General features: G+C 37.0%; 3 protein-coding genes across 12 annotated transcripts; 2 read left to right on the top strand and 1 right to left on the bottom strand.

Moving 5' to 3' along the window:
* Positions 1–12257: 12257 nt before the first annotated feature.
* On the bottom strand, positions 12258–36940 carry LOC126822391 (GTPase IMAP family member 4). 2 transcript variants are annotated; one of them, XM_050551288.2, is made up of 4 exons: positions 36733–36940; positions 25280–25341; positions 15053–15806; positions 12258–13128 (listed from the first exon to the last, which is right to left on the bottom strand). In XM_050551288.2, exons 2-4 carry the CDS (start codon positions 25284–25286, stop codon positions 12900–12902), a joined length of 990 nt encoding a protein of 329 aa, XP_050407245.1. In that variant the 5' UTR covers positions 25287–25341; positions 36733–36940; the 3' UTR covers positions 12258–12899. The 2 variants fall into 2 exon arrangements, with proteins under 2 accessions (XP_050407245.1, XP_050407244.1); XM_050551287.2 differs by lacking the exon at positions 36733–36940 and adding an exon at positions 35428–35702.
* Positions 36941–38097: 1157 nt separating this feature from the next.
* Positions 38098–43808, top strand: LOC126821338 (uncharacterized). The gene is made up of 2 exons (XM_050549747.2): positions 38098–38532; positions 41974–43808. Exon 2 carries the CDS (start codon positions 42747–42749, stop codon positions 43806–43808), a length of 1062 nt encoding a protein of 353 aa, XP_050405704.1. The 5' UTR covers positions 38098–38532; positions 41974–42746.
* LOC126822354 (uncharacterized) lies at positions 43806–57561 on the top strand. Of its 9 annotated transcripts, none has more exons than XM_056100825.1 (10): positions 43806–46786; positions 47381–47454; positions 51170–51331; positions 51457–51645; positions 51770–52045; positions 53746–53830; positions 54296–54352; positions 55647–55771; positions 56031–56118; positions 57276–57561. In XM_056100825.1, exon 1 carries the CDS (start codon positions 44331–44333, stop codon positions 46305–46307), a length of 1977 nt encoding a protein of 658 aa, XP_055956800.1. In that variant the 5' UTR covers positions 43806–44330; the 3' UTR covers positions 46308–46786; positions 47381–47454; positions 51170–51331; positions 51457–51645; positions 51770–52045; positions 53746–53830; positions 54296–54352; positions 55647–55771; positions 56031–56118; positions 57276–57561. The 9 variants fall into 9 exon arrangements, 6 of the variants coding, with proteins under 6 accessions (XP_055956800.1, XP_055956799.1, XP_055956801.1 ...); XM_056100824.1 differs by having other exon boundaries at positions 54262–54352; XR_008788092.1 differs by lacking the exon at positions 53746–53830 and having other exon boundaries at positions 45206–45524; positions 46683–46786; positions 54262–54352.
* Positions 57562–72089: the final 14528 nt, after the last annotated feature.

The raw sequence follows: 72089 nt of genomic DNA, 5'->3' as shown, positions 1-72089 counted from the left end.
AATACCAAATATTTCAACACAAAGTAATACTATTTACCAGAGCACTTGATTACCACACACCTGGCTGTACGGATACAGTTAGACGACACACCTAGCTTCTATCGAGTTCTTACGTGTTTATGTCAATATGACTATATATTAAAGTTATATATTAATATGTCGTGTGAAAATAAGGAAACGGGCTTTCCCAGTAAATGTGAAGGTTCTGACTAGAGTAGGGTGACCCGTGCACTCTACAGAAAGTTGGTCTCGACACGGCCTATGTGCACGCTTCAGTGGTTGTGTCTCGAACTGTGATAATAGTCATGCGGTGGAGTGCAATTCTCTACAAATCTATCAACTATTACAGCCGTAAAAAAATCTATTGTGAATAGCAGATTTTGAATAGCAGTAAAATTTAGCTTCTTGGTTATTACAGCAGCTTTAGAAATTACGTTCGTTTTATTTTTTAAATTGCTTTATCATTAACTGTACCGTTAAGAGCGGCATCTTTTGGTTTAGTACAAATAATATCTCTGAATCACTTTCGTTAGCAGGAACAGGATACTAACAGTAGTTAGTATATAAAAATATTGTGGCGGAATTGTCGAGATATTTGGAGATATTTATTTATGGTGGGTCACCCTCACTAGAGTATCATAAAGCTATACAATGTATACATTATTAGTGTAATAATAGAATACACCCTACACTATATATTATATATGCTTTGTGGTCTTTATTTCACCCACTCAGTATTTTCATCCTGCAAACAAACGATATAATAGCCTAACACATGACGCAATAATATGGAATACCAGTTACTTGACGGATTTATTTCTGCAGACGTTTATCAAGCAGAGAATGACAACCATGGTACAATGAAGGTATATATACAAAATATGGAACAAATACTTATAAACACTCACAGATAATCATTTAGAAATTATCAAGAGGACGGGAACCCATAAGGGTTGGGTGTATGTACAAAGACAACATGATAATAAAGACAGCTAAATTGGGCGGTAAATATGTTTACACAGGAGGAACCCACTACGGGACTATGATTAGTGTAGTGAAGCCTTATTTGTGAAAACTGTACCCCCCCCCCCCCTGAAAAAAACCCTTTCCTAAAAAAAAATTCAGATTTACCAACATATTGTATTTATGAAATTGTAAAAGTATTAAGAAATATAGTAAAAAATGAAAGCCATGAGAAGTATAAAAATATTTAGGATATAATAAGATATTTAGGATATATGAAAAAATGTAAAAAAGTGTAAGGAGGTAAAATTATTAAAATAATAAGTATGAAAAATTGGCTGTTGATAAACTATAGAAGTACATGTAAAACGTTTAAGTATATTTTACATTAAATAAAATATCCCAGTGTTAATGAAATTAAATAAAAATTATCCCAGTATTAATGAAATTAAATAAAAAAATCCCAGTCTAAATGAAATTAAATAAAAATATCCCAGTAGGTAGATTTTGGAAGATATGATTTTGGAAATTTTGTCAATTTGGAGATTCCAATCTAAATTTTGGTCAACAGTAAGTCCTAATAACATTTTCTAATGATTATCCATTAATTTTTAATCATTACACCAATTAAATACATTAGGAAATCCTCTTGAAGGGCAATCTCTATATAACCTAGATTGATGCTAGAGAAATTAAGGGTACTGTCATCAGCAAAAAGATCAGTATGGCATTTACTGACATGAAGTGGGAAATCGTTTATAAAAATCAAGAAAAGTAACGGAGCATTATTGGATTCCCCACATTTCACATCAGTGACAGTTGAAAGACATGCCACTAGGACTACTTTTGCTTTCGAAATTCCAGATAGGATTTCAAGTCAAATTTGTATAATTGTAATTTTTGGAGGATTAATCTATGGTCTATAAGATCAAAGGCCTTACTAAGATCGAGATAAACAACTCCGGTAATTGCGATTTCAAGTCAAATTTGTATAATTTTAATTTTTGGAGGATTAATCTATGGTCTATAAGATCAAAGGCCTTACTAAGATCGAGATAAACAACACCGGTAATATTACTTGAGTCTATTTCTTTCAGCCAGATATATGTAATTCTCAATAAGGCTGTTGAACATGAACGATTTTTCCTAAATCCACATTGAAATACATAAAATAGTTTGTATTTTTCAAAATATTCTGTAATTTGAGAACTAATGTGTTTGTCAAATATTTTTGATATTGTGGATAGGACAGAATGGGTCTATAATTATTTGGTAGATCCTTGTCTTCCTTCTTGTGGATTGGGATAAGTTAAGCAAATTTTAATTGTTAAGAAAAAATGAAGTAAGCATTACTATAGTGGGAAAATGAAGGGAATGGTATATCATTGGATGAGATCGTCGTATGCTTTTGGGATGTATAGGCCAGGATCACGGTTGAGTTGTGGATGGTGCCTTTTTATGTTGGTGGCTTCTAGGAGTTTTCTTGTCTGTTTATTGTGTTGGTTGACTGTCAGTGTTTTAGTATCTTCCCAATTTATTTTGTGACGACCATTGTTGCGGAGACGTTGGGCTATTGCAGAGGTATTGTTGGCTGCTTGGGATTGATGCTTTTTAATGCGGGCGTTTGGTTACTCCTATATATGTCTGGTCACACGAACACGAAACAAGGTTGTTTTTGGTTGGTTTGGTTTATTTCTCCGTTGGCTTGCACTTTGTCTTTCGGGGTACTGCTACTAGAAAGAATTGTGTCAATTCCTGCTTGTTTCGGGATTCTAATGCTGTGGTAGATAACTGCCGTTGAATGGTATGCTGATGCGTATGGGTGATGGGCCAGTTCTTGTTGACTTAATGGTAGAGTGTCGGGACGCTATTGTAGAATTGGTGATTTTATTGATTAGCTGCTTGGAGTACTGGTTAAGGATGGAGAAGACTTGTCTGAGGTGATCAATTTCATGGTGTTGTAGATCATGGTCGCAAATGTTGAGGGAGCGGTTATTAAGTGTTGTAATGATGGGGTTCTTGGTTTAGGAAGGGTGGTTGGATTTAAAAATGGAGATATTAATCGGTGTGGATCGGTTTCCTATAACCTAAGGTACGAAGAAAGTTTTTGATTCTTTGGGCATAGTTAACAAAGATTAAATGGGATTGCGTCTAGTGCCAAATATTACACGATTGTTATATAAAATGCTTTTGAGGAACACATGATATTTTGTTCAGAAGAGTCTGAACTACACTTCTCTGTTAGACAGATGTTTATCTGAAACGCAGTTAATTTTTTCAGAACAGTTTGACCTACAGTTCCTTTTTAGATAGGTGTTTAGTTAAAACGCAAATAAATTTTATTTTTCAAAAAGTTTCTAACATTGTTGGTAAAGTTGGTGATGTGTAGTAATATAGTCGTAGCGACATTGTTTTTAATTTTTAGGCAAGGTATGAAGAAATAAGATGACATTATATCAACTAATGATTTGGCAAGTTAGTAATTTCAAACATATTCACATATGTAGTGTGTACTAAATCAACTCAGGGTTTAAGTGACAGGTTGACACATGGAGAGAGTTATATAGCCAAAACATAACTGTTTCTGTGTGTCGATAAAATACCACGAGATTACACGTGAGTGGAATTATTCTAATTGCATCATTTGGCTTAATTAAACCAATCATATCAGAAATTGCACAGGTTCATGGCCATGAACAGTCTTTCTGTGCGTGATATGCACGAGTCTTATAAAAGAAATCATAGTAAACTTTTAAGCAGTCTTCCATTAGATTCCAGAGAGGTTCCATCTGAGTTCCTAGACAGCCGCGAGGCTGGCTAGGGTTGAGAAATGGTTTTAGCTGGGATTGATATCTATTATGCTTGTATCCATGTTACCAGTTATATATATAAAATGTAGAAGCGAACTGTTGCATTGTTATTCCTGGTAAGACAAACGTCTTAAGAAAACAGTAAGAAGTCAATACACAACGCGAAGCAGGAGTAAAGACAGCAAGAGACAAATTCTAGACGATCACAAGGCTACAGAAATATGTAGTAAGAAAAGAAGCATGGGTCCAATGTAGGATGTGGCGACCGGTTCCCATTGCCCACACTCCACGTCTGACAGAGAAGCCCATGGTGCTAAAGATGTTGTCACATAAGTGTACGAGCAATCTGACCTTCGGGCATACAGCTAAAGTGAAAACAATATAAAGTGCCCGAAATCTATAATAATAAAACAATAATTTTACTTTTCTTTTAATTGAATACCACGATTTTGTACTGGATTAACTATGGATTAAAGGATTTTGCCTGGAGCCTCGACAAATTTTGGACATCGACGATTATTTGTGAACTTTTCTCGGGGAGCGCGAAACTCCCATACCGCGCAACGATTGATTGTACTGGATTAACTATGGATTAAAGGATTTTGTCTGGAGCCTCGACAATTTTTGGACATCGACTATTATTTGTGAACTTTTCTCGGGGAGCGCGAAGCCCCTATACTGCGCAACGATTGATTGCTTGTTACTGAATTGAGATTCAGCGTAAGTCACCTGAGCGTAAGTCTCGAGCTAAAAACGTGTTTGCGACAGTTAAATTTTCTACCGACGGTCCGATCTCCGTGGACTGTAAACAATTGACTGGTTGATTGAAATTAGACCACGTTGAAGTTGCTGTATTCGCGGAATGGAATAGCAGGAAAGCGCAATAGCGGTAGTCAAATATTCCAAATTCTCTCTTGGGATGGGGGGGGGGGGGTGGCCTACATCGTAAACTCCGCTCCTTCGACTCTTGCAGACGATCGGCACCGCCGGCTGTAACCCGACATTTTCGGGCATTTCAGATTCTACCCCCCCCCCCGCCCTCTCAAAATACATCGAGCCTGTATGCATATGCATCACGGGACCATTTTATGTATAAATTTAACTGATCTATCAGGATTTATCTTGGTAAGAGAACACTGATGAAACGCGCTTCATAAAAAGCTTCTGGTTATTATAATTTTGAAAGTCACGTCATGATCCAAATGTATAAATAATGAATTACACCAACCATAATATATCTATCGTTGATGTTCTACATACATACTTATGCAACAAGGAAGTTACTCAAATATATTTTTTGTTTTTACACATGTGACGGCGTTAAGGAGCATTAAAGGTCTTCTTATTCATTTTATTCGTGCAAAGCAGTGACGTGCCACGATAAAAATAAAGATGCTGATACAATCGTCTTAATGCCAGGTTTTCACTATCACGATTCGCGGTCGTCAAAAATTGATGGGTCGTGGGGCGTGTGTGTGTGTGCGCGGCGGCGGGGGGGGGGGGGGGCTGGTCCTACATTGTAAGCGTTCCGCTCCTTTGCCTCATGCAGACGAGCGGCACCGGTGTCTGTAACCCGAATTTTGTTTTCCCTGCAATTCAGGTACTGCCCCCACACCCCCAACCCAACATTCATTGAGCCCGGACACCTGGTTGTTGATCTCACTGATGATCATTTTATACATGGCCGGATAAAGCAATCAAATTTATAGCACTGTACAGCTCTAGATAAGTGTATATGATGCCACTTGGCCAATTCCGTGTATTTTTGGGGACAAAACATCTTTTACAACCTTTCCTATTGATTGATAGGCGTTGTAAGGGGGCAATGCCACAAAATGCTAGGACATTTGACAATGTTCAAATACGACCATGTTATAGATACGTAAGCACCGTGGATCTCTTGAGAGGTTTGGAGTTGGGAGGGGGCTGTATGGGGGCTCAAAATGTATGGCGAAAGATGTGACAATGGAAGTGGTGGTCATTTTGTACATAGCATTGTTTTGCCGGGAAAGTTGGCGGGTGTTGATTTCCAAAATGTAATTTAGGAAACAAAAAAATTTGGTGTGGACGTATATTGCGTTGCCCCTGTCCGTCCGGACGTCTGTCCTCAATTTGTTTCTATCGGATTTGGACGAAACTGTAAATATAGGTTTATCTCCAAAAGATCTCGGTTCCTTTCGATATTGGCATGTATAGGACCGTAACTTTGTGGACTATGGTCTCTGATTGTACGCAAAATCACGTTTTTAGCTCGCGAAAATCGGACTTAAATGCCTCCTCCCGGTACGCAAATAGTGTTAAAGTATGTAGTAGGGTGAATTTCTACCCAATAGTAAATGTTTAATACGTTGTGCTAATCCGCTCAGTAATACTTAATTCAGTGAACTACATTTTAATGGATCTTAATACAACTTAATTACCCCCCCCCCCCGATCACTCGCTCGTATGTAGCATGTTAGATATTTTCAGTCGAATATTTTTCACCGGCGATTAAATTCGCTTGTGTGCCCATGTCCAGCGTATATTGTCGAGCGATCCATTTTTATAAGCCAATCGTTGATATCACATGATCTCAAAATGGCTGCCTCCACTTCTGATTTGCGGTGTCTGATGACAGAAGAAGTGGTGACTTTTTGTTCCGAAAGGCCTTGCATTTTTGACATCACCATGCCAGAATACCGGGATCGCCTAGCCAAAGATCTTGCAGAAACAGATTTGTCCACCGAGCTCTTCTACGTATTCTTCGAATTAGGAGCAAATGGATAGCAGCTACTGCAGCAATCTGACGTTTTCGACGATTTGTACAAGTCACGTGATCGACGTAATTTGCTAACACTCTCGAGACGATCGCTACGAATGCCCGTTCGTTCGTTACCGGCCGCGATCGGGCGAAAAAATACGCGTGTCTCAGTTGGGCACTGTTTCAACTGAGTAGGCCGATTATTCCAATGTGAAGCTGCCAGATATGAAAATGATTTTGCTCCAAAAGTTTTTAAATTGTACGTTGGTAACTGTAACTGAAAGTTATTTTTTTGATCTTAGGTTCCTAGAGGGTAAATGTTCCTGGACAAGTTCCTGGGGGTACACAGGTGCTATTTTGTGAACTGCTTGATAAGTTAAACAGAGTAATTTGAATTCAATGCGTTCATTTATGTGAAGCCAATGAAGAGCGTATAAAACAGGTGAAATGTGGTCAGAAACTTTTGTTCGTGAAACAATTCTTGCCGCTGAATTTTGTATCCTTTGAAGTCGAATTTGTTGCTCTTTCGTTATACCAGACAATAGACTATTGCAATAGTCTAGACGAAAAAGAATAAGACATCGGACCAGAATTGTTGCAGCATCTGCTGTTATGAAATGACGTATTGAACCAATGTTTCGAATGTGGTAATGACATGTTTTGCAGAGGAAATCGATCTGATTGTCCATTGATAGATTATTTTCCATGATAACACCCAGATTTGTAATGGAATTTGAAAGGTTGATGTTAGAATTTCCAAATAATCAACATACTCCTGCACCACCGCATCCTTATGAAGTCGACGGCATTTGATCCAACGCCCAGCTAAGCAACATTCATACGTTGTTTTGTTTTTATTAAATATGTTTTAAATAACCCCTCTATTGTGTCCCTGTCATATAGGGTCCAGTCGTTTGATTATAATAAGACCCGGAAATAACAAATTTGGCCGCTAATATCGTAACATTTAGACATATTCACACATTGATTGGTACAAATCATCCCCCCCCCACCATTAGGTACTTTTTCAGATGTGTTCAAATGACGTTGACTATTAAGTAAATTTAGAGATTTTCGACTTCTTTCGTTGAGCAACGATCACATGACGGTAACAATTGTGAAGACGATACAGTTCCAGTGAAATTTAATGGTGCCTATCTATATTTTGAACCATGTGGAGCTGACGTGAACATTCGTGAACATTATGGATGAACACCAGTTCATGTCTTTCAAAAAACAGGATAGTGAAGAGAAGTGCCACAACTTAAAGAAAGTAACTATCGATTCTCCAGAGAAATCTACCAATGAACGGGGAATTCGAGACAAATGAAATGAAATGGGGTTTAACGTCCTACTGTTCTGCTCCTAAACTTGCCTAATGAAGACGGGCATACGCCATACAGTGTGCCATGAGGGAAATTTTGCCCGGGCACCGGCGCTACGGCCTACTCTTATATCGAATTCCAACTGCCAAGGGATCGTTTACGTGTACGCCAATGTGTACACAGGACCTCGGTTGTTTGTCCCATCCGAACGAGTAGACAGCTGTCCTTGTCAGGCCCTCCGTCCTGCATCACTGACAAGGGAAAACCACGCCGGAAAATCTGGATGAACTCTCTGGGAATTCGAGACGGTCATTAGAAATGAAACATGTGGTATAAGGACAATTGTTGTAAGTTATGAAAGGACACATACATTCACCACAACTAATAGGAAGAACTCTTTGGTTGAATTGGGAATGATGAAGCTCTCCGACAGGTTTGTTTAACAAAGAAATAACTTGAGAATAACCAACGTGACTTTAAACAACGACCTAATACATCGACAATTCTTAGGGAATATAAACACGTATTTAAAGGAGTGGGAAGTTTTAGAGATCCTGTAACACAATAAGACCTTAACCTGTGAAACCGGATGCAACACCTATCGCACAAAAGCCACGAGATAGCTAACAGAAACAATTAAAACAACTTGTAGATAATGGTGTTAAAAATGACTTTTATGACCTCTTGTTGTACAACCAAAGCCAAAATTCAATAAAACACCGAAAGTAGAACTCACTTCCGAGATGGTTAGAGCTAGTACAGATCTTAAAACAGATGCAGAGAACCCGGGTAGTCCAATGACCTATCGTTAAAGACTTAATACATAATCTTCATGAATGTTTTAATATTTTCGAAACTTGCCTTCAAGAGCCATCGTTACATTCTCAACTCTATGGGGTAAGTACAGTCCCAAAACGTTACCATTTGGTGCCACAGCATCGCGAGGTGTGTTTGATGAAATCTTGTTCAGTGTGTTTGGGGACATACCATTTTGCCGTAATAACAGAGAGGACATTCTCATTGGAGGGAAAACTGCAGATCACAACGAGACCTTAGAAAAGATCTTGAAAAAGCATCTGACGGTGGAATAACCATAAACAGCAGTTCAGAATATACTTATTAGGCGCTCCTAGATTCAGAATAATCACAGCAAACAAGCCCGTCGTATCCATGTTTAATAACGCAACGATAAAACCTCCTCCGAGAATAGAAAACAGGCAGTTGCCGTGCAAGATACGCCAGCATTTTGCAAGAGATAATAATAATAATAATAACGATGTTTTAGCACTCTTGAGTTATAATGGCAAATTATTCCAAATTGTTGCAGAGGCGTAGGAAAATGACCGACCAAAAAATGTCTTTAAATTGTAACCAGAGTCTCCAGTAGAAATTGATCAGAAGAGCGCAACATCGTGAAGGAACATATGGGTGTACAAGTTCTTGTAGATAGGTTGGAGCCATTTTGAACACTGATTGGTAGGTTAGGCACAAGATTTTGAATTCGATTCTTTCTGAAATCCTAAGCCAGTGGAGGGAATCAAGAACAGGGGATATGTGACATATTTGTTTAGTTCTCGTTACGATTCTGGCGCATTTATTTTGGATTTGCCGAAGTCGTTGAATTTGTTGCTTGGAGGTTCCTATAAAAAGAGTGTTGCCGTAGTCCAGTCTAGAAATCACCATACACCGAACAAGTGTGGCAAGTGCATCCCTAGTGATAAGATGTCTAATGGATCCAATATTTCGAAGGTGATAATGAGATGTTTTACACAAGTAACTGACGTGTGTTTCCATTGTTAACGAAGAGTCAATGTGAATTCCGAGATTCGTAACAGACGAAGCGAAAGGAATATTTAGGGATTGTACTTTACATTTTTTAAGTCGAGATTGAGGACCAATAAGATTTGCTTCAGTTTTATCAGAATTTAGTTTTAACATGTTATCGTCCTTCCATTTCTGGACATCATTTTTACAATTTTCCAATTGATGAAAGGCAGCAAATTGACTTGTATGTGGTGGAAGGAGGCTGTTAAACAGGTGAGTATCGTGATCAAGTGCCGATTAAACAAGTCTACGAGGGGTTTGGTGTAGAGTTACGGGGGTTGACACAGATTGTCTAACAACAACAGCTTGTGATCTTTGGGACAAGTATGGTGAGCATCAGTTTAACACAGTGGAACTGATTCCATATTCAAACTCGAGACCCTGTAGAAGTTTCCTATGGACGATCGTATCAAAAGGCAGCTGACAGATCTAGTAGTAGCAAAATTGACACCTCACCTCTGTCGACGGATTCCTTAGCTGCATTTAAATAACAATTGAGGGCAGTTGCTGTACTGTGTGCAATCCGATATGCAGATTGAAATTTGTCCCTCAGATTACTTCTATCCAAATAGCTAACCAATTGCATGTTTATGACTTTTTCAAGAATTTTTGAAGTGAAAGGTAGGTTTGAAACTGGACGATAGTGTTTTAATAGCTCAGGGTCCACTGATGGCATTTTGAGAAGGGCTTTTATAATTGCATGTTTAAACGACTGCGGTACAATTCCAACCTTCATGCTGGTATTGGCTATTTTGGTTAATACAGGAAGGAGAACATCTAAGACTTGAATGAAAAGACTGGTTGGGATGGGATCTAATGCACATGATGTCGGTTTTGATAGCATAATAATATTTTTAAGTTTCTGACAGGATTAAAATATTGAAAGTGTTCACAAAGTTGAGCACGATCTACGGCACGAGTATTAGATACTACATTAACCACGTTAAAACTAGTTCGGATGGGTGTTAAAATTGGTGACATTATTAACCTCATCTTCTTCGGGATAGATCACATCTTGAGCCTTACAAGTAGGTAGTTTAACGTTCCAAACAGTGCTTTGTATATATCGGATAACAATTGGGACATCTAGACGGACCACAAGCTAAAAACGCGATTTTTTCGTAAAATCAGGGGCCATAATTCAGGAAAGCTACGAAAGGAACCAAGATCTTTGTGTAACAAATATGCATTTCAAGTTTCATCAAAATTGGATGAAAATTATGACCCTCTAGATTGTCCTCAAGCTTAAATTTGATTTTTCGTAAAATCAGGGGTCCTAATCTATGAATGTACGATACAATACATGCCAAGGTCGAAAGGAACCGAGGTCCTTCGGATATAAACCTACATTTCAAGTTTCGTCAAAATCGGATAAATATTGTGACCTGTAGAGTGTCCAAAAATAAAAGGTAATGGAGATTCAGTGGGGCGCTGATTTTGAGATGATTTACGAGCCAGGAAATGGCGCCCATGACCCTCTGGAGTTTCTGTTCAGACGCTTTCACCTGGTATTGGGAATGACAGCACAGAGAAAATAGTGTAGACTATCACAGTGACAGAACATGCCATTTCACAAGCGAGAACAGGGAGATGGCTGTACAAAACATGCTGATAGGGCACAGTTCTACCCCTCATCAGCCACAGGGGTAACTCCAAATAATACTCCTCTCATGAACAGAGAAATAAGAGAATCAAATTTGATTATGAGGATCTCAGTATCACAACAGACCACCGACATCAAAACCAGATAAACATTGTGACCTCTAGGGTGTGTAATATCGCTGGCGATATTTGTGCTACATGAATACTTATATCATCCTATAGATGTTGGTATGGCCGTATAAGTTTGAAGGAGGTATTATAAGACTATTGTACATTTATTTGCTCTTTATATATCTTTAAATAATTACTGGCTTACCAAACATGTATTGAAGGGAATGATAAAAAGAGTTCTAATTTGGTAAACATTCAATTCTAGGTTGATAACAAAATAACACGTGTGAAACTTCTGGTGTGAGTTTCCACTATTCATGTAAAGGTGGTTTTCGCCGCCATTAGGCTAGTTAACCAAGTCTGGGTGGATTGCGATTTAGATAATGACTTTATTTTAAAAACTTTTATGTATTGTACCATATGTAAGCAACTTAATATATAAAATGTAAAAACGAACTGTTGCTTTGTTATTCCAGAGACGACAAACGTCTTAACTACATGGCATAAGAAGAAGAGAATACACAACCAAGGGAGACAATTGAAAATACTAGACGATCACAAGAAAAGATGGGTCATACGTAGGAGGTGGCGACCGGTTTGTCGGAGGCCCGCTTTCCCCGTTTGACAAAAGACCCATGGTACTACAAGTGTCCACAAGCCAAAATGTGATCTGTCGTACAATCAGGGGCCAAAATCTATGAAGTTAAGGTCCGATAAATGGCAATATCGAAATGATCCAAAATTGGATAAAATTTGTAACCCGTAGAGTGGACGGAGGGACAGGGGCTTATAAATAAAAAGTTTTCAAACAAAATCAGTTGCTTGTCGCACGGACCCGTTCAGAGATATAGGCCACCAAAGTGGAAAGGACAATATCGGGTCAAATTTTCACAAAACTTTTATTTGCAAAAACTGCTAGAAAATCATCTGAACTTCGTTAAACGTGAGGATAATTATTATTAGATACTTGAAAAAGTTCTGTTATCTTGAATTTGTTTGAGATATCTCAGAACGAAAGTCTTATACTTTGTCTCAGAACGGAAAAAAACACACCGATTTCCATCGATGCTGCTTTGTTATTTCCACGTACCAAATAGTTAACAAATTGGTTATTAAATTGACTATGATTTTTAATTTTAAAATTTAATATATTTTCCAATGTGTAATGCTTTTGCTTACTTGAACATGAGATTAAGGGGCTCAGATTAACTCTTTTTACTGACATAATTAACTATAACACTAACTTTTTGTTCTGATCTCACCCAATGTTTACTTAATATTAATTTTAAAGTTTAAAAAAGCACAACTTTGCAGTGTAGATTAGTAATAGTGTGTTAGAATGATACATACTATTTGTTTTAGTTTAATTAATAGTAATTTAGTTAAATAAATAATTCTAAATGACTTGTACCAAGGGGAAAAAGCAGTAAAATATTTATTTTCGGTAATGTTGATCATAGTTGTCCAGAAGCGATATGTCTGCTTGACTCCGCTCACAGAGATTCTTCGTATTATTTTGAATATTCATATCCCACTGGAGTGCGTTACATTCTGTTGGGCTCTATTCATAGACGGTGCACCAAGTGTCGCCATAACATTTGTTCCAGGGTTTGCTATACATGTACCAGCTCTTGGTGTACTCAACTGCTGAGTCTGGTTTACATCAGGCACTGTACGATATGTTGGTTGTGAAGAAGTAAACATATTGCCTACTATGCCAGTCACGTAACTGATAGCTGCAGAAACTGTGTCCCTAAAATGATTAGAATTAAAATTGTATTATCGCCCAATTCACAAATGATCATCAATTCAGTAAAGAAGTTATTGTCAGCTACAAGATACGCCCACATTTTGTAATAGACGGGGAACAGGGGATATCGACAGGCAGGGTTCACCCTCTCATTGTCTCAATGCTTAACATGGAATTAAGAGAAATATGTCATAAACTGATGACAAATTTATCATTTTACAACTAGAATCCTTATTGGTCAAGGTTATTTTCAATGAACAATGATTAAAATATACATTGTTTAATAGGGGAAATTTATCAGCAAGTGGTAGGTATGGGCACCAACTGTGCACCTTTGCTTGCTGATTTGTTTCTTTATTCCTACGAAGCCGATTACATACAGGCACTCGTAAAATCAAATAAACGATTAGTCGGACATTTTAATTTCACTTATTGATATAGCGATGATGTTCTATCACTGAATAATCCAAATTTTAGTGATTATGTAGAATTCATATACCCTGATGAGCTCGAAATTAAAAACACTACTGACCGTGACAATTACGCTTCCTACTTGGATTTGCGTCTCGATTTTGACAATTGCCAGAAACTTAGTGTTAAATTGTACGATAAACGTGATGACTTTGACTTTCCGATTGTTAACTTTCCATTTATTAGTAGTAACATTCCAATATCACCAGCTTCTGGAGTGTTTGTGTCTCAACTAATTCGTTACGCGAGAGCTTGTTCATTTTATTCTGATTTTTTAAGTAATCGAGGCATTTGTCATCTAAGCTTCAACTACAGGGATACTTGCAAACTAAACTTATTAAAACCTTTAAAAAGTTTTATGGGCGTCATATTGACTTGATTGGTAAATTATATAACATGTCTCTCTCGGCTATTATTCTAGATATATTTAATTGACGCGTATACTATCTCCCTGATAATGTCTGTCTACTACAAAGTTAACACTGTTCATCGCGTGCATTTTGCATACCGATAGTCCATTGGCCAATCACGCTACTTTAACGAGATTTCGCCTAATAGTTTGGATGCAGCTGTGGCGCCAGGCAGGGTAAGCTTACTCTTCCGGACACCTGTTACCACTGTTTGTCGTGTATTTTATACACGGTGAACAGTCCATATGCTGATTACACTATTTTGCCTTATTACACTATTTTGCCTATGCCGTTTTTTAGGACTTCGAATTTTGTCTTATGGTTTGGATTGTTCGTACTTGGTTTATTTTATTAGTATTCTCCAATCTATTGTGTCACAGTGACTATACATGATCGGTCGTATTACTTCTCTTCCTTCATTCTTGCAAATATTTTTTGAGAGATTATTTTGAGTGAAGCCTGCATTATTACAGATCGGGGACTGTACAGCACAGTACACAGTTGTTTATTGTTTGCAATGTCTGTGTAGTTTGTCTTGTCCGCAGGTTTATCTTGTCAGTTTTGTTTTGTGTGTAGTGCGGTCTTCCTGCACTTTCTATGATATAACCCTCATGTTTTACGATTCGGTGTTTTAATAGTTTCCATAAAATCTGTGGCCTCTAGAAGGTCCACAACCTTGCTATACGTATTATAAGCTTTTCCACTATTTGCATTACAGCCATTTTGATGGTGATTTTAAGTCAGAATATTCGAACTCAACCTTGGGTTCACAAGCCAAAAACGCGATTTTGCATTCAATTAAGGCCATAATCCATGACGTTACGGTCTGACATGTGCCAATATAGAAAATAACCGAGAGGATGAACCGTCTGTTACAAAATGTGGGCGTTTCTTGCATGGCAACCGCTTGTCCTTTATGTCGTCTTTATTGAATTGATATGTTAATCAAAATCAGTTAAAAAAAAAAAAACCTGTAGAGTGTCTACAAACAAATAAAATTTGAACTGACGGACGGACATAGTGATATGATTCGTTATTCGTAATACCTCAGTATATATGAAACAATCCTTCTCCACATTCCACCGTGTCCTTCCCTCTCTTCTCGAAATCTCTCCAATTCCTCTTGTATTTTCCTCTTCAATTCCTCTTGTCTTTTCATCTCCACAGCTTTCTCGTACATCTCGTTGGTGTAGTGTTCTTCCCCATTTTTTGCTTTTAGCTGATCAATCACAGCAAATGCATCTGATCTGCTTTCGTTTCCTGTACCATAGCATTCAACAAAGGCATATCTGCCTTCGTCCAAAGCATCTATCAAATACTTAATATGTTTCGGTGGATTTTGTCCTTGTTTGGATTTTAAGTTCACAACATACTGCTCTGGGCTTTGGTTGGAATGGCGAAGGTTATTTTCACATGTGAAAATGACCACCATGTAGTTAAAAACCTCATATCCAAATTTTTCTGTTAGTTTCAGGAGAGTGTGCTTGTCATCATCCAAAAATCTGGAGGCGATGCTGATAACATAAGCAAAAACATGTGGACCCGGTCGAGATAGTTCTACACCTCTACCAAGAATCTGCTCGATTTCGTCATCACTCTGACAGGTATCAAAATATCCGGGAAAATCTATAAATTCATATTGTTTCTCATTAAACTGCACCGCTACTTTTTGTGGATTTATGGTCACCGATGAGGCACTTGTATCCGTCTTACATACTTTTGATTTAGCCATGAAATTGCAGAGCGAACTCTTTCCCACGCCGATTTTACCTATTACAACACACCGCAACGGTAGAAAATCTGAAAACAGAAAAAAAAAATCTTTTTCGAAGCAATAGAGCACCATATCTATTTAGATATTTTCTCTGAAATTCCAAACAGAAGACATTTACAAGTCTTGTATGTATATTGAACAGATAGTTTAGTAATTAATGTAGATAAAGTAGGAAATGAAATGGGGTTTAACGTCCTACTGTTCTGCTCCTACTGGGCTAATGAAGACGGGCATACGCCATACAGTGTGCTATGAGGGAAATTTTGCCCGGGCAGCGGCGCTACAGCCTACTCTTATATCGAATTCCAACTGCCAAGGGATCTTTTACGTGAACGCCAACGTTTACACGGGACCTCGGGTTTTCGTCCCATCGGAACGACTAGACAGCTGTCCTTGTCAGGCCCCTACATCCTGCATCACTGACAAAGGGAAACCACGCCGGAAAATCTGAATGAACTTTCTCGGCCAATGCAGGGATCGAACACCCAACCTCCAGGCTAGCGAGCCAGCGTCTTACCCACTTAGCCACGTGATCCCCCAGATAAAGTAGGCTTTTCCATTTAAACCTACCTAGTTCAAATATACATGTATTAGTCTTGAGGCTCAGTGCGGAGGGGTGTCCATCAAATGGGCACAAAACCAGACCCAACTTTTCTATACTAAAAATTCGCGTAGAATACGACGGTAATCAGTCCGCAGTTGGGGAGTTTTCGAGATATTCGGGGTCAAAGGTGTTCATTTGCACTGAAAGTGAATGCACAGCGATTCTTGTATCATGAAAATATATCACCGTTACACCCTAAGGGTAGTTGAGTTCAAAGTTCGTAAAAATCGGACCAAAACTGACAGCCAAAATGGCCGCCCCTCGTACTCAAATAGCGTAAAATATGGTATATCAATGTTGTGGACCCTGTAGAGGTCACAATTTTCTTCTGATTTTGATGAAGCTTGAAATGTAAGTTTATAACCCAAAGATCTTGGTTCCTGTCGATATTCGCGCATATCGGATAGAAACTTCCTGAATTACGAAAAATCGCTTTCTTAGCCCCTCTAGATGTCACAATTATTATTCGATTTAAAAAAAAAAGTTCAATTATATCACTGTTACACCGTAAATTTAGCTGAGTTCGAATGTCGTGAAAATCGGACCAAAACTGCCGGACAAAATGGCCGCCTCTCTTACACAATTAGTGTAAACATCTGGTATATCCCTAAGATCTCAGTCCCTTTTGATATTTGCGCATTTCTGATCATAACTTTCTCTGTTATTGCCCCTGATTGTACAAAAAATCGTTTTTGTTTTTAGCGTGTTCTCTATCCATCTCTTGTAAAATTTTATAAACTTTTGTCTAGTAAACGTTCGTTCCCTTACCGATAAATGTGCTGCATTGACCGAATACCTAACTGAACATAATTGTGATATTACATTCATCACTGAAACGTGGCTTAACTCTAATACACGTGGTCCAGTTGTCAGTGAACTAAAAACTTTAGGTTACAACCTTTACCACATCACACGCCGCTATTGGGGGGGGGGGGAATAGTATCCAAAATTGGGATTCCTGTTGAACTGAAAAAATGCCAATCATTTAAATCTTTTGAAAATGTTGAACTAACACTGAAAACTAACAATGGATCAATTAGGCTTGTTTGTATCTATAGGCCACCATTATCTAAACAAATCTATATGTTCAAACTCTGATTTCCTTTCTGATTTTAGTTCTTATTATGAATATTTGATACTCAACCCAGGAAAACTACTCATTGCTGGTGACTTCAACATTCATCTTGATGTTCCTACAAATTCTTTTGCAATCCAATTTCAAGATCTTATCCAGTCCTTTGGCTTAGTACAACATGTTATCAACCCAACGCATAATCTTTGTCATACTTTAGACTTGGTATTATCACGCTGCGGAGAACTGGATGTCCAAAACTTAAGGATAAATGACCCATTTCTCAGTGATCACTATGCTATTCATTTTATGGTTCCATGTGATCCAGCTGAGAAAACGGCTCATTCTATCATAAAATACAGAAAGATCATGTGCATTGATCACACCAAGATTGCAGGCGATATAAAAGAATCATGTTTGTTTACATCTTCACTTTCAACTTCTGATCTAAATGAACTGCTCCATATATATACTCAGCCAAATTAAAAACTTGACACTCGGGATTTTTGGGACTAGATTTTTAATATTTGGTTTTAGGCAACTATTTTAGTGTTATGTTGTGAACAGACAACCTTGACATCAACAAAAAGCAAGAATACGTCTCGCCGAAAGTCCTTGACATTGATAACGTTCGTGATGTCACAGTACCCCCCAAAATGAAATTCACAGACTTGGAGAACAATCGGAATAAAGTGTTTAGTAACGGTTGTGGCCTCCTCTAGCGTCTCGTACTGCCACACAACGTCTTCTCATGGATCTCAGAACATTTGTAAATACTACCCGGGGAAGACTTCGCCACTGCTCAACAAGAGCATGTTAAAGGTCCTGCAACTAAGTGGTGGATTCACTTGCTGACGAACACGTCGACCCAGTTCGTCCCAGATGTGTTCAATAGGATTAAGGTCGGGGCTAAGCGACGGCATTTCTTAAAAAATTCTGGGTAGCAATTGCTGTATGGGGTCGAGCATTGTCTTGTTGAAACGTTAGTCCAGGCCCATGTCTCTGCATAAACGGAAGAAGAACAGGTTGCAAAATCTGATCTCTGTACTGGACAGCATTTAAGTTCCCTTGGACAACAAGAAGAGGAGAACGTCCATGTGCACAAAAAGAACCCAAAACCATGATGCTGCCGCCACCAAATCGGTCAACTTCTCTGACGCATACCACTGTCTTTGAGTAAATCTTATGTGTCTTGTGGCCCACACAAGTCGGTTACGGCGATGAAGAGGTGTCAATATTGGTCCATTATAGGGCCTCCGAGCTCGAAGACCAGCAGCCTGCAAGCGATTTCGAACAGTTTGTGCAGTTACCCTTCCACCAAACATCTCTCTACTTGTGGACGTTGCAGTGACAAATCTGTTTCTAAGATGACGTAATCGTATTGCTTGATCTTCCTGGAGTGACGTCACACGTGGCGCTCCCGCCCTTGGGCGGTCGGCAATAGTTCCAGTTCAAAGCACTCTCATTCTAAGATTAATTATTGTCTGGCGTGAACAATTAAAGGCTCTTGCAATGAATAATAATCTATCCAAAATTTAGAAACAAGCCTTTTTGTTAACATTTACCAACACTTGAAAACGGCAGCCATGGTAGCTTAGATTTTGACAATTCTGTTTTCATCAATTTACAGAACAGTCCATATGAATAATGTTGATATTAAAGGATGTGACAGTTCTTGCAAATGAAGCGCAATAGTCTATAATATTACGATTTACCTACCACCTCATGTAAGGCAAATTGTGATAGTATAAGTCAAAATGTATTTACTGCATTTTTATTTACCTTTGTGTGTCGAATTACCGCTCAAAGGAAGTGTTGCTCGCATCAATGAGTTCATGCATGACTTATTTTTTGTCCCCCGCCTTTCGAAGAAAGCAGGGGACTATTAAAATAGGTTCGTCCGTCGGTCTGTCTGTCACACTTTTTGGGAAACAATAACTCTCTTCCTAATTGAGCTAGAATGTTCAAACTTGGTGTATGTGTTTATTAGGTCAATGCCTTGATGGAGTTCGAAGATGAGCATTTTCCGCTTAGGGTAAGCAGAGATAAGCAATTTGATTGGTTGATGCTTTGGGACACGATAACTCTCTTCCTAATTGGGCTAGAATGTTCAAACTTGGTGTATGTGTTGATTAGGTCAATGCCTTGATGGAGTTCGAAGATGAGCATTTTCCGCTTAGGGTAAGCAGAGATAAGCAATTTGATTGGTTGATGCTTTGGGACACGATAACTTTTAATTGAGCTAGAATGTTCAAACTTGGTGTATGTGTTTATTAGGTCAATGCCTTGATGGAGTTCGAAGATGAGCATTTTCCGCTTAGGGTAAGCAGCGATAAGCAATTTGATTGGTTGATACTTTGGGGCACGATAACTCTCTTCCTAATTGAGCTAGAATGTTCAAACTTGGTGTATGTGTTGATTAGGTCAATGCCTTGATGGAGTTCGAAGATGAGCATTTTCCGCTTAGGGTAAGCAGAGATAAGCAATTTGATTGGTTGATGCTTTGGGACACGATAACTTTAGTTCTAATTAAGTGAGATTGATGAAACTTGGTGTATAGTTTCATTACAGTAATACCTTGACTAAGGTTGATAATGAGCATTTTCTGCTCAGGGTAAGCAGAGCGATACGCAATTTGATTGGTCGAGACTTTGGAAAACAATAACTCTCCTACTTTGATTGTCCCCCGCCTTTCGAAGAAAGCAGGGAACTATTAAATTGGGTTCGTCCGTCTGTCTGTTTGTCTGTCTGTCCGTTCCGCTTATGGTAAGCAGAGATAAACAATTTGATTGGTTGATCTTCGAATTGAGTAAATGTTCATGCTTATTGTCCCCCGCCTTTCGAAGAAAGCAGGGAACTATTAAAATGGGTTCGTCCGTCTGTCTGTTTGTCTGTCCGTTCCGCTTAGGGTAAGCAGAGATAAACAATTTGATTGATTGATGCTTTGGGACACTATAACTTTAGTTTTAATTAAGTAGATAAACAATTTGATTGGTTGATGCTTTGGGACACTATAACTTTAGTTCTAATTAAGTGAGAGTGATGAAACTTGGTGTATAGTTTCATCACAGTAATACCTTGACTAAGATCGATAATGAGCATTTTCTGCTCAGATTAAGCAGAGCGATAAGCAATTTGATTTGCTGAGACTTTGGAACACAATAATTCTCCTTCGAATTGAGTTAAAATGTTCAAAATTGGTGTGTATGCTTATTGTCCCCCGCCTTTCGAAGAAAGCAGGGGACTATTAAAATGGGTTCGTCCGTCGTCTGTTTGTCTGTCTGTCCGTCACACTCCTTCGAATTGAGTTAAAATGTTCAAAATTATTATAACCAGGTATTGATAAAAGCATCAATTGAGCAATTCCAATACAATCCAATACAATGAATATAGGCAAGGTAAATAAACAAATAAATGGAAAAAACAAATTGAAAAAGAAACTATTATAAATTAATTAAATATGTAGTATGCAATAATGAATTGACATTTAATGACAGAAAGAAAACAGTGAACTTTGCACAACTTGCAGCAAGATGGAAAATAGACCCGTTGATACAACCAAACTCTAGATCTGTAGGCATAGAGCATGTTTTCCCCTTAATATGCTATAATTATTCCATCAAAAACATTGTATGCTTAGACTATAAGTAAAGATATACTGTTTGATTGTTCAATACTTTGTAAAAGATAATTTGTGATAAATTTATATGTGTCCTCTAATTATTTTCCTATTTCGGCGGGGGACATCAGCCTCACTGTTGGCTTGTTTAATATCATCAAATCCCGTAAATGACACCTCATTTGTATTTTGATATGAACTAATCTATTCCGCAGTTGTTTAAAGATATTTTCCTAGAAAAGTATTTATCGGGTGGTTATTTCCAATAAAAAGTATGTCAAATTTGATATATATGGAAAGTATAGACACCCAATCATACTACAAAAATACTGGATTACCCGAAAAACGCCCATGGGGCAAGCACTGGGCAAAATTGTCAGAGTATGACTAACTGGCAACCCGACTGATATCTGCCAGCTTATTGTGTGCCAGCTTAAGTGAGGAAGCGGCTGTTATTTTTTGATCAAATTTAGGCGGTTTTGGGAATATTGAGGGGTGTCAACATACAAGACTCTGTAATTAAACGGCAGAAAAAGAAGTTGACAGAAATAATTAAGAATTTACTTAGGCCCCAATATGTATGGTAAATTTACAGTATGTAATGATGAATACATTATGAAAAATGGACACTCGCACAATGAAGCAAATTTGACAGACATTGTACCTAACAACAGCTTACTTATAGCTATAGGTATCCCCGGCGAATACAAAGGTTTGAGTTGAAGCAAATTATTGATAGATTGGTTACTTTGAATATATTTTTAGTCCGAATATATCATCAAATCACAAAGTTTGTACGCGGGCATGTATCTTTAAATTAAAAATTTGTATTTAAAATTAACACTTTTGTCATTGATATTAGCATAAGGTCAAGGACATACCAGATATCGGACACGAAAGCTACCTACGAAACATTGTTAACATCTATACAACAGCGAAATGTGTTATAACTAAAGGGAATACGACACAATTGTATGTATGGTGATGTAAATGAAACCTTTGCATATCGATACAATGTTCCTCGTCTAAAGATATGAAGGGTCATTTTCAAGATTGAAAAAGAAAATGGCGGATCCCAACCCCGTGGTAGCAAGGACGTGGAAATCTCACACTACAAGGAAATAGGAAAGCAACACGAAAATCTAAGACTCAGCTACTGTACTATATAGATCAGGGTATAAATAGAGAGATAATAGCTGTCCCAAGTTTTATCGTTTGGTCTGTAGGTGTAACCGCGATTGGGCAAGAAAGTGATGAAACTGATCTTTTCGTTTACATGATAACACGCGGATGTACGAATTAAAGGGGTATTTGTATCCAACGGCCACTATTCTGTATCGTCAGCCTTGTTGGTGTTGAGACTACTATGCAACAAGATGTTGTCACTTTACCTTGCCCTTAATGTAGATTCTCAATAAGCAATAAACATGAACTTGCAAATCGCACACCCCAGGGTTCTGTTATTAGCATGATGTCTTTGATTGCAAAATTACTTTTATACCACATATTGAAAATATTGTTAAATGAGGACAGAATGTTCTGAATGTAATGCGATGCCTGACTGGCATATCCTGGGGAGGAAATAAAACGACCCTGCTAATGATATATAGGTCATTGAAAATATCAATATGTGACTGGCTGTGTTTTGTTTCCGAGTGCAAATAAAACAACGCTTTCTCAACTAGTTTACAATATCAGGCAATAAAGATAGCAACGAAAGCTTCATTTGGCACAAAAAGGGAAAGTCTATTGCAAAAAGTAGGTGAAATGTCTTTCGTATTGAGGCGCAACGAACAACATTGAGATACTGGGCTAAGATACAATATCTTGGAGACAGCTGTCCAACATTTAAGTGTACAAAAACATCAATTAAAAATTAAAAATAAATGTTAAATCAGACTCAGCCGTTCGGTCACAGGAGCAAATGATCTATTCAAAGACATAAGATTAGATCACTGTCAGTTTACTGACAGGGTATTTTTGTATTAAGCCCCATGGACTTTATTAAATCAAAACTATGGCATAAGCCTAAGTAATGTTGTTAAGAAGAAAGTAAAATGGTCATCTTATGTAAAAGTATACACGGACGGATCTCACGATCCAAACACAACCCGAACACCATTAGGTGTAGTCATTCCTGAATTTAATGTTAATTTATCGAAAAAAGGTTACCAGATGGATGTTCCATCCAGATTGCAGTATAAAGGCATGTCTTTAATCATATTTGATTATTAAAGGAGAATGCTACAGTAAAATTTTAATTTTATCATTTTAGTTCATTGTGTAACGGATTTCAGATTTTTTTTTAATGTTTTAGTAACAATAAAATAAAACCAAGTACGAACAATCCAAACCATTAGACAAAATTCGAAGTCCTAAAAAAAACGGTATAGGCAAAATAGTGTAATAACGTTAGAAAACACTTTCGGATTTCCTCAATTACAGAACCCCCCACAATTAATGAGCTGAAGCTAAGTCACGTGACATGACGTAAGAGGCGACTCTCGTGTACCGGTGGCTGTATATTTCAATATAGCATCGGCAGAAACTGACAGCTTGTCAGACATTGAATGCATCCCGAATGTTCTCCCCAATCAGTACGAGCCAATTAGAAAGGCGAGCAACAACGGTGACATTCTACCATTTCTAGACAGGAAGAATGACAACTAGGCACTAAAAACACCGTAGGCCTACCTTGTCTTATCACCACAGTCCTTGGAAGTTGGAGTTGGATTCTCGATAACTTTTCGCTTCATTTATTGATGTTCACGCTTCATCGGCGAAAATATATCAGAGAAAAACTATTAATTCCAATAAGTTTACCCTAGTCCTAGGGTAATAGCTTATTATATGCCCTAGACTACTTTCTTTGTGCAACAATTGAAAAACGAGAGTCACATACATAGGACTGTCGATCGGCATCGGACCGGAGTATCGCTAAAATAAAAAAATTCTATCACACTCATTTACCAATAGTTAAATCAGACGGACTTCCTACATCTAGGACTATCTATGACCGACTGCAAAATCGTCGACATAAGCCCACACCTACTACTGACGCGGAAGATGCTTTGAAGTGGGGATATTAATTTACATTTAGTATTTAGCTGGCCTACCTAGCTGTGTCGTTTACATTTCGTTGTCATGGTTACATCAGTCATTTCTAATGCTAGATTTTGAAAGCGTGTCGGTTTCGCAATAGAACTATGCAGATTTAACATTGAAAGATAACAGAACTGCTATATCTAGATCGACATAATAATATTATTAAAATTGCACTGGTCACGTTCGTAGGCAGATAACTCGAAATGCTCCGAACAAAAAGGAGCGTGTCTTGACATCGCCTCGTTGTCTTCGCTGTGTCCAGACCATTCTGCGTGTTGCCTCATTTGAAAATTAAAAAAAAATGATACGTTTATGCTTCCAGTTAGACGAAATGACGGGATGCAGTGCTCGGCAATAGCCTTCTATAGGGAAATTTACAACGTCTGTTGTCTTTGACGTCACTCACGGAAAACATCAAAACTTGGCTGCAGATATATGCACAAATGTCAATTTGGATTTTTTTTGGTATATTTTTCCTTTGTAAAGATATTCAGAATGACTTTTAAAATTTCGTAGGGCTAAACATATTCTAATATTAAAGTTATTTTTCATATTAAAGATACATTATGGGAGATAAGATACCGAGATGGCAGTTCTCGCTATAATAGTTAAAAACTAGATAGTATAAAGGTAATTTGCTGAAAATTTCAGTCAAATTGATCCACCATGAGCCGAGATAGAAGCTCGTGAAATTTTGGTATAGTCTCGGTCATCATTACTAAAATCATTAATATAAACAGCAAGTCTCGATTATCCACTTTTATTGATTTAATTATCAACGGCCGTTAGCGGCATATAGGAATCTAATCCAGCTAACATCGAAGGCTAGCCTTAACATCGAGAGTTTATTATGGTCTGGATAAGTTAATTAATATCTAATTGATAATTTAGATAACATTTCAGGCCTAAAGAAAGACTTGTAATAAGCAGATTTTGCTCTTGCATAAAGCATGTTTAAAACAACTTTTTGCGATAATATTCTCCTTTAAATATAAATTTGGTCGTTAAATACATGTATATTTCAAGTAGATGGTTTAGTATGATCCAAGGTGAAGGTCAATTAGTTCATTAAATACATGTATATAATAAATATACTTACCCGACATGCTGTACTTTATATCTATTTAGGGATAATCAACTGTTTTGACAGGATAGGTTTACCTATTAATAGAGAAATTATTCTAAACATTACCCTCCATTGGATTATGGTCCGATGCGCACCAAAATCGAAGTCATTCAAGATATTTTGATCCTGAATCATGATCATTTTGTGGCGGAGTACAAATTGGTCATTAGGTGAGGGGGGATATTTGTGGCTTCATATACTGCGCCTAGATATCCCAGGTATTCAACATATGAAAACATCCGTTAAAAACTGAAGTCGCTATCGTATTCACAAGGTTTTTGACAGTGCGTGTGTGGTGGTGGGAGGGGGGTAACTCAGGAACTTTAACGATACACTGTGTATACTTCCCACCAAGTTTGAAACACATACGTTAAAAACTTCAACCTCTATCGTGTTATACATTATATACTACGAATTATACAACACAGCAACAAACTACATGGATACCGGTATCACAAACCTTACTAAACGAGGACGGTTAATAGGGAAAAGCTCAGATGAAAAGACCTTCAATATCTTTCCATCTATCTTGAACTTTGTCACCGAGTATAATTTGTTCTTTTTCAAAATAGTATAATCGGTTTTTTTTAAATACATTCAAAATTGGTTTATTTTCTCTAAGCCTTTGTTTATATATGTGTAACTTAGCTTAACTATGTATCAAATTTGTAATTTTATTGTCCCCCGCCTTTCGAAGAAAGCAGGGGACTATTAAAATGGGTTCGTCCGTCTGTCTGTCCGTCACACTTTTTGGGACACAATAACCCTCCCTCTAATTGACCTAGAATGTTCAAACTTAGTGTAGGTGTTTATTAGGTCAATGCCTTGATGGAGTTCGAAGATGAGCATTTTCTGCTTAGGGTAAGCAGAGATAAGCAATTTGATTGGTTGATGCTTTGGGACACGATAACTTTAGTTCTAATTAAGTGAGAGTGATGAAACTTGGTGTATAGTTTCATTACATCAATACCTTGACTAAGTTCGATATTGAGCATTTTCTGCTCAGGGTAAGCAGGGCGATAAGCAAATTGATTGGCCGAGACTTTGGAACACAATAACTCTCCTTCTAATTGACCTAGAATGTTCAAACTTGGTGTAGGTGTTTATGAGGTCAATGCCTTGATTGAGTGCGAAGATGAGCATTTTCTGCTTATGGTAAGTAGAGATAAGCAATTTGATTGGTTGATGCTTTGGGACACGATAACTTTAGTTCTTATTAAGTGAGCGTCGGGGGACATCAGCCTCACTGTTGGCTTGTTATCATCAGTATCAATGCCAAATAAACATGCTATCAAAATCATTGTTTGCCTTTATAAGTGCCCCTGATTTTTCGAAAAATCACATTAAAAGACGTTTAAATATATCACTGTTACACATCAGTGAAGGCCGAGTCGAATTTCGTAAAAACCTGACCCAAACTGCCGGACAAAATGGCCGCTTTTTGTACGCAAATAGTGTAAAAGTATGTAGTAATACCAAGGTTGTGGACACTTTAGAAGTTACAATGTTTATCCGATTTTGATGAAACTTAAAATTTATGATTATAATCCACAGATCTTCGTTCCTTTCGATAATTGCGCAGATCGTACCGCAACTTCCTGGAGTATGGGCCCTGATTGTACGAAAGGAACCGAGATCTTTGTACAATAAACATACATTTTAAGTTTTATCAAAATCGGATCAAAATTGCGAAATTTGGTAATATAGCTTATATATGAGTTTTGGAGTTGTTGGGTTAAAACTCTGGTCTCAAAAATAAATTTCGAGAATTTTTGATGGTAGAAATTCAAAATGAAATGTAAATTGGTGGAATTTTTTAGGAGCTAAATCGCTAATATCTGGGACCTAGAAATTGACACAAATGGGTCGCAATGTATATAATAATGTAATATGAATGTATATTTTTACTCTTAATTTCAAATCAGCTATGTTCCGCGAAATACGTCAGAAGTTTCAATCTAGTGGCAATCTCTAGCGTCTGGTTATTCCTGTCTACATAGTATTTATTGCGCATGCTCTCCAGATAAGATGGCGTCACCGTTTGACATGACTTGTGGAATATGTCTAGCCTCGTTCTTCGAATCCCTTGTTACAAATAGGACTGAAACGCATTATGGTACCTTTTGCCGGCAAGATTACATCATTAAAGTTGATTTATATTGATAAATAATTCGTGTTTTCAATGTCGAAGAGTTTGGTTGATTTTGAGTTCGAGACTTAGCTACTTTAATTAACCGGTTTGGTAGTTGTTGAGTTCAATCTCTTATCTACGCAAGCCAACAGTGAGGCTGATGTCCCCCAACCTCCCCCGTCGAAATCCCAAAATAAATAGACAAACACATTTATTAATCGCTCATTTATTTTTTTGCAAAAGTATCGAGAAATCAAACTACATACTAAGTTTCGTCACTCTCTATCAGATAGAATCAAGATTATCTTGTCCCAAAGCATCGACCAATGAAATTGATTAGCCCTGCTTAGCTTCAGCTCGAAATGTTAATCATTGAACTCAGTCAAGACATTCACCTAATCTACATCAAGTCTAAACATTCTACCCCAGTTAAATGCAGAGTTATATTCCAATTTCTTGAACAATCAAATTGCTTATCAATCCTTAACCTAAGCAGAAAATTCTCACCATCGAATTTAGTCAAGGTAATGATCTAATAAATCTATATTCGGACTATATTACGACCAAAGTTATCGTGCCCCAAAGCACCAACCAATCAGATTGCTTATCCCTGCTTACCGTAACCAGACAGTGTTCATCATCGAACTCCATCAAGGCATTTACCTAACGAACGTCCACACTAGGTTTGAACATTCTACCTCATTTAAAAGGAGACTCGACCAATCAAATTGCTTATCGCTCTGCTTACCCTGAGCAGAAAATGCTCATTATCGATCTTGTTCAAGGTATGGATGTAATGAAACTATATAGACCAAATTTCATTACTCTCACTTAATTAAAACCAAAGTTATCGTGTCCCAAAGCATCAACCAATCAAATTGCTTATCTCTGCTTACCCTAAGCAGAAGATGCTCATCTTTGAACTCTATCAAGACACTGACCTAATAAACCCCTACAACAAGTTTGAACAGTCTAGCTCAATTAGAAGGGGAGTTTTTGTGTGCCAAAGTCTCGGTCAATCAAATTGCTTATCGCTCTGCCTACCCTGAGCAGAATATTCTTATTATCGAACTTAGTCAAGGTATTTATGTAATCACTCTCAATTAATTAGAACTAAAGTTATCGTATCCCAAAGCATCAACCAATCATATTGCTTACCCTGAGCACAAAATGCTAATCTTCGAACTCAAACAAGGCAGTGACCAAATAAATACCTACACCAAGTTTGAACATTCTAGCTCAATTAGAAAGGGAGTTATTGTGTCCCAAAAAGAGTGACGGACGGACAGACCGACGAACCCGTTTTAAGAGTCCCCTGCTTTCTTCGAAAGGCGGGGCACAAAAAAAAATAATTAAGAATAGTCCAGATGGTGTAAATTTAAAACGACAATCAAATTAGAAACCAAAATAAGATATTTAGGGTTACTGAATTCAGTATTGGGTTCAAAACTTAATTTCAAATAGGACTGCCACACACCAAATTTGTGCGTAAGCTTGAAATATCAGGACAAGTTACAGAAAACATTTGTTATGGTCAGTTTTATAAAAGCAGGGTGAGAACCCCATCGGACCTCGAACAGAGTGGGAACCCCTGTCCCCTAGTGTCCCTTGCTTGTGAAAAACTGCACTATTGTGGCAATCACAAGAGCCTGTCGTGAAATGAAAAACAGACAGAGTTTCTTAACCATGTTTATACTGTAGTTCGCATAAACCATAGTTTGTAAATAGGAGGTCGATCTTCAAATGAATACGAATTGTACGATATGCTAATCCCAACATGGCATACAGTAGTTTTTCTCAAACATACATTTTGCAAGACCTAAAACTGCCTATTGCAGATCTGATCTAAATTATTAATTAAACATTAATTAACTGATCCAGGCCATAATCAACTCTCGATGTCAACGCTAGCCTGCGATATTTACTCGATTAGGATCCGATTTGCTGTTCAACTACCATTCATGATTTAAAAATGAAATGGATAATCGACACTATATTTTTTATCATAGCGACTAGGCCGATGATGATACTGATGATCGAGTCTAGGCCGAAAACTGAATCGCTACAATCTCGGTTCCGAGTGGATCAGTTTGACTGAAAAATTCAGCAAATTCCCTTTACATTATCTAATTTTTAACTGTTATAGTGAGAACTGCCATATTCTTTAAATGAATATATTGTTAACGCGCTTTAAATATCTGGATGCAATAGACTTCGTATAGAAAATGCTAGTCACATTAAAATATTGGCAATAGGGGGGATTTCTTGCTATGGCTTGTTTGTAGTATAGGACGGGTTTTGATTATAATCACAATGTTACACATTAAATTATACCCCCCCCCCCTCTTGAAAATTGTAATTAAAGAATGTAATGATATCTTAGTTTATATTATGTCTTTGAATCTACCTGGGAGGTGTGCAACCGTATGACAATTTAAATTAATTAATATGATTATTTCTACAAAGATCCTATTATAGTCTTTAATTACGCCGTCTTCATTAGCCCAGTTCGGAGCAAAACAGTAGGAATTGAACTCCATTTTCTTTATTTTATCTTTGCTTCTAAGGGTATAATTACTAGGAGTAGAGAAAGGTTCTAATAGGCCAGATATATATGTTGGCGCGAGTTGTTACTCTTTCTGAGACTGGAACAACCCCTGTCTACGGTTAAATACAATCAATCGTCCATTTAAATATCCACATGAATATAAAAAAGTATAGACTGGAATATCCCGACGCCAAAGGTTTCCATTCAATTTGGACTATTCGCGTATTTCGCCGAATATAACTTATTAGAAATTACAGTAAATACAGAAACGATTGAATTTAAATCAGTTTAAACATATTCATAATAAATTATCTGATACATTGCGACCCATTCGTGCCATTTCTAGGTGTCAAAGAAAAGAGATTTAGCTCCTTTAAAGGCTCAATATCACTCTTGTTGTAACCGAATAATATGTCCCAATCTTTATTCTGGTCAACAAATTGTACTATTTTACAATATTCCAATTAATTGGTGATACAAATTTCATTTTAACACACCTAATTTAAAAAATTGGAAAAATTCAACTAAATGACTTGAAAAGCCTAACGTAAACCTTTTCAAATGTGACTTGGATTTAAAAATATTTTCGAACCCTCTGGACAAGTAAAATAGGATTTAATAGATAATTTACACAACAGGTAGGACACTTAAACATCTAGTACTTAGAATAAGGCTATTATTTATTTTCTGGAGCTGTCAAGCCAGCAAGAGTGTTATTGTCTCTTTTAGCGATTGCAATAATCGCGCTTTGTTTTACGTTGGTTGCCATAGTTGATGAGCTCTGCCGAAAGTACAAGCAAAAACCTTGAATTTTATGCGTTGAGGTATTTAATTTCCAATGGAATTTTTTTAACCGGAGGTGATTTTAAACACATAGTAATAAGTTACTAATAACCATTATTCAGTAGTTTGTTCACAATCGAATATTGGTTTGTATATGGATAATGATACATTTTATTACATTTAATACAGATGTTGGTATTACAATGGGGATTGTAATTTGGACCAGTTCCTTCGTTGCATGGAAAAGTCACAGAACACACATACGGCCTAACCGGAACAGACCTATTTTTTAATCACGAGATTTTCTGGACGAGATTCCTGCATTTACTACCCTCAGAATTATAGGCGTCTATTACCCGGTACCCACGTATGCTCAGTTCATGGATTTCCTCAACACAACACAAAGAGTAAACCGTTACCGGGTAAACCCAAATGAAACTAAGTAAAAGCAAGATTTTAAGGATAACCAACACACGTGTGTTCACTCGTTATGAGAGAGGTTGAACATTCGTACACTGTTTATTAAGGAAACGCAAGATTTTATGCATGATTCCTCGCATGATATGAGAGTATTTGAACATTCGTACATTGAATATATGGGGGAACCCACTATAGCACACGCAACAACGAATTCGATCAATCTAGTCAAGAAATGGTTAAAATCTATGAAAGGTCAGAGCCCCGTTTCACAAAAACTTAAACCACTAAAATAAATTTTAACTAAAATCAAAATGAAATTTTAAATTTTATGCGTTTCACGAAGTTCGATTGTAACTTAAAATGCAATTTTAATAGATTTTAGTTAAAATTGCTTGAGCCCGCGCAGTGCACAATTCCGACGAGGGCACTTAGGGTGTAAGCAAATACGCTTCAGAATCCCGAATACAGTGCTGGCTCGTTATTCGCCAATAACGAATAACGAGCCAGCACGTTATTCGGGATTCGCCACTAAAAGAGAACGATCTATCTTGCATCCGACCATTTCCTCGTTGGGTGACCGATTAGCACGGAGATGACCGTTTCTAAAGCGCGTAGGATGCTGACTGGCTTGTTAGAGTGCACGGGACAGTCATCTTCAGCAATCACCTGTTTTATTGCCGATTCGACAATAAAACAGTCGAGTGCAGGGGAGGACTGCCCAGTGCACATCAACAAACCAGTCAACACCTTATTCGCTCAACAAACGGTCGTCTCCTTGTTAGTCGGTCACCCAAACGTTCACTTACCCCTACTGTCGGGGGTGGCGAGGAAATGGTTGGATGCAACGTAGGTCGTTCTGTTTTATTGGCGAATCACGAACAACGAGCCAGCACGATAATTAGGATTCGGGATTCGAATAAAACAGGTGATTGCTGGCGGTGACTGCCCCGTGCACTCTAACAATCCAGTCAGCACCCTACTCGCTTGAGAAACGGTCGTCTCCGTGCTAATCGGCCACCCAACGTGGAAATGGTCGGATACAAGACAGATCGTTATGTTTTAGTGGCGAATCCCGAATAACGTGCTGCAGAGGACTGCTTTGTACACTCTAACAAACCAGTTAGCACCCTACTCGCATAACAAACGGTTGTCTCCGTGCTAGTTGGCCGCGCAACGTTCACTTGTCCCTACGGTCGGAGGTAGCGAGGAAATGGTCGGGTGGTAGGTAGACCAGTCTGTGTTACTATCGAATCCCGAATAACGTGTTGGCTCGTTATTCGGGATTCGACAATAAACCACAGGAGAGGACTGCCCAGTGCACATCAACAAACCAGTCAACACCTTGTTCGCTCAACAAACAGTCGTCTCCTTGTTAGTCGGTCACCCAACGTTCACTTACCCCTACGGTCGGGGGTAGGGAGCAAATGGTCCGATGCAATGTAGGTTGGTCTGTTTTAGTGGCGAATCCCGAATAACGTGCTGGCTCGTTATTCGTTATTGGCGAATCACGAATATCGAGCTAGCATGTTATTCGGGATTCGCCAATAAAACAGGTGATTGCTGGAGATGACTGCCCCGTGCACTCTAACAAACCAGTCAGCAGCCTACTCGCATAAGAAACGGTCGTCTCCGTGCTAGTTGGCTGCGCAACGTTCACTTATCCCTACGGTCGGAGGTAGCGAGGAAATGGTCAGGTGGTAGGTAGGCCAATGTGTTTTACTATGGAATCCCGAATAACGTGCTGGCTCGTTATTCGGGATTCGACAATAAAACAGGTGAGCGCAGGAGATGACTGCCCAGTGCACATCAATAAACCAGTCAACACCTTGTTCGCTCAACAAACGGTCGTCTCCTTGTTAGCCTGTCACCCAACGTTCACTTAACCCTACGGTCGGGGTTAGCGAAGAAATGGTCGGATGCAACGTAGGTCGGTCTGTTTTATTAGCGAATTCTGAATCCCGAATAACGTGCTGGCTCGTTATTCGTTATCGGCGAATCACGAATAACGAGCCAGCACGTTATTCGCGATTCGGGATTCGAATAAAACAGGTGATTGCTGGAGGTGACTGCCCCGTGCACTCTAACAAACCAGTCAGCACCCTACGCGCTTTAGAACCGGTCGTCTCCGTGCTAATCGGTCACCCAACGAGGAAATAGTCGGATGCAAGATAGATCGTTCTCTTTTAGTGGCGAATCCCGAATAACGTGCTGGCTCGTTATTCGTTATATGCGATTCCCGAATAACGAGCCAGCACGGTATTCGGGATTCGCGAATCACGAATCACGTGCCAACTTCACGTTGCCTTTGAACTAACGGTTACAATACCAATGAGGAGAGATTCATACGTTGTAGCAATGGCTGCACATGGTCAGACAGTTGTAGAAAGATGAGACGAATAAGTTTATTTCGTATTATTCGTTTCGAAATGTATCAGTGGGTTGGCCTTAAACTTGCATGTCGCTTTCGTGACCTTTGCATTTGATTTACTAACAGGCTCCAATGGAAATAATGCGTATCGATAAACTAAATCGCTTGAATTTCGTAGTTTTATGGTATTTTGGATAACAGAAACTATTGACAATTGTCACAAACATGTGATATTTCTGACTCAAACGATAAAACATACATTATGCAAGAGCTAAATCTGTCTATTGCAGGTCTTTCTTTAGGCCTAAAATGTTATCTAAATTATTAGTTAGACATTAATTAACCTATCCAGACCATAATCAACTCTAGATCGTGGCATCGCTAGCCTGCGATCTTAAGTGGATTATGAGCCGATTTACTGCATAACTTTCCTTCACGATTTAACGATTAAATGGATAATCGAGACTATGCTGTTTATCGTACTGACTTTAGTAATGATGATCGAGGCTAGGCGGAAATTTTAAACGCTTAGTTCTCGGTTCATAGTGGATCAATTTGAATGGAATTTTCAACAGGTGAGAACTTCCAACTCCTTATCGAATCTCCCATAATGTATCTTTAATCTAGACTAAAGTATTGTCGAATTTTAAAACTATTTAACAACTTTTAAACTAATACACAAAAAAGCTAATGTTCCGATGCCTAGATTGGAAATTACAGTCCCATGGACCCTTTTAATAATACTTTGAAAATTCCAAATTGCCACACACTTTATCGGATAATGCCTATCTATCTTACTAAATTAAAATGATTTTTTCCCAATATAAAATACCCTCGGCTCCTATATAAATCATTATAACCACAAAACCTTAAATACTTTGCATATGGCGTATCTGGTATTATAGGACTGGCGGGGTTTCGATTTCCCGGTGTACGTGACAGGGAGTAGGGTCGCCCGTCCATCCTCGTGGGTTTTCTCCGGGTCCTCCGGTTTCCTTCCACTACTATAGACCCCTACGCGCATCGAATTATTGAAATATATTTGAACCATATGTTAATCCCGGAATTACCTAGTTTGTGTCAAGTGGACGTTACCCCCCTCCCTCTCTCTCTCTCTCTCTCTCATTTTAAACAATTGTTGGCCTACAAAAATATTTTTTATAGACATTAGAAATGAAGTGAGTTCAGAGTTTTCTTTTTTTTACTTATTTTTCGTTGTTTTTTTTTTGTCTATTAATTATTTGAAAATAGTATAATTTGTACTTGAATCATATGATAATATATAACAAAGAGTTTTGTTTACTGGGTTTTTTAGGGTTTTTTTTGAGTCTGGGGTTTAAATTTGGGGCGTCATCTAATTGCTTATATTTTTTACCTTACAATAAAATAAACGGGTGGGCCGGAGCTATATTTTCTATGCAATGAAAAGAAATTGACTGAAAATTATTTTTGTGAATGATAGTATGTTTAAATTATATAACCCGGGCCATTGGGAATAATCTATAGATCTAACAACATAGCTCTAATCAATGTTTATTCATGTCGTGATTTTAAGTTAGGAGAGGATGACGGCTATCCTAAGTTAAAATTGATTTTAGTTTAAATTGTCCTTAAAATAGTTTTGTTAAGATACAATTTTAACTTACAATATCATTTTAGTGGATTTTATCTAAAATGCTTAAAATCGTTTTGTGAAACGCATCTATCTTAAGTTAGGAAGAAATTTTAGTTTAAGGCGATTTTAAGGAGATTTAAGTTTTTGTGAAATAGAGCCCAGAATTCAATTTCTTAAAATTAAAAATGACGACTGTATTCGAAGTAGGACCACGGACCAGAAATGATCAAATAATACAAAATATAATACTATTTACCAGATCACTTGATTACCACACACCTGGCGGTATGGAAACAGTTAGACGATACGCCTGGCTTCTATGGAGGTCTTGCGTGTTTATGTAAATATGACTATATATTAAAGTTATATATTAATATGTCACGTGTTACAATTAAGAATCGGGCTTTCCCAGAAAATGTGAAGGTTATGGCATGTGGACAAAAGGCAAGCATTGTAATACTAGAGTTTCTTAATTGTATAGCGTGACGTTTACATTTTTAACTTTAATATATAGTCATATTTACATAAACACGTACGATCTCCATAGAATCCAGGCGTATCGTCACCTGCTCTTTGTTTACGTTTTGATATTAACGGTACATGGCGGAAGGATAGCTAAAGTAAAACTGCATAGTTCGAGTACATTTTGTTAAAACACTGAGCTAAAACCGTTCACTGCGACAAGCTGGGAAAAATTTAAGGTATGTGCTAACCAGTGGATCAAATTAGATGGAAATGTGCCGGAGACAAATGCCGATTTGCTGGACAAAGCTGAATCAGAACTCCAGTCAGGAATGTGCAGACAAAACTCTCACTGGACTTGGGTATGGTAGAGGCTACTAGGCCTACTTATCACATTCCACGTTACCAAACTGTGTATGAAACATTATCACGATTCCTAAATTGTTGAAGAAAGTGATGTTTAGAAACAAGCAGCAAAAAAAAAAAAAAAAAAAAAAAAAGAGAAAGAATAAAATAATAGGTCTGGTTAATTTGTTTAAGGGGATCGGATCATATCTTAACATTTTCCCCATTTTCTTGCAAATGCAAGCTGATGAAGATATTCTCCCAAATGCATGACAACCCAGACCAAGGACTACTCCGCACAAGACCACTCAGACCAATAGAGAAGTCCACCCAGTCAAAGACAGAAGACCACTATGGTTAAGACTGTGTCATCATTATTGAGGTGAAATACAATGTGCAGTACTCATACCCAACAAGTTGTTATGGAGAGAGAGAAATGGGGTTTAACGTCCACTCGACACAAACTAGGTCATTTTGGGACTAACATATGGTTTAATTTTTTTATTTCAATAATTCGCTTGCGCGTAGGGGCCTTTAACAGTGGGAGGAAAGGGGAGGACCCAGAGAAAACCCACGAGGTTGGACAGGCGACCCTACTCCTTGTCACGTACAACCTGGGATTCGAAACCAAGCCTGTTGACTCAATGACAGACTTTATGATACAGTGCGCACATGTTAACAATTCGGCCATCCAACCCCAATGTTATGGAGAAAATTAGAACCGAAATAGATGAATTGGTACAAGTGCACTTACTTTTTTTGAAAAAAATATGTATGAAGAATTATTTCTGCCTTTGCATCACCAGTCAAAAAGGGGGCATATTCTGGCGCATTCCTCCCAGGTTGCCTGACTGTAGCTGTGGAAATTTAAACCCCTCTTGTTAAACTCTATTGAACAAATGACAGGGTTAGGGTAACTAGAGATCAAGCACCAAACAAAATTTTCAATGTGAATGTAAATCAAGCTGCATTACACTTTTACAGATAGATCAGTAATAGATGTACTTGTTACAAGTGAAAACTTTCTTGTATGGTTTTGTGTATATTGTTCGATTGTTACAAGTGAAAACTTTCTTGTATGGTTTTGTGTATATTGTTCGAATATAAAAGTGACAGCCAAACATATGCTGACAGTGACATTGATTTTAATAGTGATGATGATATTGATGAAATTATGTGAGTAGGCCTACACCTGTATACATGTATTTTTGTAAGCGGTTTTTTAATATTTCATATTTTAAATATGTTTTACTTGAATGTACTGTACATGTCAATAAATTTTCATATTATATTTTGTCACTTTATGCTTACTATATGTTTTTATTTTACTTTTTTATTCTAATTCATTTCCGACGGTTTCCCCTTGTCAGTGGTGGGCTGACAAGGCACAAGGACAGCAGTCTAGTCGAGGTCCTGTGTATACATTGGTGTGCACGTAAAAAGATCCCTTGGCAGTTGTAATTTGATATAAACGTAGGCCATAGTGCTGTGCCCAGGCAAAATTTGCTTTATAGCACACTGTATGGCGTATATGCCCATCTTCATTAGACCATTTCATTTCTAATTCATTTTACTAGAACCATTTTACTTAGGTAATAACTGTTTGTTTTTCTCTTATATTAAAAATTAGATTATTTATTTGGGACATGATATTGTTCATAGTTATGGCTTACTACACTGGAGTTCTATTATGTATAATAAACGCTTCCCGAGCGAAACAAAACATAACAATGTCACGTGACAATATTACATATGGCGGATACAAGCGTTCTTTGATTACATGCTGTTTGGTTTGATTATTAAATAATACGGCAATCCGTATATATGGGAAAAGGAGAATGAATTTCCCCAAATCCAAAACTAGATGACTGGAATATTTATTGAATGGAAAGTAAATATTTTATAAACAAAAATATTCGGATTTGCAGTATCCTAGCTTGGATGGATTTGTGATTTGAATCTCGAACTCAGGGTTTTATACATTTTATTATAAAATTGTAATAAATGTTTTACATGAATGAATAAAATCTACAATTTAAAACAGTACAATAACATTGTGATTTGACGCTCTACAAATCACTAAGAGTATAACAATTGCTTGTTGAAAAAGCGTTAATAATATGTTCTTTTCCATTAAAAAGAATGCGTCTTTTACAGATTTCAATATAACCACAAATGGTTGATTGTTTTAATGCTAAGATAAGTATTAATGGTTTGTATTTGAAAATCAAATTATATAAGCGAAAAATAGTAAGATACATTATGTATATCTTAAAACACCCCCTTCTCAGTTACTACTTCGGCGAATATCATTTGATAATTTAGATGATCAGAATTAAACACCGTTTTGCTATGTTATTATTTTTTTATGATTGGGTGGGGGTATACTTAATTAGGGGATTGGATTGAAAGATTATAGCTACCATCTTATGGAGACATAATGTGTGGTGCATTTACGGTCTTATAAAGCTCTATTCTTACATAAAGAATTCTTGATTTGCACGGAAGTGTTTTAGCCGTGATCATTTTAAGTCATGCTTATGCCAAGATCTGGGTAAGTGTTAATTTAACTAGATAACAGAAAAGTACCACGTTTTCATAAATGTACTCTTTAGATAAATTGTACAATATTTATCAGTTCACTAGTTACAATAAAATCATGCATTATAGCTATTTTTATTTATTTATCCCTGGTGCTTCAAATTCAATTTAGAGTGCCTCAACATATTTAAAAATATGTTTTAAAGCTTTAGGTCATTTTATTATATCTTTCTACCATAAATAATAGCCCGAATTTAGGTATACCAAAAGTTAAAGAAATATAAACAGTTTTTGAGTCATTCAGATATGACTGCCAAAATTGTCACCAACACACATGTCGTGTTTAGGCTAAAATCTAACCAGAAAAGTATTGTCAATACATAATAAAATATATATTGCATTAATCAATTCCATTCCGCAATTGGTTTGTCTTAAACTCGTCATTTGTGTTCATGGGCATCAGGGTCGAGATGGCAACGTTATATGTTTTATTCGTCTAATTTACTATAAAACATCATTCGGTTTGCCTCACGGGTTAACGGCATATTAATAGCTTTATTCACTGAGATGGTTCCTTTACTTATAGTTTATTTTTCGAATTGCTTTTTGTATTTATTTAAATGGAAATATTAACAACATTCTATAAGTCAATCCACGAACATACCCAATTTCAATATTTGCGTGTTGACCTTTAACATCACACTTAGATCCTGTACGCTTTGTGTCTTACAGTCAATACATGTCATGAAGAACTCTTTAGACATAATTTCGTTTATAATACTTTACTCGTTTCTATTGAGTTGTTTAGCAGAAGTAACCCATGACAACAATATGTTGAGACGACTACGTAACAGAATAGGACGATTCAATGTTATTAAAATGACACAATGACAATTTTAATTTTATTACCAACCCTTTCACAATATTTGAATGAAATATCTCACACAGGGTGTTAATCTGTTTTCAGTTTCTATTCCAATTCAATAAAACATTTAATACATGTCTTGGCTTGATTCATTATTTACAATTTAATACGTTAATCGTGTATTTTAAATAATACAGTTCAAGAGATCAAAACATTTCCGAATTTATACATTCAACATTACACGTAGACCTAAATAAACATTTATATGAAATATATTATAAACAGATATGCTATGACCAGAGTTGCCATTATCTTTATTATTCGACTGGAAAACTCCTGTCATTCACTCTGTCGTTCGACTGATCCATCATTCACGTTGTCATTTCCGAGTCTGAAATTTGGGGTTTAGGGGTAGCTCGGACCGGGGAGTAACATAGGCCAGGTGGCGTTAGTCTACTACTTCCGGTTTCGGAGTTATGACCCCCGAGCGAAGCCGGGCATTCTTCTAGTATATAAATAAATATATAAATAAATCATCTTCATGGTCATCATCATCGTCATCATCACTATTTAACACCAATCATCGTCGCCTGACAATTACCTTATCTATTCAAAGCGCTTGTTTAGTTTTAAATACTTGTGAACTTTACTAAAACTCACTTTGTTGAACGGGTTACTTTCGTTGGTATCGCCATATAGGAACGCTTTTGTATTTATGGATTTAAATGGGAGGGTATTTAATGTTGAGATACGCTGAGACGAATAATTTGGGCAGTGCCGAAAATAATGGTCGCTGTCTTCTTTAGTATGACCACAACTGCATGTCGGGTTATGTGAAATATGCATTAAAAATCTATGGAAGTTTAGAGCACTTTTACAATTACGAAGTCTGGAATGTATAATCTGAAATTTACGTTCTCCATAGTAACATCTTACTGACATCAATAAATACAAAAATATGACTAAGTCGAAAGTCAACAAGACGGTATACAAGCCAAAATGCAAGTCGAAAATAAGAAATTAGGAAAAAAAACGAGGGGCGCTATTATCGCAGTGTATTATTTCTTGATTTCCTATTTTCGAGTCGATTTTGGCTTGTATAGCGTTGCTGTCGCCTCACATTTTGTCGTAACTGCTACTTTTCGACTTTCGTGTTTTGGAGGGCGAAAAGTAGAAATTAAGAATGGTAGGCTTCTATAGTTAGGCGTTTGTATATATGACTGTATACTTGACACATGTACGACCTGAATGGCTGAATGGCCGGTAACCAAATATGTTATTGTGAGTGTTAAACGACATCGTAATTATTTTATATTTTGCAAAAAAAACAAACAACAAAAAACAAAACAAAAAAACACAAGCCGTGATTGCCATTACTACAATACGGATTACTAAATATACTTTGTGTTCAATTTTATATTTTAATACTGAAGACAGGGCCGGACTATAAATGAACAAGGCGGATCCTTTTGGCTTATATTGAGTAATTATTGCAACGTGTTACAGTTGAAAGTTCCAAAGCATTTTCACATTCCATGTCCGATAAATTTAATCATCATGCAACTACTGATTGGTGGGTCGTCGAAACATTTAGATGCATACATCACAGCACCGTGGTTTAGACAACTTGCAATTGAACTAGTTTTATTGTTGTACACATAATGAAAGAAACTGTGTTATTTCACAGCTGAATTCTATGGTAAGAACCGTAGAACCACCTTGTAGGGAATAACTTTTAAACTTTAACACCCTATACACACTCTGCCAGCGGCATCTTTGACCCACACTCTCTTAACATTAATCCAAACTTTAAATCTTTCAACGGTTTAACAAGAAGGTGCTAAATATTTCCATTTAAATAAATACAAAAAGCAATTCGAAAAATAAACTATAAGTAAAGGAACCATCTCAGTGAATAAAGCTATTAATATGCCGTTAACCCGTGAGGCAAACCGAATGATGTTTTATAGTAAATTAGACGAATAAAACATATAACGTTGCCATCTCGACCCTGATGCCCATGAACACAAATGACGAGTTTAAGACAAACCAATGGCGGAATGGAATTGATTAATGGAATAAAATATTTATTATGTATGGACACTAAGTTTTATGGTTAGACTTTAGCCATAAAAAAACATGCGCGCTGATTACAATTTTGGCAGTAATATCTGAATGGCTCAAAAACTGGTTATATTTCTTTAACTTTTGGTATATTTAAATTCGGGCTATTATTTAATATATATATTGATCAACAGCGGCGATAAAAATCATTAGTCTCGACAATGACTAGTTGTCAGTGAAAGTCTCTCAGGGGAGCCAGGCGGCTCTGTGAATAAAGAGCTGGCTTGAACGCCTCGTGTTCATTAGCCTGAATAGTGATAACTTTACGTTCCTAAATATCAGTCTGACCGTAGTGAATACCGTACGATTACGATCCGTTCCATACTGATACCTTAATTATAGGCTAATTATAGAGCCTTCAATTTCAAACACATTTTTATTATCATATGCTCTTATTTTTTTTCATCATTATATGATTAACATTTCCTAAACTTTACGATTTTCAACTTTTTTTAAAAATAATAGTCCATCTCTGAGACAACAAAAACGTAAATAAATGGAAGATAAAAGCAAGAAAGACAACCCTAATAAAGGAGTCAGGACTAAGACTAGTAATTATTTCCCCTTATTTCATGATGGACGAATGTAGTGCGAGTTATAAATAGACAATTTTTCCCTTAATTTTTTTCTCCCCTCTTCCTGCATTTTTGGGTTGACTTTTTGGTCTAGAATTGGAGAAAAGGGATCAAATTTGCAATTTCATAGCAGTTTTGGGTAATACTGATGATATTACAGCGGAGGGATAGGGGGTGTAAAGTGTCTTTCTGCAGAGCAGTCATTGTGTCGGAAGTGAGATTTTCACCCCTGTCAACTTCAAATCCTTGTAGCAAAAAATCTAAACGGTCAACCCCCTACAAAATTATGATGAGAAGATTGCCAAATGTTGTCCCCATTGTGCCTATAAAGATTGGAACCAACGGAATGTTGAGCAAAAAGCTACAGCCTGTGATGTTACAGTCATTTAACATTGAAGTCAATGGGCAAATAATTGCTAGTCTGAGTCCTGATGATATAAAGAAGCATGGCCGACTCGGGATGTTGATATTTTTTCAACGGCTTATTTCCTGAAGTTTTGAATGGAAAGTGTCAGAAATGGTAAGAATACTGCTTTTTTATTGCCCAGCAGTAAGTTTTTTGACTATTTGGTATCAAAATAGCCATGATTGGGGGTATCCGTTGGTTGAGTGTGAATTTTGGGTTGTAAATGTGTAACATTTTGTTCACAATGATATCAAAACATGGCCACAGCTACGAAGCAGATTCCAACCACCACCAGGCTTCCACCAACCACCACCAGGCTTCCACCAACCACCACCAGGCTTCAACCGACCACCACCAGGATTCCAACACCCGGATTCTGCTACCAGTACCAACCAAGTCGACAACCAAATCAGCACCAACCAAGTCGACAACCAAACCAACCAAGTCGACAACCAAACCAGCGCCAACCAAAACGACAACCAAACCAGCGCCAACCACCCCCAGAAAATGCAGGTGTCGTGAAAGCCTTCTTTCAGGTCCTCCAATGCCTCCACCACTTGACCATTATGGAGAGTCAGGAGAATGGAACACCAACCAGAAGTTTCACTTGGAAGATCCAAGACCTGAATAAGTTCGTGAAGCCGGCCATGAAGACGCCTACCATAGCCACTACCATTGAGACATTGAACTTGAAATGGGCCAAGGACGTCGCCTCATCCCTGTCGACACACTACCGAGCCATGCTAGCGGAGAAACTGGAGTACTTGAAGTCGCGTCACTTTTCCAAGGATGCTGTACAAGAGTACTCTAGCCACGCCCTAGCATGGGCCAAGAAGTCCTACGGCAAGCGACTTCAGGATAGTGTGAAGACAGAGTTCCACCGCCTACTGTCCACGGTCTCTAAAACTGTCACGCCCCCTCCCCCATCACCCATGCACATTACGCACAACCTTCTCCGGGACACACCAAAACGATACACACCCAACAAGAGAAAATTATCCCCTGGAGAAGGCACTTGCATTAACACTCCCTCGAAGCGTGCAGCTAGATCAACAAGTTCGCCCCGGGCTGTGTCTGGCTCACCTACTTCCTCGGGATCTATATCGCCACTAAACGCCCTTGTCGACTGTCTGTCCCCTAGATCGCCCATCATTCCTAACCCTAGAATCGCCACCAGATCTTCCACCAGATGTAGGCGATCACTCAACCTATCCCTAAAGAGACCTCACAGCTACAAAGGTAAAGACGAGAAGGATTTATGGTTCCTACCACCCGTCATGGCAAAGACCCTGGTTATTGGATCCTCTAATCCTGGCTAGGATTGCATCCTTCGTCGGGGACTGGGAGATCCATAGCTACTCTGGAGCCAAGATCAGCCACATCAGACAGATACTCCAGAACTACATGGGTCCTGCACCAGAGGAATTAGTGATACACGTCGGGCTCAACAACAGGGAGGAAAGTGGACCAAGGATACACGAGCAGATGCTAGATCTACTCAAGGTGACCAGAGCAGCTTTCCCAACAACCAAGCTCTTCGCCACACAGATCCCCACTTCTTCCCGACTCCGACAAGAAAATCCGATCGCCTACCAAAACATCACCAGCTACAACCAACTGATCTCCACTGCACCTTCACCAAACGACACCACATTACCAACCTTCAAGGGCAAAATAGAACTGAAAGGTAACGACGCAATCCACTGGAGCCCAGACACGGCCAGAGAGATCATCAACTGCTGGATGAGGAATTTAAACTAGGATTAGGGAAAAGGAATGAGAAGCCGTCTTTAGGACAGACAGTTGTCAATTTGAGCGACAGACTTCTCAACCCCCTAGAAATGGACATTCTTGATAAAGGCCTTAAATTCATCCCAACCCCCACAATAACATCCATAGACCCCATCACCCAGGCAACCGATCGCTTCCAAAGAACACTTTCGTTGACTTATTTTTTTAGGAACAAACCCGGCAGAGGTAAAAAATTATTCACAGTAAAATCCACATGGAAACCACCTAAAAAGTCATTATCAACAGCCATCCTAAAAACTTTCGACGAAATGAATATAGAAATATCATCCATTCAACCACAGTCACAAAAACCAAATCTCAACCGAGCAACTAAAACGGCATTAAACACCCTTAAAAAGGACAAAAACATAATAATTAAGAAAAGCGACAAAGGCTCGTGTTGTGTCATAATGAATCGTGCAGACTATATCTCAGAGGCAGAAAAACAATTCAGTAATCCTATACATTACACTAAATTAGACCAACCCATCTTTAAGGACACCGCAAATTTAATAAACAACATCTTATATGAATTGCAGGATAGGGAATACATAACAGCAAAACAATATGATTATCTATCTGCTAAATCTGACTGCCGACAAAGACATCTCTATACACTACCAAAAATACATAAAAATCCAGAAACAGAATGGTTTATACCTAATAAAATACCCAAGGGACGCCCAATAATATCAGACTGTGGCAGCGAATCATACAACGTATCACAATATATAGACCATTTCTTATTACCCCTAGCATGCCAACACCCATCCTACCTTAAAGACACTAACGATTTCATTCAGAAAATCAAACAGTTAAGAGTCCCCGAACACACCGTTTTAATATTCATCGACGTACAAAGCATGTACACGAACATTGATAATAACACAGGTATTGAAGCAGTTAGGAAAGCATTTTTTAGGAACCCGCAAGCATCCAGACCGGACGAAGAAATCCTCAAACTACTCAACATTTGTCTGAGGAGGAATGACTTCGCTTTTAACGACCAAGTATACCTTCAGTCTTCCGGAACTGCGATGGGAAAACGATTTGCCCCGAGTTATGCAAATCTCTTCATGGCGGAGTGGGAAAGGGAAGTTCTGCCACTCTGTCCATTAAAACCAGATTTCTATGGGCGGTTTTTAGATGACGTTTTCATAGTCTGGACCTACACACTAGACGAATTTTGGACGTTTTTCAACATTCTGAACAATCATCATCCATCTGTCAAATTAACCGCAAATGTAAGCCATAACAGCATAGATTTCCTTGATACTACCGTTTTTAAAAGTAACAACACCAAAATCACAGGCCAATTGGAAACTAAAGTATTTTTCAAAGAAACCGACACACATCAATTATTGTTCAAAAGCTCCTTTCACCCAAAACATACATTCTCTGGCATCATAAAATCTCAGATTCTCCGTTTTCATAGGATATGTACTCAACAGACCGACTTTGAGTCAGCATGTACATTGGTATTTAGCAAACTACGGGAAAGGGGATACTCCAAACGCTATCTACGACGTATAAAAAACAACACTCTAGCTGAGCTTGCCGCCAAAGAAACAAATAATATACAATCAGCACATAAAACCAAAATTTGTGGCCATCCAAGATGTCAAACATGCAAAATCTTAAACATATCCCACCATTTCCATAACAAAACATCTGGCACAAAATTCCCAATATTAGACCAACTTTCATGCAGTAGTTCAAACATAATTTATCTAATCTCATGCAGAAAATGTGACAAGCAATACGTAGGGGAGACTCAAAATGCACTTAGGGAAAGAATTAACGGTCACCGGTCTGACATAGTCACCAAAAAAGACAAACCTGTCTCAATTCATTTCAACCAACCAAATCATGACATTTCAGATCTCATTGTCACGCCAATAGAAAAGACCAAGAGCGACTTTGAAACTTCAGAAGAAATTAAAACGTTTAGGCTAACAAGAGAAAAATTCTGGATTGACAAATTGAAAACAACAGCCCCCCCTAGGTTTGAATATTCATACGGCTAGCGCAATAGCTCCTTTTGTAGTTCCATTTAGCGCAACAGCAGAAAGTGCGTCCAAAATCATCAGAAAACACTATACTGATCTCCAAGAAAATCACCCGAAAATATTCACACAGAAACTTATAATTGCATATTCTAAAAATAAAAATCTGAACGACATCCTAGTGCACAGTAGTTTCCACCCTGACCCAAAACAAACCATATATCAAATCCTATGCCTAACCGTTAGTAATTAAAATCAATTAGATATAAGAATCCCTAGCCGTAACCCGGTGATGTGGAACAAACACGATTTTTTTAGAAAATCCAATCCGTTGTAGGAAACACACTAATGTGGCTCTCTCCCGAGAGCCTCAAATTTATTTTCTTTTTTCTTCAGAAACAATAATACCAGAATACCAGAAGCACCACCCAAGGAAGACCATCAGCGCCACCAACACCAATAAACAGTGAAATCGCCTTTGTATATAAATCTAATGTATTGTATGTATTTTAATAAAACTAGGAAATATCACAACTAATTTTTCATCATCCTAGGTCAGTGCTTATGTGGAGACTTAGCCTCTCCCCCCAAATTCTTAAACCTAACCCACAATCTTGTCAAAAAGCATGTAGCCTAGGCCTAAGCCAAGACCTAGTTCTGACCCTAGCCCAAACCCACAATTGTGTCAAAAAATCATGTGCCCTAACCCTATTTACATGTTGTGACCTTGAACCAAGTCTGCAGTTGGCCTTAACATTTAGACCTAACATGTTTTTGACATCATACAATGAAATGTTAACATGTACACTCCAAAATTCACACCTGTGTGACTTTTGACCAAACATGCAATTGGCCTTAATATTTAGACCGAACCTCAAAACATGGCATCTACCTTTGAGATTGGCTTAGACTTATGTGACACTCAAGGTTTACTTTTTTACTGATTGTTAACTGGTTTCTTTTTGGAGGGCCAGTGACGGGCTGTTCGCGAGAAATAAAGAGGTTTATTTCTATTTCCAGTTGAAACCATATTTTTTTCTTATTTTCTCACTGTTTTTTATTGCATATTTATCCCCAGCCTCCTATCATTTCAGGTGCCAGGGCAATGTTTCATAGAGTGGAATGATTGACCTCAACACAAGTATTAAAAAAAAAAGAAGCAAAACAGGTGAGATAAATGTGCATTTCATACACTTTAAGAAGTACATCCAACCTCATCCCCACTTCTGCTCACTAATAGTAATGGGCTGGAAATTTGGTACTGCACAGGCCTGTCTTCTCCCCTTGACATTTAACTGAATGACAGAATTCCACATTTTGACCATTTTCTGGATGTCAATGACCATTTCCCTGGATAGTATTCGCCCCAGAATTCTCATTCTCATCCAAATTTAACATTTCAGGTCTACATCTCAAAACCTGATCTCTTCCTGGACTGGCTTTAGGAGAACGATGATGCATATCAATTTCATCCCTGATCTCTATGACACCTGTGGTGGAAGTGGAGGGCAAATCGTAATCAGTTTGGGTTCCAGCCCTGAGGACCTCTGTAAACTTTGCCTTTTGGTGATGACTTAATTTCCGAGCTTGAAAAGGACGCTTGTGTGTTTATCATGGCCTCTCATATTGGAAGATAACATTAATGGCTTGTGTGTTGATCGACGGTTGTGCATATCTCTTGGTCAGGAAAGTTGTAGGCACCATCGCCATTGTAAATCAGTTGACAGGCCCGAGTGAACGGGGCGACCTATGATTGGTCAGCAATGTATCAGATTCCATACCGGGGGGTGGGGATGAAAAAACTGTTGTAGTGTTACATAATCAGATTATTTCAACTTACTTATCCTGTGGAAATACAGCTATATAGGAGATATTTTGAAATTCATAGGCACTGCATGTTTCAACATTTTAGATTTGACCACAATTTGGCACTTGAAACTATGTTAACAGAGAAAAACTGTGTGGTTTTCGATGAAAGTGTTAAAAGTCTAATATTGCATCATGATTACTGTTTTAAAGTATTTTCGTGTTTGATTTATATTGAATTCATCTCATCTTTTTGAAGAATGCATTTATGTTCAAAAATAAAAATGTTCTGTGGAATTCAAAATTCATGTGCTTTTAAATTATCAGATTCCAAACTGGGGGGTAGGGATGAAAAAGCTGTTGTAGTGTTACATAATCAGATTATTTCAACTTACTTATCCTATGGAAATACAGCTATATAGGAGATATTTTAAAATTGATAGGCACTGCATGTTTCAACATTTTAGATTTGACCACAATTTGGCACTTGAAACTACGTTAACAGAGAAAAACTGTGTGGTTTTCGATGAAAGTGTTAAAAAGTCTAATATTGCATCATGATTACTGTTTTAAAGTATTTTCGTGTTTGATTTATATTGAATTTATCTCATCTTTTTACAGAATGCATTTATGTTCAAAAATAAAAATGTTCTGTTTAATTCAAAATTCATGTGCTTTTAAATTTCTGTCTGAAATTCCGCAGTTTTCTGATGTATTATAGTGTTTGCAGAATGCCGCACAGCTCATCTGAAAATGCATAGATTTTCATATTCTTTGGTCAGGGAATTGCATATATGTTTGTTTATTAAATAACAACAGATTTGTTTAAACTGCAGAAACATGTGAGGTATATAGGACTAAGACTAGTAATTATTTCCCCTTATTTCATGATGGACGAATGTAGTGCGAGTTATAAATAGACAATTTTTCCCTTAATTTTTTTCTCCCCTCTTCCTGCATTTTTGGGTTGACTTTTTGGTCTAGAATTGGAGAAAAGGGATCAAATTTGCAATTTCATAGCAGTTTTGGGTAATACTGATGATATTACAGCGGAGGGATAGGGGGTGTAAAGTGTCTTTCTGCAGAGCAATCATTGTGTCGGAAGTGAGATTTTCACCCCTGTCAACTTCAAATCCGTGTAGCAAAAAATCTAAACGGTCAACCCCCTACAAAATTATGTTGAGGAGATTGCCAAATGTTGTCCCCATTGTGCCTATAAAGATTGGAACCAACGGAATGTTGAGCAAAAAGCTACAGCCTGTGATGTTACAGTCATTTAACATTGAAGTCAATGGGCAAATAATTGCTAGTCTGAGTCCGTCAGCTAGTAGGCCTAATTCTCTCCCCCTAATTGACTTCTATATTAAATCCATGATGTAATTTTCTTGGTCTATGATATTTCTTTGAACATTTCAATGGTTTTTTTCTTTATAATCACAGAAAGCCCAACATAGAAAAAACCTCAATAAGTATACCGGTATTGATAAACAACAGTTTTAAGCAAAATATGGTTGTTTTGGGTAATTCTACGGGGCCATACGATGATATTATAACCTCCTTTGTCGGCCACATTACAATACACAATATATATACTTTCTAGGACCAATCTATGAGACTATTTTGGTATCCATTCGTTATCTAGATTACTAATATTTGATCTATGCTATTTCCTATCAATGCATTGGCCGAGAAAGTTCATCAGGATTTTCCAGCGGGGTTTCCCTTTGTCAGTGGTGCAGTTCAAACGGAGGGCCTGAGAAAAACAGATGTCTAGTTATTCAGATGGGACAAAAAAAACCCAAGGTCCGTGTGTCCCTTGGCTGTTGAAAGTCGATACATGTATAACAATAGGCCATAGTTCTGCTGCCTGGGCAAAATGACCCTCATAGCACATTGTATGGCATATGCCCATACTTATCTAAGCATTAAAACAATCAACAATTTGTGGTTATATTGAAATCTGTAAAGGACGCATTCTTTTTGAATATATTTCAAAGTAGGTTTTGCTTCATTGGAAAAAAAACATATTAGTAACGCCTTTTCAACAAGCAATTGTTATACTTTTAGTGATTTGTAGAGCGTCAAATCACAATGTTATTGTATTTTTTTAAATTGTAGATTTTATTCATTCATGTAAAACATTTATTACAATTTTATAATAAAATGTATAAAACACCGAGTTCTAGATTCAAATCACAAATCCACCTAAGCTAGAAAACTGCAAATCCGAATATTTTTGTTTATAAAATATTCACTTTCAATTCAATAAATATTCCAGTCATCTAGTTTTGGATTTGGGGAAATTCATTCTCCTTTTCCCATAAATACAGATTACCGTATTATTTAATAATAAAACCAAACAGCATGTAATCAAAGAGCGCTTGTATCCGCCGTATGTAATATTGTCACGTGACATTGTTATGTTTTGTTTCGCTTGGGAAGCGTTTATTATACACAATAGAACTCCAGTGTAGTAAGCCATGACTATAGAACTCCAGTGTAGTAAGCCATAACTATGAACAATATCATGTCCCAAATAAATAATCTAATTTGTAGATCTGCAATTTGTCACATGATGGTCCGAACATTATTTGTATGGCTCTATTTGTTGACAGCAAATACCGCTAATAATTATCTTGGATAAAATACCTCGTTTAGTAAACGAGGCAATTTTACCCAGCCTCGTTCTGAACAAAATACCTCGTTCCAAAAACAGGGCAATTTAAAAAAAAAAACACGTTTTGGAACTCCAGAGAAACGAGGTATTTGTTTTACCTCGTTACAACGACTCAAAATCGGGGCAAAAATTTTGACACGTTTTTGCCTCGTTTGGACAGAAATGCCGAACGAGGCATTCTGAGGTTTATAGTGTATACGCAGGTAGAAGCTGGTACCTCCCGTGGCAAGTCCAAGTTGTTTGACAACCAAGGGTTTAGTTATACAATTAAGGTAGGGTGATTTATTTTACCTAGTTAACTACCTTGTATAGAAATGTATTTCAGCTACAAAATGTAAAGATAATTAACTCTAGTTAACCTAGTTAACTCTATAATAATAAATGAATTTAATATATTTAGACAGAGAAGAAAACTACGATTTGGAGGTGTTCCAAAAAAAGCGGACCAACACGATGTCCGGCAACAGTAATCCAAGATGGTGATACATACCAACCAGGCTTAAAGAACCATCTTCACCCAGCAGAACCCGGTATACACACGGCTACCAAGATAAAAGTTACAGTAGGTTTAAAAATTATATATCAATTAAATTAAAAATTTATATATGTGTATGTGTGTAAATAAATAAAATATAAATAAACCAATAATATATTTGTAGTTTAATATGTTTTATCTTATAATTACAGGCAAAGCATGAAGCCAAAGGAAATGTTTTTACCAAGTCATGTTCCTCAATAGCGGAGAGAGTTTTATCCAGTGTCGGTTCTGCAGAAGAACCCATTCATAGCAGACCACCCATGGCAGCACTTGTAAGGTCGCTACAAAGAACCCGACAGACTCTGCGACCAAAAGATCCCACTGACGTGTCGTCAAGCGTAAGTACTCATGCAATTAAATACCCATGTATATAAGAATTTATTAACATGTAATTAAATGTACAATTTTATTTATTTATTAACATGTAATTAAATGTACTTTTTTATTTATTTTTTGTTTTAGCTTGACGAAGATTTCATCGATCATAGTGCACCGGGATTTTATCAAAAAAGAGTAAAAGTTGGGGAAAGGCGCCATCACATTTTTTGTACTGATAGACAGATGCAACTACTCGCACGCGCAAAAACTTGGTATATGGATGCAACTTTTCGGGTGGTGAACAAGCCATGGTCTCAGCTGTTTTCCATCCACGCCTTCATTAAGACTGGAGAGACCACCCGACAGTTACCATTGGTGTTTTGTGTAATGTCGGGTAAAAGCCAAGACGACTATTATAAGGTAAATAGCACTTACTGATTGAATTACTATTAATAGTAAAAAAGGACTATTATTTGGGACCTTGAAATTGTCACAAATGGGTCGCACTAACAGCGACATTTGTTTCAGGCATATTTGTTTCATCGGTGACACGTCTGGTGTGAATGCAACGACAACAGCCTGGTTGATTGATTTGTTGATTGGAGTTCAGATGTCTACATTAAAATCGACCACTTTCAGGTTGCCGTATTCACGGCCAGGCAAGGCCGACTTGAAATTTCTTGAAATTTTTCTGGGGGAGACAGGCCCCAACAAATCGCCCGACGGTGCGTTTCACGAATTTGGCGCAAGACGGTGACCTTGAAGAGACGTCGAAAACCATTTAATAGACATAGTAAAAGTCATATCTTACGAGATTATCGCTGGTCTTGTCAGAAAATGCTATTTTATATATGACCAGTTTGTGTTTGAAAAATTTAAAAAGAAATTATTTATTCTCCCACCATTAAAGCACACTAATTACGAAATATCGCTCTCAGAAACTTCATGGTTTCTTTTGCAATTTGTTTGGGGTAAGACGTTATATAAATAATATCAATCTGTCTACCACACAAATTTAACAGATACAAATGCATGTTATTCCACAGGTAGACAGACAGGGCCTCCTTTGAAGGGACTCAGTGAAGGGAACGCGGTTGGTTTAGAGTTTGTCTGACCCCTTTGAATATTTGCGTCTCATCTCCAATGAAAACAATCATGTTGCTCTCATGCTGTTCTCAACCAGAATCAAACATAACCAGAATCAAACATATATCGTACCCGAGATTTGTTAGCATGTTCCACACAACCCAACATTTATCGGCACCGGGATTAAGGGTGTATATTTTTGTTTCTAACGCTTATTGGGAATACGCCACGGAAACTAGCAAGTGTATATATATTTTTTGTTCAGTCTGTACACAGTAACATATCTGAGAACCATATTATTATCATTTCTGCCCAAGGCTCCCTGTGCCTTATAGTTAGCAGTGATACAAGGCAATTACCAATTTTCCATGTTCTTGGCCTGAAGAAATAAAATAATAAAAGTCAAGTTTTTATTATTATGCAAGTGGAAAAATACAATTATTCATAGTATGATTTGAATAAATACAACTGATTTGAAGTTGGAATTATTATTTGTCTAAGATGACTGGGCATTTACAAATTGAAATAGCTACTCTTCATCAAGAAAATACATGAATATTTTTCCCAATTCACCTGGATTTTATTGTAGGTCTTTGTACGTGAAATAGCTTTATTTAACGTCCGCTACCACCGAAGTGATATTGCAGAAAATTAACAAATTCGGATTCCCTTTTAAAGGAAATTGACTGCACTATCGCTGGATTGTATTATATAGGTCATGTCAGTTTTTTTTCAAAATGGAGCCCAGAACACAAAACAAACATTGCAATTCATCCACCAAAGAACCGTTAGGTTTCTTTGAACATACTGTAATAACATTGGGATTATCAGCTTTAATTATCCCGCTTTGTTCGTTGCCATTTCTTATATTTTCCACAAAAAAACTTTGCCTTGTACGCACTAATTTATCAATTGGTATTGCCATCTACGACAAGCATGTCAACGTGCAGCTCACGGATTATCGTTAACAATTTCTAGGGGCTTGTAAAAAAAGATTGCATGTCGTGTAAATATTTATTTTGTTTTTTGTGTAGGTCATTTTCAAATAAATTCATCAGCATATTATTCGTTTTAAATAAATATAAAACTTTTATGAGAAACGATGATTATCAAAGAACCGTAAGTGCAACTAATGTTTTATCGTTTGGTTGAGCCTTTTACTAACCACGTGTTTCATGTTAATAAATATTTTCTTTCCTGTTTTGAATTGGCCTATTTCTAATAAATTATCCCGAGTCCCAAACGTCGTTAACCCGAGTCCCAAACGACGTATACCAAAGTCCCAAACGTCGTATACCCGAGTCCCAAATGTCGTGGTCATATTTTTTTGAGTCCCAAATGACGCGAGTCCCAAATGACGTGAGTCCCAAATGACGCGAGTCCCAAATGACGTGAGTCCCAAATGACATGTAATCCGTTGTTCAACCTCTGTGAGTCTGTGTAATATTTAATATTAGGCCCCATTTTTGCCTGATTCAGTCACAGTTAATAAATAATGGAACTAGAATCAGCCTGTGGAAGTTTCTCTATAGTTTTATTATTTTTTCCAGTCAGTGATGATATGTGACTCTTTCCACCTTCCAGCAATAATTATTGAGAATTTACCAAGGACTCCATTGGCATTGAATCGAAGAAAAACAGGTAAAAATTTCAATTAATTTTTATATTTTCTATTTTTTTTTCACCAATGTCCTACAATGATTAGTGTATGTGAACATACAATCCAAAATAAAGTATTTATATGGCACTTACATGCAACAGAGAGAGAGAGAGAGAGAGAGAGAGAGAAATGACATAAACAAGGCCTTACATGTACTTGTATTTGAAGAATCAAGTAGTCCATGCTGTGCCTATATGCATACCGGTAATCAACTACGACGAGGATTAGCCTACTTCTGTTTCCACCCTTTCCCTGCACACTGTCTCATTCTACATGTATTAAAAATTGGTATGTTACTGTAATATTAATTATGCACGAACCTACATGTAGAGTTGTTGCAAGATGGGTCCTTATATCTACTTAGCCTACAGACGCTAGGTCGTTTCGGGAAAAAGGACAGGTAAGGTTAAATTTAATATGAATAATTCGCTTGCGGGTATGGGTATTTAGCAAAAGACGGAAACAAAAGGACCCAGAGATTAGAGAAGGTATGCTTCAATTTAATATGAATAATTCGCTTGGCGTAGGGGTACATGTATTTAGAAAACGGAGGAAACCGAATGACCCAGCGAAAAAACTCAAGAGATTGGACAGGCGACTCTACTCCTTGAAATTGAAACCATGCCACTTAACACAATGACAGACCCTGTGATTTCATGCGCATGCATTACCTACTAGACCATTCCCCCCAGCCCCACCCCATATCGAATAAAAGTATGACTTATTTCAAATATGATATTTACATATAAAGAAAGTAGAGAGACTTCAATCTTACTAGAAAAATACTAGATTACCTGAAATGAAATGGGGTTTAAAGACAACGTCCTACTGGTCAGCTCCGACTGGTCTAATGCATTGTGCTAAGTGAAAATGTTTGTCTGGGCAGCGACACTATGGCCTACTCTCATACCGAATTCAAACTGCCAAGAGAACTTTTATGTGTACGCCAATGTGTACATTGGATCTCAGGGGAAACCACTCTGCAAAATCAAGATGAGCTTTCTCGGTCAACCCCAAGAGATAACCTGTGGCCTCCATGCTAGTGTGCCAGCACCTAATTTACTCAGTCACCATGGCCGTCTTCTAATTACTGCGACAGTGAAACCATGTGACAAACAAGGATTATTAAGATAGACTTTTACGGCTTGGTAGTTCCTTGGGATTAAAACTTTTGATACATATAGATACATTAGTTTCAATTTCATATCACACAGTTTGTATATATGGTAAGGTAGCTTTAATCGTAAATTACATATCATGTATTTATTTTTTCAGTTTCAATATTGGATGTATATGCAAATCACCCAGAAAAAGATCATGTAATAACAAAAGAAATTATAAAAGAAAAAAATGGAAGAAGAAATGGCTGGAAAAAATGATGATGGAGCAGCTTTTTCTTGGTGGGTAACTATTCAATTCTAATAGAAAAGATTGTTATGCTATTTTGAAATCTAAAATTCAGTTTAGTATAGTAAAACTGTACACGTCATGTATGAGCAGAGACAGAATCTTAGTTATATGTAGATATCACTGTCTCATCTGTGGCAAAGGAAACCAACACATGAAACAAAACAAATGTAATTAAATTAACATTTTTTTAATTAATCAAAACTGTCTAGTCAATTTAAGCCAACTAATACATTGCCATTTTTTTATCAGTTACCCACCTCGGAAGATCAAGTTGGAAAGGGCTATTGATATTGTGGAGACGTTTTCTCACAGATCTTGCTTATCAGACAAAGACTATGTAAGTACCATGCATATTTGCTTTTTAAATCAGGAACTGGTTCTATACACTTGGTGGGGGGTGGGGGGTGGATGGACGTTAAACCCCATTTCTCTCTCTCTCCTAAATATTGAGATTTTTGTTTACTTTTAAACTGCATATATTCAAGGTATCAGGAGCTTTTTATGGCTCCCGTACAATTTTATAAACATGAAGGACTGTACCTTTTGAATATTAAGCCATCAAATTATTTTATAATTTTGAAAATGAAATGAAATGGGGTTTAACATCCTACTGTTTTGCTCATTGCTCATAAATTGGGCTAATGAAGACGGGCATACGCCATACAGTGTGCTATGAAGGGAATTTTGCCCGGGCAGCGGCGCTACAGCCTACTCTTATATCGAATTCCAATTGCCAAGGAATCTTTTACGTGCACGCCAATGTGTACACGGGACCTCGGTTTTTCGTCCCATCCGAACGACTAGACAGCTGTCCTTGTCAGGTCCTCCGTCCTGTATCACTGACAAGGGGAATTCACGCAAAATGTAAGTAACATATATATTTGTATTTTTAATCAGGAAGTACTTCTATACACTTGCTTGGTAATCTAGTTATTCTTCTTGGGGCAATGCCTAGGACTCTGCTGTTTCAAGTACTTGGCATGCTTGATTTTTGCCAATCACATCCATTGATTTCCTTCAAGTTGTGATAGGCCCTACATGTATGTGTATTTTTACAGTAAATAGCAGTAAAATAATGATGGACAGTATTTTACTTTCAAATAGATTTCAGTAGATTTTAAAGGGTAATATCCAATTTGTTGTCAATGGAAATAAAATAAGAATGGGTCCAAAAATAATTAGACATTGCCAAGTAAATAGGTGCTGCCATGATGTAGTAGGGAATCTGGATTTGCAGACAATACATGTATGAAAGGGTGAATAGTTGACCTATTATGAGACTTCAGTCCCAAATCTCAAGACTTTTTTCTGATTTCTAACTCATTTGATTTGAGCATAATAATCTGTCTGGGTCTGTAACTGGACAAGACACAATAAGCGTTACGCAAAGTTGAAACCAAATACAGACTCGGTCTCAATGTGGCAAAATAAATTGTTTATTTAAACGTTGTGAACCATAGAAAGTATTCTTATCTCCTACTTTTTATTTTTTAGGCTGGAACACCATTGAAAGAGTATTTGCTGTATGATAACAACAAGAAAACCCAAGCATCAATTTATTTTATACTTCTGGGAAAGAATGCATTTGACCCAATTTTTAAATATTTATTTTTTGTTATTAATGTTAAATTTTCTTCCAAAACACAATTAGATTTTAATTCTCTTCAGAAATGTATGTATAATATAGCAAGTAAAGTGGCATATAAATCACTTAGAATTTGGTCAGAAATCATAAAGTATTTAATAGGCATTACTAGAAACCAAATGTAGATCAAATACACCCAGAATTACAAAAAACCTTGACCTACATAAAGGTGACTTTCCCTTGCTTATGAAATGAAATACGGTTTAGTATCCTACTTTTCTGTGTTCTTAGAGTGATTCTGCAAAATAGTGCATTTTTCTTTTTTTAGTTTTCTGTGTATATTAGTTATTTCTATATGTCTCACAAATCACTTGTAGTGTGATTTTGTAGCACTTTTCAGTTTTTGAAATTGTTTCAATTTAATGCATAATTAATCTTAGTGCTTGGTTTGGATGTTATTAAATTTAGATATTATTTGAATTATATATTTTGGAGTATGGGGTAGGGATACTGTGTACATATCTTTATATTCTCAGTTCTTGTTTTGGGGTAAAGAACAATTTATATAGCTATTTTATATTTTGTGATAGGTAAAGTGTGTGGGGTTAAGAACAATTTAAATAGCTATGTTATATTTTGTGGTGGGTAAAGTGGGTTGTGTGTGTGTGTGCGTGGGGGGGGGGGGCATTATATATAACACAATATAATTAGTATTAGAATTCTCTGTTTTTCTGTTAACATTTCAAATATCTATTTAGTTTTGATGTATTAATTTACTTTTTCCTATGATTTTATGAATAAATAATAATCTTACAAAAACAAAAACAAATTTTGTTTCCTTCTTTTATCAAACTTTACAGGTTTAACAGAGCAAAGAGATGGGTCCTGCATAAAAATGTTGCTATACTGTATATAAATTGGGGAAAAACACAACACAAGTTTTTGTGGATGGTTATACACAAGTTTGTATGAAACCACACAAGTTTCAGAAATTTCAACACAAGTTTCAGAAATTTCAACACAAGTTTCAAAAATTTCAACACAAGTATTGTGTAGATTTTCACACAAGTTTCAACACAAGTTTGTGTTGTTTGATAAATTTTAACACAAGTTTTGTGTTGTTTCAACATTTAACACAAGTTTTGTGTTGTTTCAACACAAGTTTGTGTTGTTAAAGAGAGACACCTTACTTGTGTTGAAACCAACACAAGTTTGTGTTGTTTCAACACAAGTTTTTTTTCAGTGTATATTTCTTTTGGATATTGTTTCACTGAAATAGTTTTGAAGAAATACTTGTTTCCAGAAAATAAAAGATTCATTCAATCATTGGTGCTATTTCCCAATTATTGGCCATATTTATGCCACAGATCAGGGGTAAGTCGTCTTTACCGTGTCAATGCAACATTTAACAGGTGATATTATCCAGTAATCCCGGCATATTTGCAGAGAAATTCTCTCAGACAAATGTAAACAATCCAACGTGTTCCGTCTGATAAAAGGTATTCACTGGTCTATTTATGGCTATTGACCCTTGACCTATGACGATCTTTGCTTTTATGGTTTCTGATTGGCTTAGAATTTGATTTTTTCACCCGATTATGGCTACACTTGACAAATATAGTTCGAGACGTAATTCAAGTGCAAGACGTATTGTGCAATGCATCGGAACAGAAAAGTATGCGACAGTGATGGCCTACTGGTTAAATTATGTAACAAAGCGTCAGATTTTCACCCGGAATTTGCTGGGACGAGATGAAACGATTTTCTGGGCTAAATCACAGCCTATACAAGGGATGGACCGGGGTCGTGGATATCTAAACCATGATGTATCCTGTAGTCCTGGGTTATGTGCGAGAGACGCAATGGCGAGCTTTGCGTCATGGTTTTGAGTTTTGCGCCCCTCACAAATTGCAAAAATTCACGCGGTTTCAACGTGGTTTTCAACATTATTACATTTTCAACAGTGTCAAACATATACGGTGGGTCAGATATGCTACAAATCGACTTTAGCATCTTCAACATAGACCAATATTACCCGGTGTAACTGGGAGGGGATGTCTCCTTACCCCTCCACGGCACACACATATAAATATTGTTTTCATGGGGGGGGGGGACGGCGGACGGGATCTTGCCACCATGCCCTGCCTGATGTACCATGCAGTTGAGATAGAGTTTCTAAACCATGGCGTCCCCCGTAGCCCAGAAAAGTTTTTAAACAGTAGTTGGGATAAACCATAGTTTTGTAAATCTAGGAGGTAGGTCATCAAATGAATATGACTTTTATGATATGTTAATCCCAAAATGACATAGTTTCTCTTAAATGAATATATTGTTAACGCGCTTTAAATATCTGGATGCGATAGACTTGGTGTAGAAAATTATATGTACATTAAAATGTTGGCAATACTAAAGATCTAATTATAGTTTTTAATTACACACTGTTATAACCACCCATGGAAGTTTTAATGACGATAAATCATATAGTCTATTCAGCTGGACGTAAGACATAAAATAAATAGATACAGTTGGTTTAACTTGAAGGTAAATATTATATTGCATATACATGTATATATCACATTTCAGTTAAATCGCATTATATATCTTATTGTTTATGCTGTCTTACGTATTTGTCAACATCAAGGTGAACTTGTTCTATTGCCCCATTTAGCCTTTTTCTCGTTTAAAAAATGTATATTTTTTCTCCTATAGACTCTTCTTCGCGGAAATCTATCAGACATCTAAACACATCCCCGTATGTCAAGACAGCCAACTTCGACACAGTCATATAATAGGGCATATAGATAGTGGATAGGTACAGTTACTTGAGACCCAAGATGGCGTCTCTGTTCACTTGACGCCATCAAGATAAAATATAGATTAAATTGCGACAACTGTGAAGCAAGAAATTTCATTTGACGTCATGAAAATATGATTTGAAGTGTACAAAGACGCCATATTGGGTCCCAAGTAATTGTACCTACTGACTATCTATTTATAGGCATTATTATATTGTTGTGTCGAAGTTGTCTGCCCCGAGAAGGATGTGGATAGATATGTCATAGATTTCCACGAAAAAATGCCTATATGAGATAAAACATACATTTTTTAACAAGGAAAGTATAGCTGAACATACTATTATTATTATACAACAAAAGCGCACATTATTGCTGTAGTTATATAGCCATATTCATATGAAAATAACAGATAAATGCGCTATTAAATATATTTAATCAAAATTTAGATAATAATTTGGGAGATAAAACTTTTTTGCCTTCTAGCCAGCAAAATAAGTGCATGAAATTCCATGATTTTTTTATCTGGAGCCATTCCGGAATGTGTGTCAGTTTTCAGTCATTGATCATTAATTGTATCATAAATATTTCGAAAATCGAAATTTCCTTAAATTTAACTAATGGATAAAACATTTAACTTAAAATCAGTGGAATTTAAATAAAAGGTGTCTGCCACTCTGCTCTAAGCGCGACACGTGTTTCGAGCATATGTTTCATCAGTGTCATGTAATACGAGATATTGCTCTCCGAAACTTAGTTCTTTTTCTTGCAATTTGTTTGGGGTGAGACGTTAACACTCCTCGCCTTTCTCTTGCAATTTGTTTGGGATAAGACGTTATTACTCCCCGCATATGTGTAAATAATAATATTAATAAACAGCACAAATTTAACAGATACAAATACATGTTATTCCACAGGTAGACAGATATTAAAGGGGGCCCAGTGGAGGGGGTGCAGTTGGTTTAGAGTTTGTCCGAATCCTTAGCAATAAAACATGCAATAGGGTGTTAACACAATAATATTAAAACATGTAATAGAGTGTTAACACATGTAATAATAGTGTTAACACATGTAATAATAGTGTTAACACATGTAATAATAGTGTTAACACATGTAATAATAGTGTTAACACAACAGTATTAAAACATGTAATAGAGTTTTAACACAATAGTATTAACACATGTAATATAGTGTTAACACAATAGTTTTAAAACATGTAATAGAGTGTTAAAACATGTAATATAGTGTTAACACAATAGTTTTAAAACATGTAATAGAGTGTTAAAACATGTAATATATGGTTAACACAATAGTGTTAAAACTAATGTAATAGAGTACACAATTTTTGTCGGATTGTCCGATAAAACTTACAGTATACGTAATGGAGAGTAATATTTTAAAACATTTCTTTATTTATAGGTAAAACTATCCTGTCAAACTAGCTGATTATCTTTAAATAGACATAAAGTACAGCATGTCGGGTAAGTATATTTATTATATACACGTATTTAATAAACTTAATGTATTTAATAATTATTGGAATTAACTCACCCCATCGTCTCTTGACTATATATACTGTGTTTAAATTTAAAGTCAATCGGATAAAAACGTTATCCTCTATTGCGTCGGGTATTGGGTGGCCAAATGGTTAACGCTTGTGCATTGTATCATAAGGTCTGTCATTAAGTCAAATGGTGTTGATTCGATTCCCCACTGTGACAAGGAATAGGGTCGCCTGTACAACCTCGTAGGTATTCTCCTGGTCCTCCAGGAGTTCTCTATTGTTCTCTATTGTTTAAACAAACAAACCTTTTGTTCTGCAATCTCATGGGGAATAAAAGGACCATTGTGGTCGGTACAAGTGGCTCATCGGTGACCCGAAGTCCACAAAAAGTAGCGGTGCAGTTTAATATGAAACATTATGAATTTATAGATTTTCCCGGATATTTTGATACCTGTCGGAGTCATGAAGAATTAGAGAAGATTCTTGGTAAACTGGTACAATTATCTCTGCCTGGTCCTCATGTTTTTGCTTATGTTATCAGCATCGCCTCCAGATTTACAGATGAAGACAAACAAACTCTCCTGAGACTAACAGAAACATTTGGATACGACGTTTTTAAATACATGGTGGTCATTTTCACATGTAAAAATAACCTGCGCCATGCCTACCAAAGCCCAGAGCAGTATATTGTGGACTTCAATTCCAGTCTATGTCGTCAAGGACAAAAACCACCGGAACATATTAAGTATTTGATAGATATTTTGGACGAAGGCAGATATGCCTTTGTTGAATGCATTTGGTGTGATTGATCAGCTAAAAGCAAAACATGGGGACAAACACTACACCAACGAGATGTGTCATTCTATGTGTCTATGACTAGTCTCTGTCTACAGTTGTATGACGTCTGACTTACCATGTTTTTATTTTGAAAAATTCATATATTTTTTATATGTATTTAGCCAGGTGTGCCGCTATGTTTTCGTGTGTGCCAAAGTGTGTCGTTGGCAAAAAAAGGTTGAGAACCACTGCTCTAAATTTTAAGAATTATATATCCAACTTTGATTTATATTTAGTTTTGTAATATTTGGGTTTTTTTTCTACAACATCCTTCGGGTGTATATTTTTAAGTATAATAGCAATTATGAATGTAACCAATATTTTGACCGTACTTTATATAATAAAAACTAAATTGTATATAGTCTTGTTATAATATATCTTATATGTAAATGCATTAAAATATCTAAAATATTTTTTTAGATGGCTTTCGATTGAATATTTTTTATTTATATTGTTTGGTTTTGTACATTTTTGGGGGAGATAATAACAATTATGTAATTAATATTTTGGCCGTATTTTATGTTTTAGCTCAATTGATTATAGTTTTACTATAATATATAGTATAAATGGATTATTCGGTCAAGTCATTTGAAAACCGGAGTCGAAAACCTCTAATATTGCTTTATAAGTTACCTACGCAACACCCCCTTGGAGCTAGTCAGCGTCGAACAAATCTGAAGAAGTATTTTAAGGTGAATCCTCTCGGTAGAGGGGTGGGGGCTAAATTGGACTAATCGAAAAAAAACTAACCAAACATCATGTATTCAACAATGTGTGAATATGTCTAAATGATACGATATTAGCAGCCACATTTTTTATTTAAGGGTCTTGTTATAATCAAACGCCCCCCCCCCCCCCTGTATGACAGGGTTACACTAGAGGGGTTATTTAAAAACTATTTAATAAAAACAAAACAACGTATAAGGATGAGGTGGTGCTGGCATATTTATTGGATCAATTTCAATATTTTCAACTTCTTCCCCTAAATTCCTTGATAAATTTCAACCAAATTTAGTATCCGTGATATTAGAGCGATGGTTGTTCCCATTTGTTGAAGCTGTTTGTTTATTTGCTTGAATCAAGGAAATAGCAATGGTAAAAGAAGTGTCTTATGCATATTGTAGCTTTCATGTAGTTATTTAAATAGTCATAGATTTTAAAGGAAAATCTTATATCTGCCCTATATGACCTGTGGTTATGATTTTGCAGATGCCAAGCATTACCCTTTAAGCTGTTCTCTACATTCAAATGCACAGAAAAATTCATGTTTTTATATTATATCCCAAAACTTAATTTCTTATTTCTATTATGCTTTTTCAACATGTCCACATGTTTCTAGACATCTTCGCAAGATTCAATTAAAATTAAGATTCAATATGAAGATTAAAATATGAATATGGCAAACCTAAAATTGTAAATGAGTACATAGCCTTTATGTTCATTTCTTTTATATTATCCATAACGTTTTTCCCCATAAATTAGTTATATAACTTTTCTGCATATATTTTTTGGTAACATAGGAGAGAGGTAATATATACTTAGCCTATTCTTCAATCCTTTTCTGAGAATAGAATATTGTTTATAAATTCTCACATACAGGCAGCTGTACAGGGAGAGGGGTTTTACACAGGCTAACCCACCCTCATTCTGAATACAAATATTCTTTGAAAGCTAGTAGCGCGACACTCTAGACCACTTGGCCATCCCAACTCCGACATTTACTGTTAACCGATGACTATTAAGCCCCTTTATCTTTTAATATTTTTGTATAGTTTAGTAATATATGAACTTGGATAGATAAGTATTTTATGTGTGCTTTATTATATTTTGTAGAATTTTGAACTGTAAGAATTATATGGACCAATTGAGGTCTGTCTTATTGAACTATTTTTCAATTTTTGTATTTTATGAATTATCTAAGCAGCTTTAAGTCAACATTTTTTGTATTTTATGAATTATTTAAGCACATTTTTTATCTTCAGATGGCTCTTAGATTTTAAGAATTATACTTCCAATTTTGAATTACTTTTATAATATTTGTTTTTAGACGGCTTTTGATTGTTTAATCTTTATTTAAATTATGTTTTTGTATTTTTATTTATTTTTTTTTCTTTTTGATATAACAATCATATATGTAACCAATATAAATAAACTAAATAAAATTCAGTTTTGCTAAAATATATGTTGTATGTAAATGCATTAATATATCTTAAAGATACTGGGTAATTAATTTCACTTCCGGTGCTACACGTACCAATTATGACGTTGTTGCCTTTAACGCACACTAGTATAATCGAAATATTTCGAAGGCTTGAAGAATATGGAGTTATTCAATGATGTTGTCTTAGTGGCGGATCAATAGGCAATGTTTACATTCAATAATACATTGCACAACGTCAGATATGAGCGTATTGGAAACATTCAACGACTAATCGAATAGGCAGCTTAAGGTTTAGATTGTTCGTACTTGATTTTATTGTATTATTATCTGTTCCACGACATGAACTGTATTTACAATATTATACGTCTTGCAATCCACTTTGTCATGTGAAGCAGTAGTTTCAAGCTTGGACAGATTGGCTATACGAGCATCTGGGCAAGGGAGCCGCTGAGTTGGATACAAATACCGCAATTAATGAATGAAAAGGGGATAGGCCTAGTAGTCTAGAGTTTGTGGCTTCTCAAACTCGTGGGTTTACTCCGTTTCCCTACTGCACAGGAAAGACCCCGTGCGCTAAGAATATAAAAATAAGACAACTTGTCTGCGATATCACCTTCGGTGGAAGCGGATGTTAAAATCTAATAGAAGAAGAATTAATGAATTATGGTGGTCGAAGGGTGCCAGTGTCGGTATAAAACCATCGTTCGGGTTAATTGGAGACAAATGACGTCATATGTGGATTTGGGGTTAGAGTAAGAATTAGGGCTAGGTTTAGAGTTAGCGCTAGCTCTGTTTACCTTGACGAAATCTGCAGCCCTAACCCCTAACCCACAATTCACATATTATGATGGTATAAATGCTAGACCGTCTCCGATCTAGAGTTCTCTTCTGGGTTAATTATTTCATTAGCTACAATCTCACTCCTACAGAAGTCCACCATGACCTCAACAAATTCTGTGTACAATACTGGGGCACAACTTATGGGTAAACATGATTTTCAGGGATCGTAGACCTTTGTATAAGGGCCATCATAGTGTATAGGGGCGGTACGGGGTGGGGCATGTAAACTGGTATCTGATACTAGCGGGTGAACCCGAAGTAGCATTACTCCGATCTATGTCACTCCCCGGTCCGATCTATGCCTTTACACCAAATGTCAACCTCAGGACAACCCTAGAGTAGTCGTCAACCCTGAACAGACTGACGACAGTCACAAAAAGAAAGCTGATATTTGTCGTTTCCATCCTTCACATTGTCTGCTGTGTCAAACATTATATAGCACCAAGTTCAAAGGGTATCAAATAAATAAAATGAAATGGGTTTAACGTCCTACTGGCCTAATGACGACAGGCATACGCCATAAAGTGTGCTATGATGGAAATTTTGTCCGGGCAGTGGCACTATGGCAAACTCTTATATCGAATTCCAACTACCAAGGGATCTTTTACGTGCACGTCAATATTTACAGGGGACCTCGCGGTTTCTTCCCATCCGAACGACTAGACAGCTGTCCTTGTCAGCCCCCCCCACCCCATTCTGCTCCATTGACAAGGGGAAACCACGTCGGAAAAACACGATGAACTCAAGGGGTATTAGGGATAACTAGAACCCCATCCGAACGACTAGACAGCTGTCCTTGTCAGCCCCCCTACCCCATTCTGCACCACTGACAAGGGGAAACCACGTCAGAAAAACCCGATGAACTCAAGGGATATAAAGGATAACTAGAACGCCATAAATTAATCACTATATTACCAATTTTCGAAACTTTAGGCAGGCAACACTAGTCCTTATCAGGTACAAGTCTGGGATCGAAACCTCTTGACTCAATGACAGATCACTCGACCAACTAACCCAAGGAATAATAATGGCGGTGGGATTATCAAGTATTTAAATCCAGATAATCTACAGCTGTTCTGATCAGAGTCAAGAGTTGATTTCGTTGATGTTTATTATAACGATATGTAACTCAATTTGAAACGGAAGCAACTTAATTTGAAACGGAATATGTACAGGATATGGAACCACCCTACTATAATCAAATCAAGACGGATAGTCAAAGTAATTATTTTATTGACAATGTTAATAGTTTCCACTAGCCATAGGGACACTCCTTTGGTCTGCAGATTTTGGAATGGTCGCCCGCCTTCACAAACTGGTAACAACAGTTTTCCAACTCCTGTTGGACACATCCGTCGACCTCCTCCATTAGACCAGCTTTATAACCAATTCTAAAACAAACGGACCATATTTTTATAAACTTAACAGTTAACAGTGATGGCAGTGATATTCGTAAAAAATATTTAATAAACGCTTGTGTTTATCTTAATAATATCAATTAATAAATGCCGTTTGAACAGCAGTTTTGAGTACTTGATGTTACGACTAGTTTGTGAGATTTTGGGACTTGGAAGTAGGAGCCGAGGAGCACGACCCCCCTCCCCCCCCCCCCCGCTGCTCGCAAAAAACTTAACATTGTCTCCACCTTGAACCACCTGCCCCCGCTAATCAAATTCCTGGACACGCACCTGCATGCAGTTTTAATTTTCGGTTTCGTTTTCAACCTAAGCTGTCGACTGTGGAACCGACATTATCTTAGCATTGACTTGTGCTACAGACCTAGAATTCTGCCCATTGTCTTAACATGTAGACTGATCTATCCAAAAATACTGAACTAAAATGGATTCTTATCTTACAACATCAACACATATTCGACCCTAAGTTTGTATCTTACAAATTCAATCGTACCCACAATATCCAAAAGATTCCGTATAACAAAAATACTTATAACATTTAGTGTAGTCAATCTTAAATTCTCCAACCTGTAGAGTACCTACAGCTGTTGCACATGTTAAATCTGTAATAAAAATAATTTGAAGGAAGCATGAAATGAAATGAAATGGGATTTAACGTCCTACTGTTCTGGTCCGACTGGGTTTATTAATACATACGCCATATAATGCCACGGGATCTTTTACGTGCACGTCAATGTATACAAGGGACCTCGGTTTTCCGTACCATTCGAACGACTAGACAGCTGTCCTTGTCCTGTACCACTGACAAGGGGAAACCACCTCGGTTGAAGGAAGTAATTTACCTATAGCCTAATATACATAAATGGAAGGGAACAATTTATCTATAATTAGATATTGGGGTGGTTGAACGGAACCGCATAATTATAAACACGGAGAAAACCCACCCACGAGTTTGAGTGAGAGAGAGAGAGAGAGAGAGAGGTCTAACACCCAATCGACACCAGGAATAACATGGTTCATAGTTATTGCTAATCCCCCACTGTCAGGTGGATTAACGTTTGGTGGATTAACATTTGACAGATTGCAAGGAGATACTTATTTTCCTACTTGTCTCCGAATTATAATTGCTAGGGGATATTTTACTTATAGTACGCATTTTTACACAAGACCTTGGGATGTCCATTCCAAAAAGCTAGACACAATTTCCTGCAGAATTCCCCAAGTTTCTTCTAGGCGTACGCTGGTATTCGAACCGGCGACCCGTTGAGAGAGAGAGAAAACCAGCGGCTGCCAGGCAGGATACGCCCAGATTTTCGAGAGATGGATAGAAAACAAGCTAAAACGAAAGTGATTTTCCTACAATCAAGGGCCATAATTCAGGAAATTACAATTCGATATGCGCAAATAAAAATTGTGACCTGTATAGGGTCCACAACCTTGATATACCATAGTTTTACGCAATTTGAGAACGAGGGGCGGCCATTTTGTCTGTCAGTTTTGGGCCGATTTTCACGAAATTCGAACTCAGTCGTCCTTAGGGTGTAACCGTGATATAATAATACGTTTTTTTTTAAATCGGATAAAAATTATGACCTCTATAGGGTCCACAAGCCAAAAAACGCGTTTTTGCGTACAATCAGGGGCCATAATTCATGAAGTTACGGTCCGATATGCGCGAATATCGAAAGGAACCAAGATCGTTGTTTTATAAACTTACATTTCAAGTTTCAACAAAATCGGATAAAAATTGTGACCTCTATAGGGTCCACAACCTTGATATACCTTATTTTTACGCTATTTGAGAACGAAAGGCGGCCATTTTGTCTGTCAGTTTTGGGCCGATTTTCACGAAATTCGAACTCAGCCGTCCTTAGGGTTTAACGGTAATATAATAATACGGTTTTTTAAATCGGATAAAAATTATGACCTCTATAGGGTCCACAAGCCAAAAAACGCGTTTTTACGTACAATCAGGGGCCATAATTTCAGGAAGTTACGGTCCGATATGCGCGAATATCGAAAGGAACCGAGACCTTTGTTTTATAAACTTACATTTCAAAATTCAACAAAATCGGATAAAAATTGTGACCTCTATAGAGTCCACAACCTTGATATACCATATTTTTACGCTATTTGAGAACGAAAGGCGGCCATTTTGTCTGTCAGTTTTGGGCCGATTTTCACGAAATTCGAACTCAGCCGTCCTTAGGGTTTAACGGTAATATAATAATACGGTTTTTTAAATCGGATAAAAATTATGACCTCTATAGGGTCCACAAGCCAAAAAACGCGTTTTTACGTACAATCAGGGGCCATAATTCAGGAAGTTACGGTCCGATATGCGCGAATATCGAAAGGAACCGAGACCTTTGGGTTATAAACTTACATTATCTCGTGCTTTGAGTGCCCATCCTGTCCCACATCTGACGATAAAGGATAAAGCACACGGTCGAGAAACTTTTCATAAAAATTGATTTACAGAAAAAAAAAAAAAAATGTGTAGCTGAGCACGGGGGGTGGGGGGGTTCGACCCCCCCCCGCCTCTGGATCCGCCCCTGGACCTACACGTGTTTCGAATATGGCAAAAACGGATGATAATGCTATGTTTTAAATTTGTTTACTTTTTCATATTGACTATAACTATAGGATAGTGTTTGCAAATTAGACCTACGCGTGTTTCGAATATGGCAAAAATGGATGATAAATCTATAGTCGTTATCATTTGGTTGAATTCTGATCTAATAGCCTAGATGGTGTAAATTTAAAACGGCAATCAAAATGAATCCATAATGGGGGTTCTTTCCATATGGATATTGTTTTTAAATATATATCTAATAAATTTTTCAGGGTTACTGAATTCTGTTTTGATATCAAAAATAAATTTAAGAAATCCAACCACGTCAATGATAACAACTATTCAAGGTCCTAGTGTAGTAAAGACAAGTAAAACGAAATTTTGAACGATAAAAAACAAAACGAAATAGGATCTGTGTTTTAATCAGATTGCTATGCACAAATCTGTTGAACCAGATATTTGATGTCAGTGAACCCATTTGTTTCCTTGAGACTTATTTCACACAAAATCGTATTTTATATCCAGACGGACACTCCATAATAATCTATCTGCGTAATATGTTTATTAAAATACACATTTAAACAACATTAAAATATTGTGGATTAACCATTAACCCCCCCCCCCCAAAAAAAAAACAACCCCCAAAAACACGTGCTTAGGCATCATGGGGGTGGGGGCACCACCTGCTTTGTTAGGTGACAAGTTTAAAATATCTAATTTAAAAAATTAATTACGAAGTTTTAATGAGCTTTTAATTGTTTTTCTCCTTCCTTACTTTTGCTTTGTTTCAATTAATTGTGATATGTATAAAACTTCATTTTGAAAAGAATGCAATTTTTTTATGATTTATTATTGTTTACTTGTTAGGGTCTCTATTGATCTTAATTCGGCGCTGCCTGTCGCAATTTTCCCTCGAACTAAAAAAAAAATGTTTATTGGAATATTAAACGGAAACTTTCCTGTGGCTGTAAAATACTCGATCAATATACCAGTTGTTAATTTATATGATAATTTTAGGTCTACCATGTAATACCGAAATTTGTAATAACACGTTTCAACAACATATCGTTCTAGGCGCACTAACAATAAATTGTTTATTGGACAAAACGGAAACAATTTCGTTTGTAGCTGTACAATAATATACCATATCTTTCTGCGCGAACTAACAATAAATTGTTTATTGGACAGAACGGAAACAATTTCGTTTGTAGCTGTAAAATAATATACCATATCTTTCTGTGCGAACTAACAATAAATTGTTTATTGGACAGAACGGAAACAATTTCGTTTGTAGCTGTACAATAATATACGATTGATCAGTTTACATGACGTATTGTTACTGATAATTTGGACATTTGCAAGACGTTTTTACATCCTATCCTTTCCCTCCTTTTTCAGGAATGGGCTTTAGTCATGAATTTACGTCGTTTTTGATGAATTGCTTTATATTGCCGCAGCATAAAAGATACATTATGTAAGATTTATATAAAGAGCTGACCATCCTTGCTATAATAGCCCAAAAATAGACAAAGTAAAATGAAAATATTGAAAATTTCATTCAAATTACTTTATTCTGGGCCAAGTTATCACTGCTGACTAGATGTGTGCATTGTGGTAACCAGGGCACTGGTATATTCCCATTTTAAATTAAATTTTTAAATGGCGAATCAATCTAATCTAGTTAAAATCTCGAGTATCCAATGGCATCGAGGGTCGATTATGGTCTTGTTTGGTTAATAAATGTTAATTAATAGTTTATATAACATTTCAGGCCTAAAGCAATAACTGCAATTGGCAGATTTAGCTCTTGTATAATGTATGTTTAGATATGTGCATAAACCAATCGGATGAAAATACAGATCTATATTTCGTTTCGTTTTTTATACTTTCGGTGGCCTCTACTACACGAAGATCTGACCAGTTCTGGTGGAAGGTCGCATTAGCACACTGATCCGCAGTGAATATTCGCTTGGCCGCTACAATCACTGATAAGGATGACATCGATGCGACTTAATGACTACAAAATATTAACTTTTTTCTTTCGACAAATTAAATTCTGAAACATTTTTTTCATTTATTAGAAAAATAAATAAAGTCGTTTGAATTGTTTGTAGGTAAAAATCATTTCCTATTTAGTGTAAATGGGTATTAAAATAAGTAAAATTCACCATTTAGCCCGAATCCGTGACGTCTTATAATTATGAAAACAATGCACGCGCTATTGAGCCAATGATGGACGCCGCGTGATGTGACGTCACGTGTCGAAACAGTCATCTGTAACAGAGATATTAAAAAATCTCTGTGAAACAGATTGTCGCATTAGAGGTCATACGAGTGGGTTTTAACACTATGGCGTCAGACATTCGATTAACCAATCAGCGTTGATGTTTCTAGTGGGAATCGAAACCACGCCAGTTGACTCAATGACACATCTTATGATAAATGCTAACCATTCGGCCATCCAACCCCCCTACTTGGATATGTTACTCAACAGCGAGGCCCTGTGTATACATTGACATGCACGTAAAAGATCCCTTGGCAGTTGGAATTCGATATAAGAGTAGGCCATAAATCTTTAATAGTTTATATAACATTTCAG

This window comes from Patella vulgata, chromosome 5 (assembly GCF_932274485.2).
Source record: "Patella vulgata chromosome 5, xgPatVulg1.2, whole genome shotgun sequence".
Taxonomy (NCBI): domain Eukaryota; kingdom Metazoa; phylum Mollusca; class Gastropoda; family Patellidae; genus Patella; species Patella vulgata.
Note: the sequence above shows the minus strand (reverse complement) of the source record. Positions and strands in the feature narration are given on the sequence as shown.

What these genes read in the sequence shown, in the direction of transcription:
- LOC126821338 (XM_050549747.2), top strand. Translation starts at nt 42,747, where the DNA reads ATGGCCACAGCTACGAAGCAGATTCCAACCACCACCAGGCTTCCACCA.
- LOC126822354 (XM_050551212.1), top strand. Translation starts at nt 44,331, where the DNA reads ATGGACATTCTTGATAAAGGCCTTAAATTCATCCCAACCCCCACAATA.
- LOC126822391 (XM_050551288.2), bottom strand. An exon ending in ATTGTTTCATATATACTGAG is followed by an intron (nt 13,129 to 15,052) that starts GTATTACGAATA and finishes TAATCATTTTAG; the next exon opens with GGACACAGTTTCTGCAGCTA.